Source organism: Cricetulus griseus, chromosome 4 (genome assembly GCF_003668045.3).
Source record: "Cricetulus griseus strain 17A/GY chromosome 4, alternate assembly CriGri-PICRH-1.0, whole genome shotgun sequence".
NCBI classification, from domain to species: Eukaryota; Metazoa; Chordata; class Mammalia; order Rodentia; family Cricetidae; genus Cricetulus; species Cricetulus griseus.
The window spans coordinates 161,145,676-161,206,623 of NC_048597.1; the positions used below are offsets into that span (position 1 = coordinate 161,145,676).

At 46.7% G+C, this 60,948-nt stretch overlaps 2 protein-coding genes across 3 annotated transcripts; one reads left to right on the top strand and one right to left on the bottom strand.

The window, feature by feature from the left end:
- The first annotated feature begins 25,979 nt into the window (after nucleotides 1-25,979).
- On the top strand, nucleotides 25,980-36,718 carry Drd2 (dopamine receptor D2). 2 transcript variants are annotated; one of them, XM_027412106.2, is made up of 7 exons: nucleotides 25,980-26,264; nucleotides 29,205-29,314; nucleotides 30,247-30,383; nucleotides 31,566-31,756; nucleotides 32,772-32,858; nucleotides 34,340-34,670; nucleotides 36,525-36,718. In XM_027412106.2, the coding sequence occupies exons 1-7, from the start codon at nucleotides 25,980-25,982 to the stop codon at nucleotides 36,716-36,718; spliced, it is 1,335 nt and encodes a 444-aa protein (XP_027267907.1). The 2 variants fall into 2 exon arrangements, with proteins under 2 accessions (XP_027267907.1, XP_035300281.1); XM_035444390.1 differs by lacking the exon at nucleotides 32,772-32,858.
- A 9,106-nt stretch (nucleotides 36,719-45,824) lies between these two features.
- On the bottom strand, nucleotides 45,825-56,858 carry Ankk1 (ankyrin repeat and kinase domain containing 1). Its single transcript, XM_027412316.2, has 8 exons — nucleotides 56,644-56,858; nucleotides 51,435-51,729; nucleotides 50,244-50,395; nucleotides 49,956-50,005; nucleotides 49,339-49,485; nucleotides 48,642-48,760; nucleotides 47,999-48,035; nucleotides 45,825-47,101 (listed from the first exon to the last, which is right to left on the bottom strand). Exons 1-8 carry the CDS (start codon nucleotides 56,826-56,828, stop codon nucleotides 45,825-45,827), a joined length of 2,262 nt encoding a protein of 753 aa, XP_027268117.1. The 5' UTR covers nucleotides 56,829-56,858.
- Between the last annotated feature and the right edge of the window lie 4,090 nt (nucleotides 56,859-60,948).

Here is a 60,948-nt window from a genome sequence, read left to right on the forward strand (position 1 = left end):
AGCCATGTGTCCCCAGCTGTGAAGGAAATGCTGGCCTTTCTCATAGTGTGGTTGTGCTGCCTGAGAGTGGATTCCACATACATGGGCAGGTTATCCTGCAGCACATGCCCCGCCCCCCTCACCCCGGCCCCAGGTTGCTGATGGGGGGCTTATGGGAATCCAGTGTGCTAGGCTGCAGGGTCCAGGTGAGAGAAGAGGGAAGACATCAGGCGTTGTTCTGCCTGCTAATTCAGCCAGCCAAATTCTTCACAGGTGTTTATCTTTTGAGTCACGTAAACTGTTAGAGTAATAATTTTCAAAAGGTTAAAAACCGATTTCTCAAACATGTACGTGCCAAAGATTTGCATAATTCATTAGCTGGGGAACTAGTGAGATGACAAAGCTGGCTTTACAAAAGGATGCAAGAAATGCCTGTGCTGAGTGGATGGTACATGCCTGTAATCCCAGCACTCCAGGAATTGAAGCAGAGGATTGCACAGGGTTCAAGGCCAGCCTGTGTTGCATAGAAGTGCCAGGTTAGTCTGTGTTACATAGCAAGACCTTGTCTCAGAAAAAAACAAAAAAGGTCATGTATGGCTTCCCTGGGGCTTCTCAGGTCCCAATCCTAGCTGAGGAACTACTGGCAGTTAGTGGCTATGGGGGGTGGGGGACCATTTTTCTTCAGTAGTGGAGTCACTGAGAAGTTGCCTTTAGTCAGTAAATAACCACACAGTCACTTGCATGTGAGCATCCCTAACAAAACTTAGAGAGTCATACACACAAAATAAACACATGGAGGTAAGAGGGGTCTGCTGGGGGAAAAGAAGAGGTTGAGAAGGAGAGAGGGGAGTAAGAGAGGGGAATGGAAGATATGAATATGATCAAAATATATTTGGTTCATGGATGTCATTATCAAAGTATAAATAAAATACTATTCAAAAACAATGCAAAAAGCAAACATATATATATATATATATATATATATATATATATATATATATATCAGTGGAAGAAAGCTGGCATGAGATTGCTATAAAACTCAGTGTTCTATAAATTATAGGATTCAATACAACCCCAAAGCTTGAGGTTATCTTCATCTTTTCTAAGGTAGGAATCTTTTGCATGTTTTCAGGTTTTATTCTTGTTAATATCTACCATATTAGGCAAACGTTACAGGCAGCAAACCCTGAAAACATAGAATGCATCTCCCTGGGTTAACATGACCCTTAAATACCCTTAGATAACATAACCCTTAACAGCTCTAAGAAATTTAGCTAATCCTGTGTTCTAGAGGATTTTACATGTTGTTGGATCTGTCTATCTCAGCTATAAATTCTAAAACCAAAGAAATAACTAAAGTCTGGTTTGGGGGACCTTCAGGACCCACAGGGAGAAGGATCTAAGATAAATCTCATTGATTAAATGATCATAAGTACTTCAGTGGACTAGAAACCCACAGTGATGTCTTGAGCCACTGGGCATTAGTGTCATTCACAGCCACTACCCAATACATTCCAAAGACATTTTGTAATGTGTACTTGTCCTGCTAAAGTCCAGAGGTTCCTTTGGGGAAGGCTGGCAAAAGATCACCCTGTAGCTTTTGACAAAGAAGCTGGGACCTTCCTTAATAGGACCTGGTCTCCCTAGGAACTGATGGAAGACTATGGCTCTGTTTGGTTGATTCAAAGAAGCCATCTGTCCATTTGATCAAGAACTATTCTGCCTGTAGAGCCTAAGTGATAATGCAACAGACTGTTTCACATTTTCTCATTCAAGAATATCATGACTAAGCCAGGTGGTGGTGGCACACGCCTTTAATCTCAGCACTTGGGAGGCAGAGGCAGGCAGATCTCTGTGAGTTCAAGACCAGCCTGGTCTACAAGAGCTAGTTCCAGAACAGCCTCCAAAGCCACAGAGAAACCCTATCTTGAAAAACAAAAGCAAAAACAAAACAAAACAACAACAACAAAAAAGAATATCAAGACTAGCAGCCAGTGACATAGCTCCTGGACTGTCCTAATGACAAGGCTCTGTTGTCCTTTCCAGCTTGGAGACAGTGCAGAATCTGGGGAAAGTGCTACAGAGAGTGTTATGTTCTGGCCTTGCCTCTTATACTAACTACCCGAAAGATTTTGAACAAACTAATGTGCCTCTTTGAGAACGGTTTCTTCAACACGTAAAGAGGACTGGCTAGAGGGCTGTTGTGAGGACTTTGGAGAATACAATGTCTTTAAGCTACTGTTTGGCTTTGGATAGAGTTTGGCTTTGGATCTGCCCCCTAGAAAAGCTTTGGCTCATAGGGTACTATCAGTCAGTCACAACCATTTCCAAATTAATGGGATTTCAAATGAAAGCACGCATTTCCATATGTTTTGGAAATACAGAAAACTCTGGTATAGTCTCATACACCAGTAGCAGATGAAGGGACTAATTATGTCTGTGACCCATCCCTTTCACACTCAGATAGTGTGATAGCTGATATCCTATTGGATAGTTTCTCTGTTTTCAGTTGCGGATGGCATACCCGTCTTTGAGTCTATTTACTTGCCAGAGATGAAGGCCATTTTGATCTTTCCTCCACTTTCACTCCAGCTTAAAATCTTGGGCCTAACCTTCTAATAGTTGTCCCGTGGGAGACATCGTCTTGGTGGGAACGTCTCTGTCATGACTGCCACACTTGTACTTGTTACTTTATGCTGCTCTAATCAAAAACCACACATATTTTGGCTTACAGTTTGGAAGGTGTCTGTCTATCACAGTGGAACAAAGCAGTTTGAATTGTCCTGGGCAAGAAGCAGAGAAAAGGAGCATGGGAAAAGATACAGCTCCCAGGTGCACCCCTCCCCCAGAGCCCACTTCTGTTAGCTATGACCTGCCTCCTACCTTCTATCAGTTCCATATAATGCCATCAAATTATGACTTTGTCCAGTGATTAATTCTTGATTAGGTCAGAGCCTCATCATCTAATTGTTTCTGGAAATGCCATCACAGATACTGCCAGAGATGAGCTTCACTAATTACCTCAGTGTTTGTCAGTCCAGTCAAGTTGACAATAGTATTAACCACCACACTCTGTGCTCACCCACACTCTGCGCTTACAGGCCTTCATTCACTCAATCCATTTCACTGAATGCTTTGTATGGTCCTTGGGAAGACACTCTTCACAACCTGCCCTCAACTCTTGTATCAGTCTGACTGAAAGGTAGCTGGCAGATTACTGCCAATATACACTCCATAAATGCTTGACATTTCTAAACTAAGGGAATGCCAAAAATCTTCCTTCCTTACCCACCTATCTTCCCAGGACATGCCAGGGTGGCCCTGCTCTCCCAGGGAACTAGGCTGTTCTTTGCATGTCCTCTCTTCTTATCCCTCTGTGAGAACACTGAAGACCAGAAGGCAGAGGCCACAATGAGCTCAGCAGTCAGCTTCCTTCCAGAAGTCAAAGCCTGACAGGAGTTAGACAGCTGGAAGCGGAGGCAAGTGGAGAAATAGTGACATTCAAGTTGAGGGACTGGGCAGATGACGTAACATGTGGAGGCAGAAAAAGCCACAAAACAGACCAGCCCTAGAAAGATCCTTGCTTTTTTACAGGAAAAGAGCCAGAGGCTTAGTTTAGGAAGGCAGTCATAACAATGCAAACCTAAAGCCATGGCTTTGGGTGGTGGATAGGAGGGGATGAAGAGACCTCCAATCCAGTGTACCCCACCCAGGCTCAAGGCCTATGAGACTGGCTTCATTGACATAGGCTACACTTGGCTCTAATCAATCAAAGAGGCCAGGGAGAGCCATCCTTTTATTGATGCAGTTTTCCTGTCTGGGGACAGCCCACATGCCATGCAAGAATAGGATTGAGGAAGGGACAGAGCAGGAAGCCGTGCCCTCCAGGGAGGTCAGTTAAGAACACCAGGCCTTGCAGTTATGCCTCCTCAACATCCTTCCCCATTGTGCTGGTGCTGGGGACAAGAAGAGATGCTCAGGACTACTGTAGAAGGATCACCACACCACCATCACTGAGAGGCCACCTTCTGCAGTAGGAAACATTGTGGCAGTGGTTTCTGTGCTCACAGGAGTGGAGAGCTGCTCGGAGAGGAAATCAGAAGTCTTCCTATTCCTAGAATCATCAAGGATGACCTGGGGACTCACAGCTCTTCTGAGCCAGGGTATGCTGGCATGAGCTGCTTGCTTCCAACACTGGCCTGGACCAGGATGAGGCCAGACTCTCTTTCTTACTGCTTCAGGTTGCCTTCTAGGCTTGGAAACTCTGTTGGCCTAAGGACTACAGCTCTCACTGTAATTGGAAGAGCATAAGACTTATGTCCCATTTGGGGGCTTGTTATTCCTAATGGCTCACTCACTGGCTCTTCATCTGGCTCAATTTCACAGACTGATGGTGACTTCCTAATTGATTGATATTCATTTATTCATATTCGTTGCTGCTAGGCCCACACCAGGGAGCATGTCTTACCCTCTTCATAACCATAGACTCCTGCTGGACAGGTACCGTAGCCACAGTAGACAAAAGTCCCATAACTGACAACCCAGAAGGTTCTGCGCTATCCTATGCTCTCTGGACCTTCAGGATGGAGACCCTAACACGGTAGGTTCAGTCTATAACTGGGAGGATGTAGCCTCTGGCACAGCCATAAGGCTGAGGGCCAGAAGAGCACGGTGACTTGCTTGAGGCCACACAGTTAGAAAGGAGGATAGACTTGGGGCCAGACTCAGGTTTTGGCTTTAAGCCTGGAGCTCTTTCTTCACATCCTGCTCCCAGCCACCTTGTTTTCTCTTGTGCACCTCTTTTGGCCCAGGGGCCCACCTGAATTCTGGATGCTGAGTCCTTGTGGAGTTGTTTTTACTTCAGGTAAGTGTGTTTGCTGGTTGGCTGCTTCACATCTTTGAATGTGGACCAAGATTTCCTTTTCTTTTCCTCAAAGGGTCAAATAGGAGTCTTGAGTAGGGTCAAACCTTTCCCTTTCTGATTCTCAAAGCCACTTTGGTCCATGCACATGCAACATCCTATACCATAGATGTGCCAAGAACTGTCTAGCCAAAAGGAAAGATGAGAGTAGGCTGCAAAAATGGTGCAGGAAGGGGTGAGGAGAGTCTGAGTGGTGGCTGGAGCTGCTCCAGTGGAGACAGGCATGGGTACCACAGAGCAGAGTGTGACTGCTCAGCTCTGTGCATCTTCTCAACCCACTCAGTTCTCAATCCAGACCCAGAGTCTGTGTGGGCTCCTGTCTGCGAATGCTGGAGCCCTGAGATGGGATAGGTTGGGTCTTCAAGGGGTGTAATATGTTGCAAGATTCATTCCTCAGAGCTGGAGGACTTCTGCACAGGTCTTTATTTCCTCGCTATTTGTTGAGCTGCCTTCTTGGCTGGGTGCTAATCCTTCTTAAGCATCAAAACTACAGACAGCTCTGCTTGAAAAGTAGAATCAAGTCTCAACTGTGTCCTCCAGTATTGTAGATGTGGGCCAGCACTGCACTACACCCCTGTGGATGTAGAAGAACTTGTACCTGATTTATGATGCATTGTAGTGACCGTGCTTCATCAAAGCTGTTTTCAATGCTGTTACTCAGAATGTTTTATTTCCAGATGATGACTAAGAATATAATGATGATGATACTAAATAGCAATAAACCAAGCCAGGTTCCACAACAGTTATATAACTGTGCTGTTTTATGGGGTTTGCTTTTACTTAATATTATTTTTAATGTTTGAACTGGTTGTCTCTACCATTTTGTTCAGATGATTGCAGAGCCTTAAAAAGCTGTTACTGCCATTGATGCACAGCATACAGCTATTGGTATTTTCATATGTATTTTAAAATTCTTATCGGATATATAAGTTTAATTTTATAATATATAAAATTTTATATAAAATATAAATATAATTTTATGTAGTATACAATATAAAATATATGCTATTATATAGAATATACAATATATTAGATTTTTTTGGAACTTTAGCTGTGCTGTCAACTTTGTAAAAAAAGTCTTCCAGTTTACTGCGTTGAGTTGACATTTACAGAAATTAATAGCCATATTGGTCTTAGTTACTTTTCTATTGCTGTGATAATGGCACCATGACCAAGGTAACTTATAGAAGAAAGGTTTTATTGGAGGCTTACTATTTCAGAGGGTGAGACCATCGTGGTGTGGAGCATGGCAGGTGGCAGGCATGGTGCTGGAGCAGTAGCTGAGACTTTACATTGTGATAATAAGCACGAGGCAGAAATAGTTATGTGTGACTAGAATGAGCTTTAGAAACCTCAAAGCCAGCCTCCAGTGACACATCTTCTCTAACAAGGACACACTTCCTAATCCTTCCCAAACAGTTCTACCAACTAGGACCGAGTACCAAAACAGAGCCGTTCTCATTCAAACCACTATTGGCTTGAAACACTGAATTCATTTTTCCCATTTGTACAGGAATAATGCCCTATATTAAATACATAAGGTGTTATAATGTGAGTTTGATATAGAAAATAATCTCAGATTTAAGAAAACAAATTAAGTTTTAAAAGTCACAGAAAGGTCGGTGGCAGCCAGTTGGGAATTCTGTCTCATCAGTCCATCTGCACTTTCAGCAGCCAAGCACGTTGGAAACTGTGGTGGCTCCTGAAGGCAACACTGTATTACTGTGCTTGACACAGACACTTGCATCCTGAATGGTAACATCATGACACCTTATTCCAATTTCTGCCTATCTGTATAGGCCGAGGCTGGTGGAACCTGCCTCTGAAGTTATGGAGAGACCATAGGTTAGAGATCATGGATTAGCCATGTGGTCAATTGTCTGTTCAAGGAATGCTCCATGGAAGCAGGCAGCATCCTGTCCCAAGAGACAGCAGCATGCCTGCACGCATCAGCACCGAAACATCACAGGGTTCTTAGTCCTATTTCTAGAGGTACCTGTGTCAATCAATATTGGCAAATCCAGTCATTGAACTGACTTAAGAGTGCAGGTTGGCAGCAGTCATGGTTATAGTATCCCATATGCCCCATTTACTTTCATAGTACAGTGGTGATGGCCTTGTTTCTAGAGGAGACCACAGCTTTGCTGGTTGATACCTCGGGCTTTTAGTATTCCACAGTTACTTACTAGCTATACTATGATATTGGCCTCCCTTGGATCTCCTGCTTCATCTGTAATATAAGGGTTAGTAATATTTACCACTTGTGTTTCTTTCAGGGCTGGAGAAAGAGGTGTGTATAATGGGGAACATGGTGCTCACTCGCTGCCTGATGAACCATCTTGCAGTGCTATGATTTTTCTTACTATTGTCCTAATGTAAACAAGAATCAATTTTCTCCAGCATTGGCCCCTCACGGGTCTCTCAATGCAGGTGGAAAGGACCAATCTTCTTAGCAGAAGTGACATAACAGCCACTCCAATGACCAGGACCTGGTAGTTAGAGGCTGGGTCCAGCCCAGCTCAGTGCCATAGGCTGTCTCACATCCAACAGAACAGATCTGGAAGGGGTGGGTGGACAGCTGGAGCTGAATACCAAGTGGGAGCCTGGACCAGGAAAAGGACATTAGTGAAAAACTGACAAAATGCCCAGGAAATCTGTCCTTTTGTTAATAACGTTGAACAGCGGTTCCTGGTTGTGTAACATGAAGATACTAGTGAAAGCTGGGGGAAGGAGTATGTAAACGCCTTAACTGCTTTTGTAACTCCCTCTCAGTCTAAAGTTACCTCAGATAAAGCACATGTGTCAAGCTGGGCATGGTGGTACATGCCTGTAATCCTATCACTCAGGAGTCAGTGGACGGTGGATCAAGTTCAAGGCCATCCTTAAACTACTTAGAGAGTTTGAAGCCAGCCTATGTATGTGAGATCCTATCCCAAACAAACAAACAAACAAACAAACACAATCCTGCAGGTGCCCCAGAATGGGCAGGCGAGATGCAGCTCTGATACCCATGTGAAGGGGTAGCTTCACGGCTTCTTGACTGTCCAGGAATTGTATTCTCTCCACCTCGCACCTGGAGGCAAGGAGAGGTCTTTCTGTCAAGCCTCCTTAGTCTTCTCCAACCTGGAAAAATTCACCTCTTTTCCATTGTCTTTTGTGACCCTTGAGACTTTTAAAGGGCTGCAATGAGGCATTCACGAATACGTGACACCTACTTCGAACATCTGTGGTGGAGCGGGCAGTGCCCAGCTTGGCAGGCTTGCTTCCATACACTTTGCTTTCTTATATTTCTCTGCTGCCAGAGATACTGCTTCTGCCAAGACTCTGCCCTACAGAGCGGTAGATCCTACGCAGCGACAAGAGTTAATCTGTTTAGCTTGCTACATTAGCCATGCCACCTTCCCTTGGCAGGAGGCATGTGCTTTTCTCCTTCTCACCCTGGGCCAGCTTGTGCTCACAGTCACTCTAACGAAACAGACTCCCCAAGGACAAGGGGACTGGCCTGGCCTGCTTAGTGGTGTACTTACAGCACTTAATCAAGGCTGCAAATACAGGTTCAATACGACACACTGAATCAATGGAGTCGCCATAATCAGCATTAGCAGCCACCCCGCCTACACAAGTCCTCTGAACTCATTACTTTTCTAATTACTGTTACAAAACAGCCTGCAGAAGCAATTTATGGAAGGAAGGGTTTACTCTGTCTCAGTTAAAGGATGCAGACCATTGGGGCAGGGAAGTCATGGCTATAGGAGCTGGAGGCCACTGGATACATTGTACCCTGGTGTTCTGGCGTTCACCTTGCTTTTTCCCTTCTATCTAGTCCAGGACCCCACCCTATAGGTTGCTGCTGCCTAACATTTAGGGTTGGTCTTCTCACATCAATTAACTGAGTCTAGAAGCTTCCTTAAAACGACAGCGGTCTGTCTCTGAGGCGCTTCTAGACCTTGTCAAGTTGATGATATGTTATTAACCATCACTCCCTTTCATTCAGCATGGTTAATGGGTTCGTTGAAAAGGGCCTTTAGAGAGGGGAATTGCTAACAGATAATAGATTCATCATTGCATTTTACCTTAGAGCACTCATGTATGTTCATATTCTGAATTATTTGGGTCACTCAGAGGGCCTGCATTTATAGCTGAGTCTACTATTTGAAGTTTAACTCAAATTACTTGAAGCTGTATATTTACATTTTACAAATTCCAGTATTCTAAAAGGAAAACAGACATTTAAATTTTCAAATATAATTTAAATTTTCAAATATAAATATAGATTTTAAACAATTTTTGGAGTCATCTCATTCATTTTTAACTATACAGTATTTATTTTTTGTCTGCAGTCCCCTTTCTTTCGTTGTTGTTATTGTTTGCATCTCTTTTGTAGTTTTAATTAAAAATTTTATGTACAATTTGTCTTTGTCAGGAAGCTTCCACCATGCATTCCATTTCATTTTCATGGGTCAATAGCACAAGCCGATGCCAGTATGTCATGGTGTATGAAATAGTGAACTGAATTAGTGACATAATCAAAAACAACCTACTAGCTACTATTGTTGGATTGGTGGAGATTGATCAGTAGTCAGCAGCCTTGATTTTCTCACTTGTCATCTCTTTCATCCATCTCTCCCTCATAACTGCATGGATTGATTCTGTGTTATGGACCATTTCAAGGTTGCTACCCCCAGAGAGCTTATGCCAAGTGGTTGGCTCATCATAAGCCCATTTCCTATAGCTCTCACAGTACTGAGATGGTGGGTAGAGCCCTGGATCCTCCCAGGGATTGAGCATGATTGGCAGGGCTCCTCTGCACCTTCTCTGGGATTGTTCATGATGGGTCAGAGCTTTGAATCCTTCCAGCAATAGTGTGCCCACTGTAGGTATCCATCTGTTTCCTTTCCTGAAGCAACAATTGGAGAGTGATGACTAGTCCATTGCACCAAGAACTCAAAGGTCATTGGAGACCGTCTCACAATGTGGTCTTTCATTAGCCACTGCCTAGCTCCCACTCTGCACCAGCAAATTCCAGGTGCTCACGTGGCTAAGAAGGAATACCACATAAACCTTGCTATTGGTGAGCCTAGGTGACAGAAAAGGCAGACTTGTGGATTTTGCTACCCCAGCACCAAAACCAAGTCATATACTGTTCTCTGAAGCTGAGTAAGTAAAGAATTCTTCCTGCGAGAGATTGCAGCAAGCTTCCGAGATGATGTAGTCTCTTGTGAGCAATACATCTGTAGAGAGAAGGGAATTTGGCCTTATTCTCTCAAATAAACCAATTGTATCAGCAAGCATGTTCACAGGGCTGTTCCCTGGCATGGAAATTGCAGGTACCAGTAGCTGAATGCATGTTACATGTTATGTTATCAGCATCCTAGAGAGTAGCTGTGACATCCAGCAAATCTTGGCATGTGTGTTAGAATTACAGAGGAGGAAAGGGGATGAGGTAACAGATCACAATTTTCCCACAAAGGTTTTAGCACTACACAGAGTAAAGACAGTAGCAAAGATACTAAATTAAAGCAAAGATAGAAGATGAAAGGCAGGCAGGGGCCTACCCTAGGTCCCCAGTAGCCTTGCCTATCTATCTGGCTGGTGCACGAGGCAGATGCCATCCCTCTGTTTGTTGCATGCAAAGAAGATGGAATGTTTTGTTTCAACCTGCAGGGTATACCCCAGTTCCTAGAGAGATAACTGCTTTCTTGGCTGCTGATATAATTAGATGATAAGTCACAGAAAATATAAAGCAAATACAACATTTTTTTCCCAAGACAGGGCTTCTCTGTGTAACAGTTCTGGCTGTCCTGGAACTCACTTTGCAGTCCAGGCTGGCTTTGAACTCACAGAGATCTACCTGCCTCTGCCTCCTGAGTTCTGGGATTAACGGTGTGTGCCCCCACCAAACAGAACTTTTGAGTTGGGAGGTATGATGATGATGATAATGATGATGATGATGATGATGATGTCATTTCTACTATCATTAGGGAGAGAAAGGACCAAGGGAAATAGTCCTGGGATCCTGTCTCCATGGAGGGCTGGAGAGGTACACAAAATCATCACTGTGCCCCAAAAGCACCAGAGTTGCCTCCAGCCTCCCCAACCTGTCCTTTTCCTGCTTGTGATGGGGGTGGTCAGGGAGAGGGTACTAGAGGCTCATTCACACATAGCCTTTGTTATTTATCAGTGTATAACAGCTCAGTTGCTGTAAAAACATAAAATGCTTAAATGCTTTCTAGGACCTGACAGTAAATATGAATGGGATAAAACCAGTTGGTTATAGGGTTAATGGTAGTGTCTGTGGTATACCCAAGGGCTTGTGTTCCCAGCCAGGCAAGATGGGGTGTCATGACAGGCTTTTGCTAAATTCTTGAGGCCTAACCTCTTCTGAGATGAGGCTACTGAGGAGACAATAACGAGGGATGTTGGGCAGAGATGGTGGCCCTCCCTTTCTCACGTCCTTGGAATACTGTCTTAGCTCATGCACAGTTCTCCCTCGGCCTTTTTCAGTCCCGTGCATCTTGTGTAAAGCTGGCTGCCTCTGCCTGGCTCCAGCATGTTACTGCCATACAGGAATGCTGATCCAGAGCCATGTGTGACACATGCCCATAATCCCAGCATTGAGGAGGTGGAAGCAGGAGCATCAGGAGTTCCACATAGGCAACTCAAAGCCAATTCTAGGCTACATAAAACTATGTCCAAAAATAAATCAAATACATAAGTAAGCTGACCCAACATTCAAAAAATCAGCATTCTTTAAATAAGAAAAGCTAGAGATTTGTATTTTATTATGTAATCTCCAAATGTTAAATAATGACAACAAATTCCATTTTCCCCTCAATGTTGTGTGAGGCCAACACATTCTATTTGCAAAACTAAATGCGGCCCATAGGCTATGAGGTTAAACATTTGAGTTGAAGAGTATTAGCTACTACCACTGGGCTGGTGGAGACTGGCCAGGGAGTTAAGTAGCCTTGATTGCTGCAGCCTGCTATAACTGGCCTTCATCTTCCCCCATTTACAAACATGGACTGATGTCTGTTATGGATGATTCAAGATCACTACTGCTGGAGAGCTTATGACAAGTGCATGGCTCAGTTTCTCAGATCTGCAAAGGCTGGACTTTCTCAGGTGCCGACTTCATGTGTGAGGGAGAGTGCATGATTTACAAGTGAAGCTGCAGTGCATGAACTTGGCAGCATGCACTGATGCCTGCAAGAAGAGTCCCCCTCCTTCATGCCACAGCCATCAAAGCTCTCGTCAAGCCTGTGCCTCAGGGAGCTGTCACAGCCTCATTACTGCTAATTCATCTTCACTTAGTGCATCAAAAGACTGATTTATAAAATTGGGTGGGTGCATAGGAAGTTTGATTAGCAACATTATGTTGTTTGCCACACGGGCTCAGGGAACTTAGTTCATCAGTATCCCAGGAGCTCAAGATATGATCCAAGTGTTTGTTCTGCCTCTGACGTTCTCAGGATCACAGAACAGTGTGACACTTCCCCTGGGGGTACCTTCTATATTTCTCCCTTATCCCATAAGTGGGTCTCTGAGGTTCACTGTTGTTCTGTTGGTCAAAATGAAGAAAGAGGAGGCTGGGGATGTGGGTGAGTTAGTGGTAAACTGCTTGCCTACCATGGCAAGCTTAACTCTTAACACTCAGTGAAAATAAAAACAACTCATCATTACTTTGATATGTGACTGCTGAGCTGGTCATGGTAATGCATGTCTGCAATCTCAGCAATCAGGAGGCAGGAGAATGACTGTGAGTTTGGGGCTAGCCAGAGCTACATAGTAAGTTCCAGGCCAGCTTTTTCTATAGAGTAAGAACCTGTCTCAAAATACAATTAGGAGGCTTGAGAGAGAGCTCCTTGGTTAAGAGCACTTGCTGTTCTTGTAGAGGACTGGACTTCGGTTCCCAATACCCAAAATGGACATCTCACAACAGCCTTTAACTCCAGATTCCAGGTATCCAATACCCTCTTCTAGCCTCTACAGGCACCTACACATATGTGCCCCCACCCCAAGTCTTAAAAGAAAACAAAAACAACAAGACCTAGACTTGTAGGATGGCTCTATAGACAAAGTTGCTTTCTCCTAGCCTGAAAACCTGATCATCTTGTCTCCCAAATACAAGTATTTTTTTGTGCCATTATATAAACTAGGTTTATACAATGATATGGATAGAATCCAAGAGCATTCGTTATCAGATTCATATTGACTATTAATTATTTAACTGAGAATTTGGGACATGGCTCATCAAGGGAACCCAATTAAATGGCTGTATGTCAGACATCTGCAGCCAGGTGAACTAATTCATAGTTGATGATGTCCTCATAGATCACAGAGTCTTCCATTCCTGATTAAGTTCTCGGCTTGTCCATCTCTGCCTTCAGGGGAAAGGCATGTCTCACATCTTTGTTTCCTTCTAATTTACTAGAAATGCCACAGGCTAGGTATGACTTACTTCTGTAAGATTCAGAGGGAAGGGTCAAGGTTGCTGCAAACTGCAAGGCACCCATCAAGAAGGGTAACTATGGAGTGTCTCAACATCTCAGGCTTTCAGATCATGGCTGCTGGTGGGAATTTTGTGGCCTTATGGCTGAAGTCTTTAGGTATAAAGAGGACTGGAAGCTCTGGAGAAGTCACAGGGCTCTCTCACAGCCCCTCATCCCAGTATGAGGTTTGTTTGTTTTTGCCTGAGGATCCTTGCATGGCTTAGGTTCATGTATGTCTCTGGCAGTTGTCACATCCCTCTTTATGATATCAGCTGCCAGTTATGGCTGCTAGTGGAGTCACAGTTCCTAAGTTAATTTAACAGCCATTCCAATGAGGGAGGAGTTACTGCTCCATTTTCCAGATAACAAAACCAAGGCCCAAAGCTGGGCAATGGTGGCACACATCTTAATCTCAGCACTTGGGAGGCAGAGGCAGGCAGATCTCTTTGAGTTCGAGGCCTGCCTGGTCTACAGTCACTCTGTAGACTGCACTCTGAGTTGCAATGCAGCCAGAGCTATATAGTGAGACTCTGTCTCAAAACAACAAACAAACAAACACCCAAAAATCCAAAATAACAAAACAAAAACCCGAGGAACACAGTTCTTGAAGTGTTTAAGCTGAGACTGGGACCAAGTGTGTCTCTGTGGTGAAAATACACAAACACAGAATACATCAGCTCCTGTCCATCACACTGCATTGTGGTTTTCCCTGCCTGGAAAAGCCTGAGAGATTAGGGAGGTTGGGAGGAGGAAACCCTGTCCATGTCCTCAGTCTGTAGTTGGGACAGGGCCACTGCTTCCACACCTACTTCTTCAAAATGCATGTCTTGTTTTCCTCTAAGGATCTAACAGCCCAGGAGAACAAGTGTTTCATACCCATAGTACTGCTTCGAAGTAGAGGGGCCATGGCCCAGGGAAGGATAAGCCCAACTGTACAGAAGGAAATCAGAGCTAAGAGAGAATGAGGGACACTAAGTTTTTTCCCACACCTATTGGTTCTACCCTGAATCCCCTGGGCTCAGTGCTTCCAAGAGTTCACTCCAGGTACTCCATGAATATTATAGCTTTTGGAAATATCCAGAAACTTAGATGTGATCTGGGTCTTAACCTTCTGGTCTACAAGGCTATGAGGGCTTCATCTTGCATCTTGTGGCCACCTAACAGGCTGGTGGGATCTGGAGTTGCCTCTCAGATCTGGGGCCTGGAGAATTTTATCCTCTCTTCCCTGGGTTGATTAAGAGTCCTTTCCTGGCATAAGGAAGTATCTGGAGTCAGGCCAACCTGCACCATTAACTGTCACAGCAGTACCCTACTCCTGGTACCAATTTCTTTCTTAGTTAGATTTTTTTATTGCTGTGATAAAGACCATGTCCTTGGGGAATAAAGGATTTATTTAATCATACAGCTGGTAGTTCTTTATCCAGGGAAGTCAGGGTAGGAACCCAAGGCAAGAATTGATGCAGAGGCCTTGAGATAACCCTGCTTACTGGTTTGTTCCTTGTGGTCTATTTGACCTGCTTTCTTATAGGACCAAGACCACCTGCCCAGGGGTGGTACTAATCACAGAGGGCTAGGTCTTCCCACATCAATCATCAATCATCTATCAAAAAAAATGTGCTACAGCCTTGTCAATATGGTAGGGGCATTTTCTCAACTGAGGTTCTTTCTTCTAAAAGAATATAGCTCATGTCAAGTTTAAGTAAAACTAGCCATCACAATAACCCAGTCTATTGGGGTGACATTGGAAAAGCATCTCACCCTCTTTGAGTCTGCATCTTCACTGGTGCCATATGTTACAGGGCTGAAGCACTGGTACCGTGTGATAATCTAATGTTATAGGACCGAAGCACAAAGTAAATGCAATGCACAGTGTATTACACGATTCCTGGCATGCACAGTAGCTCAGAAGCTGTTTATTTGCTATTAGGGTGGGCATTACACACTGCCTCCTGCTCTGACCAGCTGAGCTACCATCCCCTATGAAAAAAGGACACAATCCATTAGGCCAAGGGATGTATTTTTGAGGAAGCATCTCAGACTACAGAATGTTCATAACAACCCTCCCTTTGTCAGTTGGTGAGTCCCAGAGGCTCTGCCTATACTGGACAAAGCCAACAGAGTGACCAATTAGCCACCCTCGAAGAAAAAGAAGCCTGCATTTATAATGACGGATTGGAAAGAGAACTTGAGTTCTGGTGTGTACTTATCATTTAGTGTGAGGGAGTATGATAAGGAAATTATAAAGATATTATTAGAAAACATTTTGTTAAAGAGAATTTCAAACATATACAGAAACAGGAAGAGTAGCAGCACAAACTCGATGTCTCCAACATCCAATTTCAACCACAGCTTAAGGTCATTTTTATTCCCACTGCACCTCCACCTTCATAATCATTTTCAAATGAATCTCGGACAGCATGTAACTTCATGTACAAACATTTCATTCTGTATCTTTAGAACACAAGGTCTTATCAAAATTTAACCTGAGTGTAGCTGGGCATGGTGGCACATGCCTGCCATCTCAGCCCTTGGGAGGTGGAAGCAGAAAGGTGAGGAGTTCAAGGTCATCCTTAGCCACATAGTAACCTTAAGATCAGACTGGGCAGTATGAGACCTTGCTTCTAAAAAGAAAAACATCAAACCAGGATGCTCTTGTCACACCTTATTCATAGTCCTCATATCAGAAAGATCCCCTGCTAAGATTCTCAATTGTCTCAGAAATGTCATGGACTTTGAACAGCGGGTATCTTTGATTCAGAATCCAAATACTTTTATACATTGTAACTGGTTAAACAAGCATTGGAGTGGCTCTTACCCTAGAGACCTCTCTGTCTCTTGTTTCTTTCTTTGTTTAGTTGGCATTTATTTTTTGAAGAAAGCAGGCCATTTGCCCTGTAGCATGTTCTGCTATCTGAGTTTTCTACTCCTTTGGTGAAGTTTACCATCTATTGGTCTTTAAGGTCCTGAAACTAAATTGCTATTTATTTGGGAGCCATAAAGTTCAGTCTTGCTTGGCCTATCCACTCTACTGCAGGAGGAGTCCTTTCTCCTTCCTTGCCTGGGACAGGAAAGGCCCTTGCCCTCACTTGCATCATCCTAGGAAGGGGAGGCTGGGGAGAACTGCTTCCAGAATGTCCCTCAGCAGCAAGATCACAAGCCTGTTGGAACCAGTGGAACCTGCCTATGCAGTCTGTGTGCCCATTTTTATTTATTTTTTATTTTTGTGAACAGGGTTGCCTTCTCATAAAGCAGAACAATTTTCTGCCAAATAGCCAAGATTGTTTTCCCTCTTTCTAGAGCAATAAGGTTCAGGATTTGTTTCCCTCTTGACTTTCAAGAGTGTGTTTTCTCAATTCTTTCATGAAATTAAAGTAAAGGTCAAGGAGACTGGTCGGGAGACTTGGCTCCCTCCCTCCCCAGCTCCTGCAGAAGGGGAATTGGTCCTGTCTGCATTCAGAGCTTGGATCAGGCCCCTTGGGAAAATCAAACTCACCTCCCCAGGTCTTTTCTTTGGATGTGTGTGGGGGGCAATGAAGAGGAGTGAGGGAGGAGAGAGAGAGAGAGAGAGAGAGAGAGAGAGAGAGAGAGAGAGAGAGAGAGAGAGAGAGAGAACAGTCCCAGAAGTTCCCCCTCTCCTCCATGTTCCCTTTCTCAAGGAGAGGCCTCTGGGCCCCACCCCCTCTGCCTTCATCCCACCTGTCAATTTTCTGCTGCATGTGAGCTGCCCTGCAGATCTGCCCCTTCCCTCGCACTGTGAAGATTTTTAATCAAAAGGCCGCGCATGCCGAATGGTACCTTGCTTAGCACCACTGGAGCTTTTCTCCCCTCCCCCACTCCCCTCCCCATACTGAGTCACTCAGATAACAGTTAATTAATGTGTGACACTTTGGCAGTTTGTGCGGAGACATTTTTTACGGAGCCATCAAAATCCACAGGGATGAGCCTGGGAGCCATATATGCCTGCTTGTCTTTGCTGAGTCTCCAGATGCTGCCTAACTCCAGTGCAGACCTTGAAGGCCTGCAAGCAAGGCAGGTGACAGACTCTGACATCAGTCCACCGCTTGGGGATCTCCGGGGGGCGAACCACATTGCCAGGGATGCGTGGACATCCCTGTGATGCCTGGTCACTCTGAGAAGGAGAGAAGCAAGGAGGTGTCCCTGCCTGGGATGAAAAGTCCCAGAGGTGAAGACATGCCAGCCACATTCAGCCTGCAACAGAAATGACCCTAGCTCTCACATTCAGCCACATTCAGCTTCTGTCTCTCCCAGAAGATTCCCAGTCAGGGGTCCCTCTGTGGCTGAGTGAAGAAATGTGTGTGCTCCAAGGGGACCCCAGACTCTTCTCCATGCCCCATAGACAAACTGGTTCTTAGTTGATTTTTGTAATACCTTGGTATCCTACTTGACACCATTTATGAGGTAAATGGCTCTGGAGACAACTATAGCTTCACTTCTCTGGTAGGTCACTAATCAAGGGACTAGGAGACCTTGGGTCCCCTGGCCTTCAGTAGCCCAGAGTCCAGGTAGGGGTTCCCTTTCCACAGAATGCAGGTTGCCTGGGATCCAGATCCATCTCTTGCCTGCCTGCACCCTCATGTATACATACACTCTTCCTTCCCACGAACTGTAGCCCTGGGTGCTACAGTGTACACTTCAGGGATATGCTAGAAGGACTCTGATAGCTAGGCCTCTGTCACGGGGCCCCAGAAAGACTGCTGAGTTCTCAGAAGAGAAGTGTGGTCCCCATGGAGAAGGATCCAGGGGAGACACTATTACAAGGTGGGTAAGAGCAGCTGTACTCTTACATGAGATACTAGCTCCACAGATGTCTCTTCATTTATGAGGCATTGGTTTTTGCCAGGCTCTGTGCTGGGAGGTGAGCACTTGGAGGGGACGGGGTTGAAGCCACCCTTATAACAGGTTGCTCACATTTGCTAAGACACACTGATATCAGACAATTGGCACAGAACGGCCTTGCATCTGCGGAGCTACCAGAAGCAGTTTGCTGTGATGAGAGGCACCAGAGAAGCTTCCCTGGAGAAAGCCTGGGAAGCCAGGCCTGAGAGCAGGGTTGGGCTAGGAAAGTGATAGGATTCTGAGCTCAAGTCTGGGCTGGGCCTGCAGAGGACACTTACACCCATGGAAGTAGCAAGCAGAGTCCCTATGATGGAGGTTTGTAGATTCAGTGACAGCAGGTTGGGTCAGGGTCAATAGAGAGCTTCCATTTTTTTCTCTATGAAGAAGGAGGCTGGAGGCTGCCAGAAAAGGCTTAATTCCAACAAGTGGGGCATGGGGATGAAGGGAGGGGGGCTTGAGTTGATGGATGAACTACCACCTTCAGGCTGAGTCACTGAGGGCCCTTGATAGGCTCCAATAAGGCATTGGCAGGCACAACCAGGAAGCGAGGGGACCAGATATTCTTGACTTTGCCCCACTTTGTAAGGAAGCCTTAACAGGGCTCTGCAAGGAGACGAGCTTTGCTGCAGCACCGTGAAACTTGAGGCTGGATGATCCATGTCAGAGATCCATATCATAAGCTCATGATATCAGCCTGTGGTCTCTCCCACTTCCTCTATAGAAACCTGTCACCTACAAATAATGGGCCTGGTCATGGGAGGGAAGACCTTGCCTCTAATCTAGGTCTCTAGACCTGTTGCCTCACAGTGGAGTTGGGGTTGCGGCTGTTCTGGAGCCTGAGAGTAATACATATGACTGTCACAAGCTCATGAGATAATCAACTGAAGAGGAAGGGTTTACGGTGGCTCTCAACCTGTGTGGGTCATGACTCCGTTGGGAGTAGCATATCACATATTTACATTATAATTCATAACAGCAGCAAATTACAGTTATGAAGAGTAGCAACAAACTGATTTTATGATTGGGGGTCACCACAACATGAGGAACTGTATTAAAAAGTCATGGTATTGGGCAGGTTGAGAACCGCTGATTTAGAGAGAAAGATGGCTAGTCCTTTGGTTCTGTGGTTTGGAGACCTGGGTGGAAGTAGCACACCATTCCAGGAGTCTGTGGTAGAGAAAGCTGTTCTTCTCATAGCGGTTGGGAGGCAAAGAGAGGAAGAAGAAGGGCAAGAGTTCCTGAGGGCTCACCTCAGTACTTTAAACCTCCTGACCTGATCCCCCTCTTGTCATTGCCACCACCTCCCAATAATGCCCACCTGTTAGTGCATGGGCCTTGGGGAACATCTAACATCCAAACTACAGAGACCCTTTCCCTCCAAATTCTTGACTCACATGTAGCTTGTTGGCATCTGAGACAGACCCAGCTTCTCAGTGTACCTGGGCTTGGGGTGTAGAGAAATATGTTCATGGGTGAGGAGGGAGGCAAAGCAGGAGCTGGCATGACAATATACATCACGCCTCATGTCCACTGCTACCCCTTGCCATGGCTTTGCTCCATCCTAACCCTCAGTTTCATCCCTCTTCTTTATCCTTTCCACAGGCCCCCCACCCCCACCCTCAGCCTGGGATTTAAGAAACCTTGACATTAAGGTAACGGTAATGTCTCTGTCCACCACTCCAGGCTCTTGGAATCTCTGTGGTGGATGCCTGGTAATAGATCCCTGGTAGGTGCTCTACCTAGAGCACTTAGTGTGAGATCTGTCCATCTCCCACCCAAGCTGAAGCTGCCTCCTGGTCAAGAGTATATAAGGAGCTGTCACGTGATGAATGCATCTCCTCTTCTCCACCCCCAGACCCACTCTGCCTGCCTGAGACTCGGGACAAAGAGCCACTCCGGAACACAGCCTGGCCCCCCACCTAGAGGAGGGAGGTGGTGGCCTGGGTTGCCAGGGGCCCCAGGAGAGGAGCACCCTACCTACTCACTGCCAATCCCCATCCAGCAAATCACTCCACCAAACTGCTTTTGACATGTAAATGAGAAATGCTTCCCCCCTTTACTTTTTCATTGAAATGCTTAAAGTCTTAGAAAAGAAGGGAAAAAAATTGATGTGTTTAAGACAGCAGTGTCTCACCCGCCATCGAGCCTGATAAGGGATTGTTAAATTTTAATTAGACAATTAGATTCCTTCAAGTGCCAAACTTCAGAGGAGGCAGCACAAGAGAAGCAGAGGGAACAGCACAGGAAACAGGCTGCTTGGGTTCATGAAGCAGCGCTGAAGTTGCTCTCCCCACACCTGCCATCTCTGCGTTCCATGGAACAGACATGAGAAGACACAGAGGCAGCCATGGGGCATGAAAGGGTGACACCACCTTCAGGGACTCCTCTGGTGACCCAAGCTGCCCCAGCAAATGGAGCCCTTTGGTCTTACCCCAGCTGTCTGGGAACTAAATTTGATCACCCACCTCCCCCCAAGTTCTTTCCCTGAGAAAATGCCTCATTTGGGAGTCATCTTTGAACTATGACACCCCAAAGCAGCCTTTTTTTCTCCCAATTTGCTTGTGAGGAGCCAATTCTGTTGACAGGCTGAGACTCTGCCTGTTTCTGGGGTGTGACTGGGAGGAGGAGGCCGTTGGGGGGGTACTCTATACCATAGTCTCTGCTTCCTTCCCCCATCCCATGCTCTGTGTGCACCTGGTCTTGGCTCAGCAGGGGTGGGCTCTGCAGGGTGTCAGCCTAGGCTGCCTGGGGTTCAGTTTAGCACCAACCTGTCTCTCAGTTTCTCTGGGAAAACGGCTTATTTCCAAATTAGGGAACACATAGTAAGTAGGCCTTCCTGAGGCCCATGGGGTAAATGGCAGAAGTTGCTGAGCTTGGCTACCATGGCTCAATCTTCTTGGCTTGCTATTTCTACACACCCCGGCTCATTCCTGACATCTGCTCCCAGCTCTAGAAGTGGCCACTGCTAATGCAGGCTGGAGTTGGGCTGGGTGTTTGAGGGACACTTGTGGGGTGGGGTACTGAGCACCAGAATAGATGGCTCTGGAATATCTTTTTGGTTGACCTTTGGCTTTCTAAACAAGGGCAGAAACAGTGAATACTAGGAACAGATGAGGGGCAGATTGTTTCTGTCACTTCAGTGGCCTGAGGCTTGGAGGCCACCTACATTAAAGACCTTCCTATGATCCCATCTGTTGTGGGATCCTCTGAGAAGGAAAGCTGCAGAGGTCCCACAGTACCCATGGATCTGAAGTGGATGGGGAGCAGTTGTCACTACCCTTTCTCTGCTCAGGGTAGCAGTACTTTAGGGAGACTGACCAAGACACTCCTTGAATGAGCCTAGCATCTCAGTGTTATGTCACTCATCTGTGTCTCAGGCTACACAGTCCTGTGGCTATGCCTGTTAGTCTGAGATTGGCCATGACCATGTTTGCATTTGTTGGTCAGTAATTGCTCATTGACTGGGAATTGTGAATAGGGAGTTTTTGTAGGAGGCAGGAGCCACCTACGAGTAAATGAGGGTTGCACTTGGAGGTGGTGAGCCATTCCTTTGTATTTTTAAAACTCTAACCAAAATCTTTGTTCTGAGATGTTTATCTGAAAATTCTTATGACCAGAAGAATAATTGACTCAGAGCAATTCTCAGAAAAAAAGAAAAGAACAAAAATTTTGGTCTTTTCTTGGCCAATCCAGTGTCCTGGCTGCTGTGTGGCCCTTCTTCTTATGTTCTGCATACAAGTCTCAGAGCAGACGCTGGCCAAATCTCCATCATAACCAGCCCAGGGTACCTGGAGGAACCCAAAGATGCCTCAGTATGGACATTCTGGCTGTCTACCACACAGGGATAATCTCTGGGAAGGACGAAAAAGCCAGAGGGTTAGAGGGAAAGGACATGGGGAGGGGAGGATCCTCCAGGTGCTTTGTGTCTCTTGACCATTGCAATCCAAAGGCTGAAGGAAAAGAGGAAGGAGGCATATGGACACGGGAGCCTGATCCTGCCAAGTTTTCTCAGGCTTTCCAAAGGTACCAAAGAGGTATTCTAACTAATTCATTCTAAGATGCAATGCCCCTCCCTTCCATCTCAGTGTCTATAAAGTCAGAGTGCTTTTTTGTAACTGACAGCATTTTAGGATGTGCTATAATGGTATTCTTTTGCTTTCTTGGTGTTGCCTAAGTCAACACTGAAGCCCACATTCCACTATGAGAGCCTAAAAAATGTGGCTTGCTTAACAGCAGTTGGCTAGAGCAGGTGACCTGGGAAAGGAGAATCCTCTAGGCTAGCTCACTTACATGTTTGTCCTGCAGCCAGGGTGCAAACATAAGCTTTACCTCATCTTGGAACATCTTTCCCTTTATAATGCATCCCCATGTGGTCTTTCTTCTGTTCATGAAGCCCTGGTAACTCTTTTGATGTCCAGAGTTCCTCTTCTTATGGGACACATTAAAATAGGGCCTATCTTAGGGGCCTCATTTTAAGTTAATTTCTCATTTAAGGGTCCAGTCTCCAATCACCTTCTGAGATAATGTGGTTAGGGCTTTAGCATTTGAATTTTGCAAGGCAGATGTGAGAAACAGAATACAGCCCATTACTGGGCTCTTGGGCTACATTACTTTTGAGCACTTGTGAATCTAGTGGCTGGTGTTAGCAAGTGCATTTCAGGGTCAGAGAGGCTTCCTTCCCAGGTCTACAAGTGGAACCTTTGATTCAGTTCAGCAAACATCTGTTCAATAATCAGTGCCTGCAGACCACAGAGTAGGGAGTCAAGAAAGAACAAACCGTGTTTTTTTTTTTTTTTTTTTTTTTTTTTTATGTGTTTACTCCATGAAAATGAAGCAGGCACCACACATGGTGCAACCCTGAGAAGGCCCCACCTCAGTGAGAAAGCAGACACTCAAGTAGGGGTATTCCAGGACAGAACCTGGAACGGAGAAGCAGGAGTCCTGAGGAGGGTGAGAGACAGACAGCCCAGGCTATTTCAGGAAAGGAGAAGTCCCAGTCAGTCTTTGAAGCATGTGTACTGTCACATGGGAGTTTTCCAGATACTTGACTCTAGTGAGAAATGGGGGTAGTAGTGAGGACTTGTGGACAGTTGTTTAGAGGTTGAGACAGTGTATCTAGAAATCACTTGGCAAACTTTCAAGGCTGTAAGTACATTGCCTCCATCATCTTAGCTCACCACTGTGCTGTGGAACCACAGGTCTGGTCTGATGTGAGAAGGGGTCGAGGGAGGTTTTACAGGGAACTGGGAATCGTGGCGAATACCACTGGCCAGACAAGGCAAAGGGCTACAGGCAATGGACAGGAGAACGGAGAGATCTGGGGTAGCGAGCGGTAGGCCTAGTAGTATAGTCCTATTATTCTGGTGACTGGGAAGGCTGAGGCAGCAGGATTGCTAGTTAAAGGTCTTCCTGGGTGACTGAATGAGTTTAAAGCTAGCCCCAGTGATTCAGTAAGGCTGTCTCAAAATAAAAGAGGACTTAAAGATGGCTCAGAGGTGCTGCTTAGCAGGTACTACATTCAATCCCCCAGTGCTGAGAAAGAAAGCAAACAGGCGTGAAGAGTTGCTCTAGATTCCAGTGCAGGTCAATAGATGCTGATTGAATAAATTAATGTCAGAAGCAACCCGGCTGCCTGATCAATATGTCCATACAGGTCTCCTGCTGTGCTGGAGGAGGGACCCATTGGCTTTGCTGAGTATGGACAGCGTCAATAGGGACATGATGCTTCACTGACTTTGAACTGGGAAACTTGCTGTAGGATTGCACTCCATGTCGCACCACTGTGAATTAGACATTTCCCTTTCCCCAGGGATCTCAGAGTGGTGGTGCCAAGTAGGAGACCAGACATCTGCTTTTTTTCCCATTTTTATCCCAAGTGACATTGACTGGTTGCTTTCAAGGGCATCTGGGTGGTGGAGCTCCTGGAGATCATAGTGCTTTGTGTGGAATGCCCGATACATTTCACTGCATCCCATCAAATAGGAACGCGATTGTTAGCATTGTTGGGACTATGTTACGTGTGCATCATTTCAGTCACACCACAACCCAAGCCAGATGCCTCTCAAGTCTGCTCCTGAGTCCCTCCACCCCACCCCACCACCACCCCCTGCTACATTTTCTCTGGGAATGCATCACTGTCAGCCCTAGGGAAATCCATGTTTTGCCATGGGTGTTTCTTTTCCTTCTTAGCCTCATTCCCCTTTCTGTCCCCACTGGCCCTATCATCAGGCTCCATGACATTGAATTCTAAGGTCTACGTCCTCTTCCATTGCTTCCATTCAGTGGCTGCCACCTCTTACTGGATTTGTGGTTAGCTAACTTCACTCTACGTTTTCTTCTGCCCTAAGCAGCCAGTGAACTTTCCAGAACCCCAATTTAATGCTGTCATTCCTTTACTCAGTCATTTTGGCCTATGAATGTCCCTCTATTTAATTTTCCTCAACCTCATTACCATGCCCTACATTTTTAGCTCAACAGAATCGCTTGCTGTTCAAACTATGCTATGTTCTCCCTGGATGAAACATCATCCAACATTTAGTTGCTTAGCAGACTCCTCCTCCTTCATCTCAGGCCTACCACAAGGTGTGTCCTGTGGAACCACGTCACCCTGCTTCTGCTGTGGACCTCACTCATTCACTATGTACTATGCTCAGATTCATCATTCTTCAAGGCAGACCTGAACATGCGTTTTCTGCTGCCCTTAGATAACATCTAAATGACTTTTCAGGCCCTCTGTGATCTCACCTATACAGCTGCTCTGATTCAACTCATGCCAAGATCCTCTAGGCTTCTGCTCTCTCAAATCTCTTTTAAGCCCTCTAACATGGCAGGTGGGGCTTTCTGTCTGGACCCTTCCCATAAATAATCTCAAGCTCTCTACATGTCTAATTCCTATATATCCTTCAGGTCTTAGTTGAATGTGACTTCCATCAGAAAGCCTTGATTACATACATGAACTAGGGTGTGTATCTCTCTCCCCATTCTATTTTCTAGTCCCTATACATGGCAAAGATTACTGCTTGATTAATTGGCTATTGTTTTCTTTCTTATAGGATTAAAGATTGAATCCAGGGCCTTGTATATACTAGAAAAATACTATACCACTGAAATATACCAAAACATCTGCTCTTTTAGTTCTTTGAATTTTTGAGACAGAGTTTCACTAAGTTGTCAGACTGATTTTGAACTCACTCTGTAGCCTAGGTTAGCCTTGCATTCTCTATCCCCCTGCATCAGCTCTGGGGTTGGGGGTTGGGCAACTGGAATTACAGGCTTGTGCCACTGAGCACAATTGCTATTATTTCTTCTAGAATGTAAGATACAAAACCATGTATATTTTGTTTGCCTGTATTTTCTATCCACCTATAAAATGATGCTTAATACATGTTAACTACTATCAAGAATTAATGATTAATTAGCTTACTGTGCATATGAGTGGGTTGAACAAATGAAAGAATGGATAAGTAGCTCTTTTGAAGTTTGTTTATTCTATTACACTTGAAAAAATGTGTGTTATTCATTTATTATACCATCTGTTAGAAAGAACAGAAGCAGGTCCAAACATTATAAGGTCACTGAATATGAGCATAAAAACCTTGGGTTGGAGAATTCTCTACTCTGCTAGTGCTTGGGTTTTCTTCAGGGAAGCGTGCCTGGAAAGCCCTGCTGTTCACTATCTGTGTTCATTTCTCCCGGCCAGAGCCTTGCCACCCAGTGGCCCCGCTGCCCCAATGGATCCACTGAACCTGTCCTGGTATGATGATGATCTGGAGAGGCAGAACTGGAGCCGGCCCTTCAATGGGTCAGAAGGAAAGGCGGACAGGCCCCAGTACAACTACTATGCCATGCTGCTTACCCTTCTCATCTTTATCATCGTCTTTGGCAATGTGCTGGTGTGCATGGCTGTATCCCGAGAGAAGGCTTTGCAGACCACCACCAACTACCTGATAGTCAGCCTTGCTGTGGCTGATCTTCTGGTAGCCACGCTGGTCATGCCTTGGGTCGTCTACCTTGAGGTAGGTCTGGGTCCCTGCTTTGCTCTAGGAGGGCCTTGTACTGGAGTCTGGATTCGTAAACCCCAGCGGTTTCTGCCACTTCCCCCAGGTAGTCTTTTCTTCTCCTCTAGATTCAGTTTTTCTCTTTATGGAGTAGACAGTCATAATAATTATGATTGTCATTCATAGTGTGCTTTCTAAGCGCAGGCCCCCTGCTAAGTGTTTTATATACAGAGTCGTCCCATAGGATCCTCACAGCACTGTCACCATGTTGCAGATGATGGGCCAGCTGGTCAGAGAAGACCAATCTCTTCTCTACTCACACAACTGGGGAGTCCAAGCTAGAAATCTGTCTTGCCCTGAGATTACTTCGGTAGATTGCACTGGAGCAGGACTAACTGGTGGGGGTCCCTAGAGTGGGGTTGTGATAATATCTGTGCTCCACAGCCTGAAACTCTTCAGCACTCTCCGCATCTCAGAAACTGGAGCTGCTGTTCTGTGCTGCCCCTAATTCCTTCTCCTAGTCTATTCTAGTACCTGTATCCTGGTAGAGGCAACCATGGGCAGCCCATGCTGCAATGCCTTTCCCAGGGAGGACAATGCATTCTGCTTCCCCTCTAAAATAATGGTGACATGGAGGCTGAAAGTCAACAGAACCCATGTCCTTATTAGACTGTGGGATAGTGACAAATCTCTACACCAACTGTATTGGGATCTCTGGGAGCCTCAGTCCCTCAAGAAGATGTCATTCATAATTTTTCACCATTATTTTAGAGGGGAAGCAGAGTGCTTCAAGAGTCAAGGTGCAGAAAGGCTTTCTTGGTCCCACCCCTTTCCACTTAGACAGCTGAGGGAGAGATTTCTGAGAGAGGGTAGGGAGAGAGTGCCTGCCTATCCAGGAACTTCTAGTTCTCACATCCTTCACAGAGAGAGTCGCCATGAGCCTTTCAGAACAGATGAGATCAGAGTCAGGTGATCACTTATTCGACACTGATTGTACTTTTTGTCCTACTCTTCTCTTAAGTCTGGGACCTGAAGAATTTCTGTGTCATGGATGAAGAAACTGATGAGGGCTTAGGCAATACAGTCTGCTTGAAACAGCATGGACAGGCCTCAGTAGGAGGCTGAGGACATGCATCCAGGCAGGAAGTACTGAGAAAGCTTGTAGCAAGGAGGAATCACTGCTCCTAACTACTCTCCCAAGTAGCTACTCCTGGGATAATAGAAACAGCATCTTCATTCTTCACCCAGGATCTGGGCAAGCTGAATAGGAGTGGGTTTGAGAGATTCTTGAAGGCAGGCACTGTCTGGACCATTACCCTATGTATACAGAAGTCTAGACCAGAGGGTAGCACACCCTAAGATGCTAAATAGATGTCTGTAGAAAGGATGAATGACAAGTGGGAGAGAAGATGGGCAGAAAGATGGAGAAGAGGTCTTTGGCATCTCAGACATGGGTCCTCAGAGACATGAAGGCAGCTTCTATATATCAGTCTCAGGAGGAACTCCAAAGCTAGTGTGAACCAGATGGACATAGTGCCCTGCCTAGTGGTCTTTTGAAAATAAATTCTGTATCTTGGAAGCCGTGTTCATTCTTTACAGCTGGATATCCAGTAGTCATCGGCTACCACAGTGCAGGAACAGGTTCATGTGAACCCCAAGAAGATATACACAGAGAAACTGCTGCTTCATCCATGAAAGGTGGTGACAAATCTATTACCCCCAACGGAGCTTACATAGAATGCTTGGTTTTGTGTCTGGGAAGGGAAGAAAGGGCAGTCTGATAATGAGCAATATGACAATTAGCATGGGGCCCTGCTGAGCTAGAGAGCACACAGTGGGTGCTTCTCATAGATGGGTCTTTCTCACCCCTCTCTCCTGTGAGTAGAAAGCCAAAGGTTTCTTCTATGGTGAGGGCACTCCAGACTTGCAGAGTTAGCTAGACCTGGGAGGAACAACTTCACCCTAGGTCTGTAAGATGTGCTGCCAAAAATCAGAGAGTAGAGTTACTTCAGTTGTCTCTGTAGTGAATGGATGCTAAATAGACAAAACCAGAGATGTTGAAGACTCATGGAGATCACTAGGTAATCACCCAGGCATTTTACAGAGTAATGCTTAAAGTTAAGAGTCATCTTTCTTTCTTTTTAGCTTTAGGTTTTTTTTAAAAGATTTTATTTATTATGTATACAGTGTTCTGCCTGCAGGCCGGAAGAAGGCACCAGCTCTCATTACGGATTTTTGTGAGCCACCATGTGGTTGCTGGGAATTGAACTCAGGATCTCTGGAAGAACAGTCAGTGCTCTTAACCTCTGAGCCATCTCTCCAGCCCCGCGAGCCATCTTTCTTCTAACACAAAGTCCTTGGCACAAAATAGATTCACATATCTGAAAGGAGAGAGGTTGGAGGTACAGGCCCCAAGTCCTCCTAGGCATTACTTGCTCCCCACTGCTGCTCAGCATTGACCCGTAAGATTTCTATGACAAATAACAGGGACTGTCAACTGGATGGGACCTAGAACCACCTAGGAGACAGACCTCTGGCATGTCTATGAGGGACTTTCCAACATTCAGTTACCTGAAGTGTAAAGACACACTCTAAATATGAGCATTGCTATCCCGTGGTGTGGAATACAAGGATTGAATACAAAGGGAAAAGCAAGGTGGGCACCAGCATTCATCTTTCTCTGCTTCCTGACCTTTGACCCAACATGACCAGATGCCTCAAGCTCTGACCACCCATGCCTTTTCCACCATGTTTAACAGTATCTTAAAACTGTGAACCAAAAATAATTCCTTTATTACATTGCTTTGCCAGGTATTTTGTTACAGAAAGGAGAGATGGAGCTAATATAACTACTGGGGCTGTCCTCTGAGATTGTTGCCCAACCTTCCCTTGTAATGAACCATTGGTAAATCATATCTGCAACCCTGCTTTCCATCTATGGCATTGTTTTGTCTCCAGGTGGTAGGCGAGTGGAAATTCAGCAGGATTCACTGTGACATCTTTGTCACTCTGGATGTCATGATGTGCACAGCCAGCATCCTGAACCTGTGTGCCATCAGCATTGACAGGTGAGGGCAACCAGGTGGGGTGAGGTGATCCTGGTCACTCACCTTTCTGCTGAGTGCCTCACCTCTTCTCAGGGTCAGGTTCTGTCTGTGGTGCTGTAATTACTGGCTGTGTGTATGTGAGTCTGTCTGTGTCTGTGTGTGTGTGTGTGTGTGTGTGTGTGTGTGTGTGTGTGTGTGTGTGTGTGTGTGTGTGTTTGGCTGGGATCCTGCGTACTCCCCATGGAATACCCAGATTGTAACTTGTATGAAAGAGTTGGTTCTGACTGGAGCGCATGGGAAGATTGTAGAAATTATTTGAACTCTATGATATATTTTTGGGACATGAAAATGATACCTGTCCCTTAAGTCACAGTGTTGAGTTTGAATTTTGTGTCCTGGTCAAGGGGATCCAGGCCATGCCCACTTTCCCAAGCTGTATCCTTGGAGCCTTTCACTCATGTGTGCTGACACAACATAAAGGTTTCCAGAGGCCCCGCTTTCTCCTCTCACAGGACTATTGGAAGATCAGATGTTATTGATCGAGGAGAGCTTGGTAGAAGAATATGAAGGAGGATTAAAATAGTTTGCCCCTGTTATCACTTATTGCTAAATGGGACTAAAGCCTTGCTCTGAGGGACAGAACTACCAGTTGTCAACAAATTCTTCCACCTTCTGCAGTCCAGTATAGTGAGCATGGTATCAAATGTGCAAAGATCCATCAGAAAGTCTGCAGTCTGGGTGGGGAAATTAATTAGCACAATAGCCCAGGAGTACCCAGTAGCTGCTGCTCATTAAGTGCTTGATTCTTTGTTTGAATGTGGGGACAAGGGAAGGTTTAGTGAGTGAATTCGTCAGGCATCATAGAACCAAGCAGAAGAGGCATCTCCGATGCATCTTGTTGAGTGAGGAGTCTTCTGGCTTGCAACCCAGACTTAGGATCCCCACCTTTGCAGGTACACAGCTGTGGCCATGCCCATGCTGTACAACACACGCTATAGCTCCAAGCGCCGAGTCACTGTCATGATCGCCATTGTCTGGGTCCTGTCCTTCACCATCTCCTGCCCACTGCTCTTCGGACTCAACAACACAGGCAAGTCTGGCCTTTGCCTGGGGCTCAGATAGCTCCATCTCTCTGCTCCATTTAGGACACCGAGTGACTGAGTCTTTGATGCAGATATGGGTGGAAGCCCAATGGTGACCCATTCTTATCTTCAAGGAGGCTGGATGCATCCCCCAGATCCTGTCCAACTCAGAATTGTTCCAGATTAGGCAGGAGAGGAAACAATGGCTCCAGGCATATTGGGACTTGCTGAGGAGCAGGGGAAAATAACTGAGGAGGAGGTCTGACCATTTTCAATTTCATTTAATATGTTGAAGTAAGCTAAACAGCCTTGAACATGTGTGTGTATGCTTCTGTGTTTAGCAGAGAGGTTACTCTATCCATGTCTGATAGTGGTATTTGGAGGATGAGTAAGTGTCCCATGCTGCCTGAAGCAAAAAATCTAGAAACAAGTAGGAGTTGCTCCAATCTCAATACCCTTCCTGTGTGAGGCAGAGTCAGGAGCATCTCAGACAAAAGAGGAACAGAACATTTGCGGTATGCAGTTGCTTCTCAGCAGAGAGGCAAGAGCTAAACAGGTATCCCTGTGGTTCATAGGTTACAGTGAAGCTCAAGAAGTATGTAGTTCAGAATGCAGGTGCCACAGGAATTCCCAGAAATGGGAAAAGACTAATTATACTTAGTCTTTTTGATATAAAATGGGCTTGACATCAACAGACTTCTGGTCTACCTGGAAGGGACTGTGGATGCATATTAAACACAGGTAAGTTAGTTCAGTAAGTAGGTGAGATTAGCCTGTTACCAAAATTATGGAGTGGCAGGGCCTCTCCTTCCCCATTATACAGGAATGGCTTCCTCTTTTGAATATGTTTCCTTGTGTCATTTCTTCTGAATCATGGCTCTCCTGTGTTCTTAGAAAGGACAAAACTAATGAGCAAGTAATTAAAGAAAAAGAATGCAAAACTTGGAAGCAGTCAGTAGTACAGCTTTACTTCTTGCTAACAGTTGGGGATTTCATACCCTGTTTTTTTTTTTTTTCTAAAAAAAAAAATACTGAACATTTATTCACATCTACCATTTCCAGGCAACAGTCACTACCTAGTCTGTAAAATTGCTTCTGGTTCCCAACAAGAGGATGGATGTCCTCTAGTGGTGCTATGGCACAGTGACACTGCTGACACATTGCCCATATGGGTTTCTCCTCCCCCCCAGACCAGAATGAGTGTATCATCGCCAACCCTGCCTTCGTGGTCTACTCCTCCATCGTCTCATTCTACGTGCCCTTCATCGTTACCCTGCTGGTCTATATCAAAATCTACATCGTCCTTCGCAAGCGCCGCAAGCGGGTCAACACCAAGCGCAGCAGCCGAGCTTTCAGAGCCAACCTGAAGACCCCACTCAAGGTCCTCAGACCTCAGCCCCAACAAGGGTCCCTACCTAACTGCTACCAAGAGAGCTAATACTACACTTGGGTGGGGGGTCTGAGACATAACAGCAAGGTGGAAGTCTGGGCTGGAGGAGCTGGTGGGCCTGAGTGATGGTGTAGACCTCAGTTGAGTGACAGAATCTTTAGAAAGAGAGGATGGGGTTCATGGTGGGAGCTAACTAGAATTGTCTATGTGAAGAACTCTGTGGCTGCACAAAGCAGTTCTTGCTTGGTCTGGTCCTTAGTTTCTCTCTTCCTCCTCATGTAGTTTTACCTTTCTCACTCTGACTTCTGTACTTCCTCTTTCCTTCCTTCATCTTTTCCTTCCTTCATCTTCTCCATATGATTCTTTCTACCAGCTATGCTCTGCCCTTCCCTCTATGTGCACTCCTGCCTCCTCTTTCCTGTTTCTCTCCTCTGCCCTCTATTCTTTCCCTGCTCTTTTACCATATAATCTCCTTCTTCCACTCAACACTCTACAATGAAGACAGCATGTGGGTATGGAAAGAACAAGAACTTATGGGGGTTAGATTCATCTGGTCCAAATCCTGGTGTCACCACTTTTTTGATTGGATGTATTGGGTCCAAATCCTGGTGACAAGACTTTTTTTTTTTTGATGTGTGTCCTTGGGCATGTTGCTTAGCTTCTGTGAGCCTCAGTTTCCTCGTCTGTTAAATGGGAGTCATGTGCACTTCACAGGGTGGTCTGAAGATTTGATGTGAGAAGGGACGTGAGCATGTGCCTAGCATGATCCTGAACAGGTCCTCCACAAAGAATGAGGTCCTTTGTCCCCTCCCCTTGCCCACCTCTTCTCATCACAGCACCAGCCTTCACTTTTGACCTAACTGTCTTCTGTGGCCACATTCCTCTAATGACTGGGCCTCTGCCCTGAGTTTGAGTTCTCCATGAACTCCCTTGCTTAGGTATCTGTTCCCTTACCACCTCTGCTCTCCACTGTCTTGTGTGACCCATGTGCTGGCTCACTCCACAGGGCAACTGTACACACCCTGAGGACATGAAACTCTGCACCGTTATCATGAAGTCTAATGGGAGTTTCCCAGTGAACAGGCGGAGAATGGTAAGTGTTCAGGTCAGGGACCCAATACCATCTTTCTGCCCCCAGTGGAGTCCACAATCTCTCATCCTAGGACCTCACCAGCTAGCTATTGTAAGGGAAAAGTGCCTCCTGGCACCCCATCTTTGCATCCACTGAGAGCACATTCACTTTGCATACTTCAGAACATGGGTGCAGTGAGATACCTCGATTCTGCAAGGCACGGATACACAGAAGCTTCTTGGGAGAAATGACCTACCCATGTAACCCAGTAAAAGTGACAATAGGGGCTATTTCCACTCCTCAAACATCTGCCATGCTTTCTGCCATCTCATCAAATCCTCATGTGACCCTGGGAAGTAAATCTTATTGGTCTTTAGCTCACAGAAGAGGAAGCCAAGGCTCATGGAGTACAGGTAGCTCACCCAATTCTGAACAGTTAGTGTCAGGCATGTACTGGAGCCCAGGTCTACGTGACTTCTGAATCCACACTGTTCCATTCAGTGTGTGACACCTTCTGGATAGGCAGCTCTGGAGCCAGGAGCTGGTGGCTGGGGTGGGGTGAGGAAGGGGCAGAGCATTTGGGGTGGACAAGAATCATACCCTGAAAGTAGAACTTACAAGTTCAGGTTCGTAGCGTACCTTAGTTCTTCCTGGTACTAGCAGGCACCAGATTTCAAGAAGCAGGCCGTTCATCCTCCAGTTGCATAGGGAAACCACAGAGGATTATATGTAAAGTCCATCAATATGTCTTTTAGATAACAGGGTCCCTCCAATTTGCCTGCATTCCAATATAGGACTCTAATGAGCTATTTGTGAAGCAGGTGTTAAGACAGACCTCAGGTTATATTTAAAGCAGCAGCCCATTTTCACCATCTGGGAACATAGGCTGTATTTCAGAGGCTGGTCTGAGACCAGCAAGGTCCAGGACAAGAGTGCCTAAAGAGGAACTTGGAAGCCACGTGTAGGCCTATGCTGGACCTTCCAAGTCAGCCTAGCAGAGAAGATATGGAGCTTCCAGATCAGCCCTTAGCTTCTGGGTCAGGCTAGTCAGACCACATACCCCTGCTGGTGCAGGAGTCTGTACTCCAACCTGCCAGGGGGCATGGGGAACACGATTTTCATGTCATCAAAACTGAGTTCTTATAAGTCAAGACTGAATGTCAGTCAGGGCTTGTCTTAGCAGGTGGAATGGTGTCTGGCCCTTAGTTAGAACTCAGAAAGTGTCACTCAGGTTATAAAAAAGAGAAGCGCCTGGGTACTAGCACTCAAGTGTTTCTAGGATATTGAGGTTTTGCTAGGATTTCCCTGGGAAGTGGGCCAGGAGTGACTGTCATAAGTTTGAGTGCTGTATTTAGATGGTCCCTGCCTCCCAGTGATGGCCTTCTTTGTTTTCCTGGCAGTCACTCTGTTGTTTGCAGGAGTGTGCAGAGGGCTAGGAAAGCCAAGGAGGCTTGGCGGCTTCTGCCCAGGGACTTATCCAAAGTTTTCTGCCTCCATCACAGGACGCTGCCCGCCGAGCTCAGGAGCTGGAGATGGAGATGCTGTCAAGCACCAGTCCACCAGAGAGGACTCGGTATAGCCCCATCCCTCCCAGTCACCACCAGCTAACTCTCCCTGATCCATCCCATCACGGCCTCCATAGCAACCCTGACAGTCCTGCCAAGCCAGAGAAGAATGGGCATGCCAAGATTGCCAACCCCAAGATTGCCAAGTTCTTTGAGATCCAGACCATGCCCAATGGCAAAACCCGGACCTCCCTTAAGACAATAAGCCGCAGGAAGCTCTCTCAGCAGAAGGAGAAGAAAGCCACTCAGATGCTTGCCATTGTTCTTGGTGAGTCAGATCCAGCTGATGGCAACAGCCATGCCATGCACAGCTTTGGCAGGGGAAAGGGTAATCCCTGAAGGTTCCAGTCTCTGCCTTGATGACCATGGCTGGTCATATATTGGGTACTTCCTTACATTCAAATAGTCAATATTCAGTAGAATCTCCTATTGTGCCTACTGAGCAGAAGGGCAAACCAGGATTTAGTGTAGTTACACAACTTTACCATGGTCATCTCAGGTAGTTTGACTACAGTGTCTGAGCTTCACTGGTCTATGGTAAAGCACCATAGCTTGTGTTCCAGGTTGTGTCTGTGAAGTAAGATGCCTCTCAGATTTTTTGTAATAGTCAGGATAGCACAGGGTTGGGAAAGTACCACATATGTGAGTTATTATGCGTTTTGTTGCTATTTCTATTGATGAATTTGGAAACATACATTTTTACTCGAACAAGTACCCATGGGATAAAACTGTGAAAAATAAGATGGGACCTTGAGAGGTGACTCTAACTTTTATGGGCTAGAGGGGCAACTAAACTGGTAAAGGCACTAGCCACCACCAAGCCTGACAACCTGAGTTCAATCCCTCAGTCCCATATAGTGATCTGAGAGAAATCAATTCCCACAAGTTGTCCTCTGATCTCCATGTGTTACATAGACGCACACACACACACACACACACACACACACACACACACACACACACACACACACACACACACACACACACACACACACACACACACACACACACACACAAAGAGTGCAAATTTTTAACTTCTAGGATATTGTGTAATGAAAGACAAAACCTAGGAAGTAAGAAGACTGATAGAGACAGTTGGGGAAAGGGGGGTAGGGTGTGAATTTGCCATCTGTGTGGCACTGGGATCCCATCTGATGGTCTGGAAATCCTGGCGAATGAATGGGCAGGTTCTTATGCCTATCCCCACCCCCCCACCCCTGCTCAGAAGCACAGGCCCCAGAAGGGCAAGGGATTATTTTCCACTTATCTGGGATGTGGCAGGGTGGATTTGAGCAATCTATGTGGCAGTCCACCAGTTATACTCCAGGGTCTTGTTACTCCAAGACAATACTTTGTCCCTAAAACATCCTCATACACCTACACACTGAGTGTCAAACTGGAGCAAGTAGTCCTAAGACCCGCCTGTGTAAGAAGGCATGGTCTTCTGGTAGGACCAAATAAAGGTGTGTCTACCAACACAGAACAATCTTGGGAAAGACTGGAGCAAGAACCTTGCCATTTGAGGGACCTAGACAGATGGGGATCAGGTACCAGTTGTGTTATTCAATAGTAAAGTGGCCCCAGGGACATTGTGGAGCCAGCATGCAATTTAGTTTCCCATTGAATTCAAGGGGTGATCATGAAAATTAAGTAAAATGGGTATTTAGCTCTCTCTTTTCCTAAATTGTAGTCCCACACTGCTGAGAACAAATTCTTTCTAGTGTCACCAGCTTGAAGATAACATTGTTCCCAACGGTAACTGGGAAGTAGTCTGTGTGTCCGTTTTCAGAGACTGACTAGGAACAAGAGGCTAACATTTCCCACTAGTTTTCAAGCCCCTTCCTTCCCTAGCAGGCAGAAGCCATGTCCATTCAGCAGATGAGCAAAAAATAAGTCTAAGGAAGGTGCAGGGACCCTTCCCTATACATTAGTGTCAGAAGCAGGATGCTTAGATCTGAGACCAGGGCTTCTTTTGCTGTGATCCTGGGGCTACTGCATGCAGCTAGAAGTCTTGGTGCCCCAGGGAAGCCTGTGGCAGAGCAGATAGGTGTACAGGGAGCAGGGCCCACCCAGGCCAGGCTCTCCTGGGCCTGGGGCCCGCCTGACCTTGCCCTCTTCCCAGGTGTGTTCATCATCTGCTGGCTGCCCTTCTTCATCACGCACATCCTGAACATACACTGTGACTGCAACATCCCGCCAGTCCTCTACAGCGCCTTCACGTGGCTGGGCTATGTCAACAGTGCTGTGAACCCTATCATCTACACCACCTTCAACATCGAGTTCCGCAAGGCCTTCATGAAGATCCTGCACTGCTGAGTCTGCCCCTCGCCTGCACAGCAGCTGCTTCCCGCCTCCCTGCCTAGGCAGGCCAGACCTCATCCCTGCAAGCTGTGGGCAGAAAGGCCCAGATGGACCTGGCCTTCTCTTGACCCTGCAGGCCCTGCAGTGTTAGCTTGGCTCGGTGCCCCTCTCTGCCCACACACCCTCATCCTGCCAGGGTAGGTCCAGGGAGATTGGTATCCTACAAGCTCTGGGGTTTGACCCATGGCTGCGGGCAGCTCACAGAGTGCCCCCTCTCACATCCAGACCCCATCTCCATGGCACCAAAGATGTGGCAAGCAGTCTTCCTTGACCTTTCTCGGGTGGCACCGGAGTTGCTGAGGCCAGAATCCAGCTCAGTGCCGAGCACACCCTGATTGTCGGCTTGACCTGGCCCTTGATTGCCTCTGTTGGATCAGGTGATGGAAGGACAGTTGAGACTTCACAGGGAGTACACAGGAAAGCAGGGAACACGCCAAGGCCCCTGGCAACATTAGTGTTGGGAGACACACATAAATATCAGATAGCTCCACAGACCCCAGAGAAATTGAGGCTGAAAACCTGTTTTATACCCCAACTCCAGAGTGAACCCCATTTCATAGCAGTGGGTACCACTGTGTCCTACCCTTTATAGCACCCCATATGGCTTCTGTACCCTTTGAGGGGGACAACTCTAATCCTCAAGGGCGATAAGGAGAAAAGTAGCTGATCTCTCTCTACCCTTCAACCCACCCTGTCACCCCCTGACAAGTCTTGAACAGATCCATTCCTCACAGCAAATGCTGGCCAGCCTGGGAAGTCAGGCCTCGAACCCATGGTGGGGCTCAAGTAGGAGGTGGTAACTTGGGACTCTTTGGGAGAGTGGGCAGCCTCCTGTCACTTCCCTGCTGATCTCTTCTCTTTCCAATTTCTCTTCCTTTCCAGTGCCTCTGCCTTAGAGGGGACTATGGGTAGGAGGCCACTGATGCTATTGGACATGGCATAGTCCAGCCCTGAAGGGGGAGGGGAAGCTTCAGCTTGGAGGGCCCTGGGCTCCAACTCTGTAACATCACTGTACATGCACCAAACCAATAAAACGTTGACAAGAGTCATTCCCATTGGCCCTTGGGTGGCCTGGAACACCACCAACACTGTCTTCAACATTTAGATATAGCATAAAGTGGACAACGATAAGAGGAAATCCAGCTATCTTCAGCTCCCTGGAGCCTTGTACCTCTGAAGGACCAATCTTAGCCATCAAGGCAGAGATAGCTCCATGGTGAAGGTGTTCTCTGAGGTGTTGGCTTTGCTTGCATCTGTCTGTTCCTTGCCCATTCTCTGTTGTGGGTAGTATAAGGCAGGGAACGTCTGAAGGCAGCGGCCTAGACAAATGTCCTTCTTCCCACTTCCAGGCTTGTTCATAGCTCCAAACTTTCAAGGTCTGCAGGCTGGCACTGCCCTGGCAACGGAAACTTGACTCCTTAGAAGAGAACTAGAAATCAACCCAGTGAAAGAGGAATGTTCTTGGCACCTTAAAAATCAGGAATAATGACAAACAAGGTAGTGGCACCCACGGGCTGAGGCTCTGGGGAGCTGTCAGGGCATAATTTGCATGCTAAATATAATATTTTTAGCACCAAAGTTTGGAGCACTTAACTTGCCCTGAGCATTTAATTATGGACTTGGATCTTCTTGCTGAACTTGAACATAGTGCTAAACCTTGGGAAAGGCTCCTGTCCCCAGGAGCACCCTAGTGCCAGAAGCTAAGCTAAGCAGGTTCCCTAGGGTAGCTAAGGGCCACCAATAACTTGATGGCAATCTCCTGAGGTGGATCAAACCCCCATTGTGTCCAGAAACCCTAGGAAACTATCTGCTGCTGATACCCACCTAATAATCACCCCCACACCACACACACACATACACACACACACACACACACACACACACACACACACACACGCATGCACGCACGCCATGCTGTCAGCCTAAGGATGGATGATGTTGGCCTGGCTGGGAGAGTCAAAGTTTGTTTCATCATTAGAGGTCTCATGAGGGCATTCGAATTTACCAGCTGTGAAACCTAGAGATGAGAGAGAGACAGAGACAGAGACAGAGACAGAGACAGAGACAGAGAGAGAAAGGGGAAGGGAGGCCCTGAAAGTGGGGTGGGGAGGCAAGCCCCAGAGAAATCAGAGAAGAACCCTGTCAGAAAGAAGAGGGGAAGAGGGCAGGGCATGGGCGGGAGGCGGGGCAGGAGAGAGTTGCCCACAATTGTCAGGAGGCTTCAAGTCTTTCTTCCAGACAGCAGATTGACAGCTAGAGTGGGCAGGGGGAGGGCTGGGCTCCACCCTCTCCCCCCTTAAGCACTTGGGAGCAAGGGATGGGAGGAGTGGTACCCAAAAACACATAGCAGAAAGGGGTATCCCAGGCTCTGGCTCTTTAAAAAAGCCCCACCCCTGCTCCTCTTGGTGGGTTTGGGAAGGAAGCACTCAGCCTTTCCCTCCCCATTTCCTTTCCCTGACATTGCCAGTGTCCTCACATACCTGGAAACCATTCCTAGACCATCCTTGACACCAGAGACGACATGGCTTCTTCCTTCAGCTGTAGCCCAGTCTTCCCTGTGCCAAATGGTTCACTGTCCTCCTGGGTGCAAAGACACAGTCTGTATCTGTGGCTTCAGAATCTATCTGTACAGAGCATCTTTGGACTTTGCCTTTCCTAGTAGTCCTCTCCTCCTGTCCCAGGAGGCCATTGCTGTGCCCTGGACTCACTCGAGGAGTTGGTGTGCCTGGATGGGTGACAGCCCAGACCCCTGATTGAATCTTATGCCATCTATTCTGTGCAGTGCGGTTAGAAGTGGCTTAATGGGGGCAGATTTAGTTTTTATTTAATCTTCTCTTTTTAGATAGGAAAAGAAAACTCCTGTGAGACCAGACCTTTATGGTGGTACCCAAGGGTCCATGCAGAAGCTATTTCTGCTCAGCGTCAGGTGGTGGAAAAAGAGCAGGGACAATGTCAGCAATGGCAAGGGGCTAGAGTCTGGGTGTTTAATGTTTCTGAGGGTCCTTTCCTGTTTGCTACATGTCTATAGCTCTGCTACACCAAGCGAAACAGGAAGCTGGTACAGAGAAAATACAGTATCTTCTAGGTGAGAAGACCTAAGTGACCCATCCTCAGCATTATGGATGATTCAGGGAAGACCACAATAAGAATAGATTCTATTCCCATCTTAACACTGCCCAGGTTACTTCCAGAGCAGGGAGCAGAGTGATGGCTGCTGCTCTCCCCAGAGAGACCTTTTACCCCCAGGTGGAACCATAAAGAGCCCAAGTTCATTTTTTAAAAAAAAAAGTTCACCACAGAGGTTGATGGGCATGTAGCTTAGCTGGTAGAGTGCATGAAGCCCCAAGTTGAGGTCAATCCTTAGTACCCCAGACATTAGGAGTACACACACACACACACACACACACACACACACACACACAATTCTAGCACTTGGAAGGAAGAGTCAAGAGGGCTCATGCAAGTGTGAGGCTAACATAGCAAGTTCCAAGCCAGCTAGGGCCATATAGCAAGCCCATCTCAAGAAAAGAAAAGAGAAGGAAAGGGCCAGCCATTACTTTGGAACTTTGTGTTATGGACACATATAACCTTCCACCCTAAGACTTGGAAGTGAGCTGACACAGAGAGAGGAAGCCAGCCACCCAGGTAGAGGTCAGATGGAGAGCTCCAATCATGTGGGGGAGGAGGCAGAACCATTTAGAGATAAGAGAAGTGGAATTTATGAAGACACCAAGCTAAGAAGCCATACCATTACCTTCAGAGTTATCTTGGTAGCCTCACCTCCAAACACTGTTTTGCTGCCCCAGGCATGTACAGTGTGAGGAAGTGAGCCACAGGGAGGCCATGCTCTGAGCTTCATCTAGGGCAGGGTTAGGCCAAGAGAGGAAGGTCAGAGACACACCCAGAGCCAGAAAAGCTGGTAGCATGGGTTGATCTTGCCTCTCCTTCCTGTCAACCCTTAGGTAGTACCACATCCTCTTCCTACCTCCATCCTTTTCTTGAAGTCACTTCATCCATCATCCGACTGCCCCTTATTGCATCAGAGCCTCTGCCTGCACCCTGCCCTGCTCTTATACATGCAGACACAGTGCTTTGGTTTGATCTGCACTAAGCTGTTGACTGTTGGGGCATTTTGTACTATAGTCTGCAGATCATCTTAACCACCATGCCTCTACAGTCACTACTAGTGAGCTAGGGGATTGTAGTGACTCTGCACTATTGTAGGTGTGTTCCAAGATCACAGCACATCCCAAGGCCCAGAAAGCATCACCTTTCCTTTCCAGATGGGAAACTAGGCAGCTGTGCCCTGGAGCATAGATCTAACACAAGCCACCACCCCCCCCCCAAGCCTGATAATCTGTACTGTATTCCAAGTGAAAAATTCCTCTTGTTTAGGAGAAGCTGAAACGTTGAGTCCTTAGTAACTGCCTTGCCATTTCATAGGCTTGGCATCAGATTCAACCATGACAACACCCTAAGGACACAAGCTCTGCTAAGTACTGTGACTGAAACAAAGGAACTTTCAGCAACTTGGTCATGCAAGGCTGTGACCCAGGAAAGCTTTGAATTTAGATCTCCTGCATGGGCCTACCCTACTAACCTTTCCCAACTTCCTTCTCTAGCTTCCCTCCCCTGCCACAGGCTAGCCTGGCTCCCACCCTTTGTCCTTACCAGACATTGCACAAAACCTTCCAGCTCCCATTGCCTATAATCTGACTAAGCACTACTGATAATACATGTGTCTCCTGCACACTAAGGGTGTGTGTGTGGGGGAATAGGATGTAGAAACAGGTTGTAAATCCAGGCAAGCAATAGGGCAGACAGCAAGTGGTGTCAACCAATGCCTTCAAGAGGGATGCCTGTCTCCAACAGGGCAAGCAGGAAAAGCTTCATATCCAGAAATAAGTGGGCAGGATCTGGGCAAGGGCTATGTAGGACCCCATCAGGCATAGTTTGGGGAAGGGAATTCAGCATTGGCATAAAGGGTTGTAATATTATCCTGGGGCTTGTGAGCTCCATAAAAGGATGTTCCTGAGCAGATGATCAGGGTAGCCATCTGTGTGTCCAGAAACCCAGGGGCCTCCTCTGCCCTGATGACTGCCCTCCCATCTCCCACAGGCCTGGAAATTGGCTTCTCTTTGCATCTTCACTTTGTGCCACCCACCTCTAACTTTCTCGGTGCTTATTGGATGCATCCATAGGTGGCTCTAGCCCCCTATAGTTTTCTGCAGATCACTGCAAGCCTGTGTCCCATCTGAGAAGGTCACACAAGCCAATTGGAACTTCCAGTGTACAGTTTAACTCCCTTGACTGTGGCTTGCTAAAATGCACCGCTCCTTCTGGTTTCCTGGTCTCATATCTGGGAAGGTTTCACCACCCACTGACTCCTAAAGCATGAGAAGCCACCTAAGCCGAGGTTTAGAATAGGAAAGGAATTGGCCTCTGTACACGGTAAGGAAAGAGAGGGTAAGTGGAATAATGTTGACAAGAAAGGACAAGAGCTGGAAGACAGAAGAGAAACAGAGTGAAGGTAAGTGCTGGTGCATGCTGGGGATGTGTGTGATCCAGAAGCATCTTCATATCCAAACATTCTACACACTGAAACTGAAGCATCCACAGGCCTCCCTGTCTAGCAGTAATGTCTAGGGAAAGCCTACAGCTAATAAAGGATAAAATGAAGACTAGCCCAGGTTTGTCTGGCCACCTCTAAATTCTCTGTCATAGCCTGGATCCCAAATTTCCCACCTGAGCATCCAGCTTCCCTGTTGCACACAGCTCTGGGGATCTTTGGAATACATTGGACACTCAGGCTCTATCTGTCCATCCTTTACCTGGAAAGAGAAGGGGGCTCACAGCGAGACTCCAGGTAGACATTAGAGTTTTTCCCACTGGTAATACATCACATTGTTTGCCTGCAGAAATAGATCTGCTCCTCCCACATTCTGGAACTTATGGAGTACCTCCACCTCTACCTAGCTTGGCCTCTGGCCCTTCTCAGCTCCATCCATGTCATCTTCTACATTTACATTTTTCAGGTGGCTCTTTTCTAATGAACCCAATGCTTAGGATGGAAACCGACTGGAGAAGGGGTAAGAAAAGGGGTGGTTGTAGACTGATTCTATCCACATATGGCTACTTAAGTTTAATGATATTAACAACTTGATCTCTCATCTACACTCACCATATTTCAAGGACTCAGTCCCACAAGTAGCTAGTGGTACCCTACTAAGCAACGTAGATCCCAAAGATGGCTTCCTTCCCTTACAGTCCTGTTGGAAATACCAGTCCTAGATTAGGAATTTGGGGACCTTCAACTAAGATATGGGTAAAGGGTCCGGAACAGGCTTATGGATGGGAGGGGAATGTCCACTTTGGGTTGATTTGAGTTTAAGGGTTCTCTAGGACCTCCACGTAGAGATGCCCAGTAAGAAATCAGGGTCCCAGTTTCTAGCACTCCCATCCTTAGGCACTTTTAACACAGTGGAAATGCACTAGGGACCTATTTCCAGCAATTTCTAGGACCTCCCTTAACATGCCAGAAACATGCCTACATAACTAAGAAGGCGGGTGTGTCCAAATGAAGCTCAAGATTGTGTGTGTGTGTGTGTGTGTGTGTGTGTGTGTGTGTGTGTGTGTGTGTATCTAGGGCAACTTGAGAATACAGCAGACAACAAAGTCCTGTGATTCAAGACTGAGCCCAAACAATCATCTCGGCTAGCTCTTAGAAGAAGTGATTCACAGAAGCAGGGATGACCTCTGCACAAAGTCAGGATCATCACAGCCAAAATGATTCACAGGCACAGTCCTGACCACACCTCCACGACACTCTTGCCATGTACCAGATGATGAATGCCAATGCCAAAGAATTTTCCCCCAACACCTTCGTGGTTACCCTAACACACATCCTTATGTAATAAGCCATACACCATCTTGTCCTGTGGCTCCATCATCACCATTTCCATTGGTTGTTCTGATGTGAATATGCAGTTCCTGTATCTCCTCTGGCTCTTCTGGAATCCTAGACTTGGAGCTACATCAGTGTTCTAGGGTTCAAGAGGGGCACACGGACCTGCCCCTCACCTCCTCCTGCTGATTGTTTCAGGAGACAGAACTGGGGTATCTTCTTAAGTACAGCAGGAAGCTGGTGTAGAATAGGGATAAACAATCTGTTGAATGCTCCCAGAGCCAGGAGTTTCTACTACTTCTCTGGGGAAGACTTCCTATCGCCACTGTGCCATCGGCATGCCTTGGGTGTGCCCCCTGGTGGTCATCCTAAGCCCTGGCTGCTCCACTTCAGGGTCCTGATGCTCTCTCACATAATGGTCCACCCTGCAGATTGTGGTTTAATTGGTTGGGAATATATTTAAAGAATCCTTCATCAGGATATTCTAATGTGTAGACCAGGCTGATAGTTGCTTCTCGAGGACACAACCCAACCAAGTTCTGATCCCAGGCTTGAGAATGGGTGTTTCAAAACTGTTCAGGGTCCAGCTGGAGCTGTTCTAGAGATCCCAGGACAGAGGAAGTGGGGTTGTCAAAATGAACCCATGCCCTAGGCAGGGTGCCACATAAGGTAGCAAGTCTCCTTTGCCCCATCTTTCACCTCATGGTAATGCTATCTTGCTAATGAAGTGGCAGAAGGGAGAACAGGCCCTCCTCATACCCTTCTAATAGCCACTGGCTCACTTACTACTGAACCAGAATTACCAACACACACGCTAGATATTAGCATCCTTGGCCCTCCCCCAACCTACCCAAAATTGGTGGGTAGACCAATGGGTGGGTGACTTATATGTGTTCATAGAAAGCAGTTCTCTGAGGAGCAGATAAGGAAGATAGGAGGTCCCTGCTACTGCAGCTCCACCCCAAGTCCAGACGACCACCTGCACTGCCAACTTCCTCTCAGCTGCTCTGCCTCCTCCCTTGCATGCATTTGCACACACATTATACAAACATATATGTATTAAATCTTTATGCCTTACTTTTCTCTTAGCTACCCTGCCTACACCCTCACATGTAGTCACAGGTGTATTTCATGTACATATATGCATTATGCATACCCCTGCGATTTCTCTGAGCTGCTCTATCTCTTTTCACATAAGCTCACATACAGGTATCATATAAGCACATGGACAACGCCAGACAAATCACATATGCATGTACACACAGTTACCCAATTCCCCTCTGCTGCCCCTTCTCCTCCCTGTGAGCTCACAGACATATATTATGCACACATATAGCATATTAAACACTACATACACACACATGCCACATTAACTCCACTGGCTCCCATGGAAACCCAGTTGATCCATGTCTAATTGGGAAAATGAGATCAGCAGCTTTATTCTCTCCGGGTTTTGGAACCTGACCATATACATGGTCAGAGAAGCATGGAGTTGGAGACAGGAAACTGGCATCCCATCGATGAACATATATCTGCAATTTGGGCACATTCATTCATCACTGCCAAGATATTGGATAATACTGACTGAGTCTAGTGCCACCAGAAGCTATGGTTGTAATGGTGACATGAGCCTGGCTGATACTAACAGTTAGCAGATATGTCCTCTGAGCTCCAAGTGCATGTTCCTGATGTAAAGCAGGTGTCTGATCCTCCTGCCCCAGTCTAAGATGAAGCACCTAGAAGGCAGAATTGGAGCTGAGAGGAGCTCTAGGTCTTTATTTTGGGGGTGTACCTTGGGATGTAAGGGCTCCATTACTCAGCGGCAAGCAACAAAAGGTGGCAGGGATCTTGATTCTAGAGAGGAAGCTTATCCTGGGTACATAAGCTCATTTGAAAAGAAGGAAAAGCAAGGATGGACTGAAGACCACTGGAGGGGAGCTGGAATCAGTTTTCCAGGTACTCTGCAGTTTCCCTGACTTACCGCAACAACCTCACTGGACACCCTCCTCTTCCTTCCACCACCTAAGACACTGGTTCTTCTCAAGGTCAAATGGGCAGGTGGGAAATGGCCTCTCCAAAGCCAGTTTCACTTTCACAAACCTCTCCCCTTCCAGGCAAAGAAGCCCTGTTATCTAAACTTCCATCTGGGATCCATGCTCAGAAACTCCCAGAATGGCTAGCAAAGGCTCCTTGCCCTCCAGGAAGGTCACTATCCTGTTTTTGGCTACGGAGGGCCAGCTGCAGAGGTGTGCAGCCAACTCCATCCTTGACATCCAGTTGGGCACCAGCCTTGACCAGCACTTTGAGGATGGCTGTGTTGCCCTTGAGAGCAGCCAGGTGGGCAGGTGTCCAGCCCACCTTGTTGCAAGCATGGACATCAGCACCATGCTCCAGAAGGTGGATGATGCCCAGGAAGGTCCCCTTCTGCACTGCCAGGTGGAGAGGAGTCCAGCCTGACTGCTCAGTAGCATTGGGGTTGGCCCCACCCTGTAGCAGTGCCAACACCACCACCACCTCCCCATGGAAGGCAGCCAGATGCAGGGGAGTCCAGTGCATACTCCCAAGAGCATCCAGGTCTGCATGGCTCTTGACCAGCAGATGGACGATCTCCACATGGCCCTTGTAAGTTGCTAGGTGCAGAGGTGTCCATCCCTGTTGCGTGGGTAGCTCAAGGCTGGCCCCATATCTGAGCAACATCTTGAAGATAAGTTGCTTGCCCCTGGCTACAGCAATGTGCAGTGGGCTGTAGCCACCATGGTCAAGGGCATCAGGAAATGCCCCACTCTTTAGCAGGTGTTGGATGGCTCTCACTTTTCCCCTCTCCACTGCCAGGTGCAGGGGTGTCCTCAGGTTTCTCTGCTGAGCATCCAACTCAGCCCCATGTCCTGTCAGCAGCTTGACAAGACCAATGTGGCCAAAGTACGCAGCCACATGGAGGGGCGTCTTGCCCTCGTTCTCCCGAGGGTTGAGGTCAGCCTGTCGGGAGACCAGAAGCCGTGCCACATTCTCAAAGTTATTTTGTGCAGCTAGGTGGAGTGGGGTCCAGCCCTCATGCTCCTGGGTATCCACCAGGGCCCCATGGTCCAGGAGTAGACGAGCAATGTGGTCATCCCCATTCTGGGCTGCAAAATGCAGTGGGGCCCAGCCATCCTCATCTGCCAGGTTGGCATCAGCACCGTGTGCCAGGAGCAGGGCACAGAGGTCAGGCTGCTGGTCCTGGGTGGCAATAAGGAGTGGTGTATAGCCAGAAGCCGTCTGGCAGTCCACTTCAACCTCATGAGACAGCAGAAGTCTCACTTGCTCCAAGCTGCCCTGGGCCACTAGGAAGTGGAGGGGAGTCACCTTGTTCTCATAGACATATAGTTCTTCATCACTTGGGACCAAGCTCTTGCTGTCAGAGAGCTGTAGGATCCACTTCAAGGAGTCACCTGAGCCTGCTAAGATAAAGGGATAGGTTGATAAAAACTAGACTGGTTACAGGTCACTTATGTATCCCCCTGCCTCCTGGAGACAGCTAGACTCCTTGCAGAAACAGCCTAGACTTGAGGGCAATGGTTTTCTTGGTATCAAGGGTCACTGATTCTGATGGAGGTTGGATCCTGTGGTTTTACAGAGGGGGCAGGATGGATCTGGATCCAGGAAGCCTGAGTGAAAATCTCCACTCTACAGCTGAACATCTACTGGCTGCTGCTAGTTCTCAGCCTCTTTGAGCCTCCACACCCAGCTCTTTAAAGGGGAAATGAACAACACTGGCTTGTTCTACCAGTGGGAAGACAGATTAGGTGGTTAAGAGTGTTCAGAGAAGGACCCAAGAAGAAGGCAGGCTGTGAAAATCAAAACTGCACTAGAACTTGGGCTTATGTGACACAAGATCTCCAGGCCACACCTCCTCCTGCTCCATCTACTGTGTATCAGAACTAAATAATGACCACTACCAAGTCACACCCTCTATAGATTCTGATTTTATGGGGTAGGCACTGGAAACATCTTTTTTTCTCATTTTTTTTCAAGTAAGCCTAACACAAAGCCAATATTGAGAGCCAGTGTTCTATCACTCATGACAGAAACAGGGGAATCTAATCTTTTAACCATACAAACATGAAGGAGAAACTCCAAGGACCTCTGTGTTTTGGATCATCCCTGATGTGAGGTAGGCTTGAGAAAGAGAGAGGGGCAAGGAAGATGAGCAGAGGGAATAAATAGACCCTACCATTTCCTCCATGTGGAATCTTAGCTTCCATCTCACAAGGAGGATGAGCAGAGAGAATGAATAGGCCCCACCCTTCCCTCCTTGTGGAGTTTTTGATCCCATCTCAGCACGACAGACTCACCACTGTGTGCAAGTTCCTGGTTGACTTCCTCGCTGACCTGGGAAGGCATGTAGAGAGTGGGGTCATCAGGGATCAGATGTGGTCCTTCCTGCCTTTCCCCTTTCCAGTGCTTTCTGTTACCCATCAGGCTTCACACCCTACCTTTCCTGGGAAACCTACCTATACTACCACATGCTACCTATACCAGCACATGTATAAAGAAATCACTAAGCAGGGAAGTTCTGGAGCTTGTCCTTTATTTAGAGACTCCAGGCTATGTCTTTGGAACCCTGTGATAGTCCCTGATAGTTCCCATGTTAGAGTAAGGACAGGAGAATTGAAAAATGATGCTGACATTCACAGCATGACAGCTTAGGATAAGGTCCTTCCCAGGGGCTCTGAGCTACAGCACCCATGTCCTTTAAAGAACAGTTGGGTAAATAAGGAACTGTGCCCTCCCCTATGGATTATGGCATCCCCCAGATAGCCTCCCTGGTTTGGAGAGTTAAGTGTGGGCTAGCTTGGCTTACAGTTCCCTTGGCAGTCAAGTGGCCTTGTAAATGACAGTCTTTGCCTATTCCCTCACAGGCTAATCAGAGACTATCAATGATACACAGTGGCTGCCAGCCTCCCTACAGTGGCCTTCCCAGCCTGCCATATCCACCTTGTAGGGCTGGCTCAGCGATGGCTTGCAAGACACCTTCCGGACCAGGGCTTCACATTCAGGGTCTGCCACGGGGCTCTGGAGCAGGGACAGCAGCATGTCTGTCTCGATGGTCACATCTGCTCCACATGGATTAGGGTAGAGAGAAAGGAAGTAACAGGCAAGCTCAATGGTGCTCACTACATTTTTAGATAATCGTACATTTGCTGAGTTCTCTTAAACACATCTCTAAGTTCATGTATGTTCCCATATGCCCACAACGAGGTAGGAAGCTGAGCCCTACCCTTGACATGGCTGGGGTACACTTGACAAGACTTACCTTTGAAGGTAAGTCTTTTTTCACAGAAGGCTAAGACAAGGACCAGGTGATGGCTAAGATGCTCACCACTCTGTGTGTTGTCCCTAAAACCTCATCCCTTCCAGCCTCTGACCTTATAGACTCCACAGTACTCAAAGTCCCCAGAGATAGCTACAGAGCTCAGTGGCAGGACCAGGCTCAGATGTTATATCTTCCATTTGCTGACTCTATCTCCCTTATTCACACAGTGAACACTGACAAAATCCATCCTCAGCTGTGCATCTCAGAACCTCCCAGCCCCACCCTGAAAATGTCTTATTCGTTTTCTGAGCTCTAGTGCCAAGAGGGTCTTCTTTCCCTCCCTCTCTAGCTCCTAGGCATAGAATAATGGGCAGATACTTAGAAAACATGGCCTCTTCTTGGGGTCTTGGTCCCAGCAGCGCTTCATCAGGTCCACCATCTGGTGGACCTCCTCTGGCCATTCAGACTGCAAGGAGGGCCTCATGCCTGCAGCTACCCGGATGATGATGGTCATCATATTGAGCCCTACAAGGGAATATCCAGGCTGTGCAGGTTTCAAAAGGTGAGAACCGATGACTGGCAAAGTGGGTGGAAGCTGGAAGGATCCTGACAGGATGGGGATGCAGTAGATGCCCAATACATGCTCAGGGGGTAGACAGCTGAGTCTGGGACCTACTTGAAGCTCGGGTTGAGCATCTGAGTCACTGGTCCAGCTCTAGCCAAGACTCAACATGATCCCTACTTTTTCTGTGCAAAGGCAGCAGAATAGATAAACAGGCTTGGGGAAAAGCTTCAGCTTTCCACATTTTAAAGTGCAGGGGACTTGAAGTATCTGATCTGTGAAACAAAGTCAAGGCTGACGTTTGCTCACTATTACATAAGGAGTAAGGCAGAAATCCATGAGGAGCTCACACTACGGTTCACAAGACCCATTATTCCTCTCGTGTTCTTCAACCTTAACCTCCCACAGGCATGGAACAATGACCGTCTGTTACCTGCATATGGTTTCTTCTGAGTGAGAATCTCCCAGATGACAATCCCAAAGCTGTAATGGGGAATATATTGGCTAAGAGACTTAGTCTAGTGCCCATGATCCCTAGCCAGGGGGACCCCACAGTCTCTAAAATCTTGTAGGTGAAGCCTCTCCAGGTCATCTTTTTCTTTCCCCTTCTATCAGCACGTGGAGGAACCAGTCCCGATCCTTGTCCTGCCCTGCCTGTTAGCCGTAGGGACCCAACTGGGGTGGCAACCTGTCATATGACATAGCCCAGCTGCACACTCACCTGTACATATCATACTCAGGTCCCGGAGCCTTGCTGTTCTCTAGGAACATTTCAGGGGGGATGTAGCTGAGTGTACCCCGCAGAGCCGATCTCTCAATGTATTGCATGTGGGTTGACTGCTCCATCCACTTGGACAGGCCAAAGTCTGAAATCTGGAAGAAAGTCAGATACCACGGACAGGGTAGCAACAGACCCCTTCCAGAAGCCATCTGTGGCTCCTCCCCACTGCCCTTATCAGAAGATGCTGTTTAGTATAGCACATGTGGTTTTCGACTTCACTGTCTCCCAGCTCTACCACCACTCCCTAGATGATCTTAAAGCTGTATTCATCTTCTCAGAGCCCCAGTTTTCTCATCTATAGGATCAAAACCATTATCCCTCCAGGGGCTTTGTTCTTTCCATCTTCATGGATCCTTTAACACTTACAACATGTGTGTTTATCCTTCTCTGCTTCCAGCCTTTCAGGCTGCCATTTATCATTCATTAAGGGACAATGAGGTGGGGTTCGGAGATACCTCTTTAAACCACATGCCATCATGCATGATGGGTGGGTATTCAGAGAGGGTATATATGCATTAATAACAACTTTCACTTATTTTTGAGACCCTATCCCTGCTTCAGGGGGCTGTTACCCAACTTCACTTAACCTTAAACATAGTTTTGTAGAATTCTTATATACTACAACTAGGGTCAGCAAAATGAGGTAAACAAAGGTATTATGGGAGTAAGAAGGCCCTGTTGAGATAGATTAAGAAAGTTCTCCCCAAGAAGGTGATGATCAGTCTTAGAGCTGTGATACGATTAAGAATTTTTAGGTAAAGAGAGGGTTGGAGGAACAGAGTGTGCAAGGCTCTTGAAGGCAAAGAAAAGATTTTTGATGGTTTTGAGCACTGAAGAAAAAGGCCATTATTACTTAATAAAAAAAAAAAGTCTCCTTTACACATATCCCTTCTCCAGACAACGAACACGAGAGGTAGAGATTATTCTATCAATCTTAGAAGTGTGGCCCAGAGAGCATTTTTATGGACACCACAACCCCCGGTCTCATGTCCCAAAGTTGTCTGCTCACCCATCTCTGTTTCAGGTATAACCCACGTGTTCACTATACAAACAGAAAATGGCTCAGTCTCTTGGCAGGTGGACAACCCTGTCACATGGAGGAGTCCTAGCATACGTCACCAGGGCCCTCACCTTGACATGCATATTGTTATCCAGCAGGATGTTGCCTGGTTTGAGGTCTAGGTGGAGCAGGGGTGGCTTAATGCTGTGGAGGAAGTTCATGGCCAGGCTAGTTTCATGGACGATGCGGAACTTGAGTGGCCAGCTGAGGCTGTGGGTAGGTAATATCTTCTCCAGGGAACCGCTGGCCATGAACTCCATCACAATGCCCAGTGGCTCCTTGCATACCCCATAGATGGACACGATGTGTTGAAACTTAATCCTCTCCATTTTGACAGCTTCTTCAAAGAGACAACTCATCTCAGAGCTGTGGGGAAGCAGGAATGGGATGGAAGAAAAAGAAACACTAATTACCTGGGCTTTGGGCAGAACATACCAACTCAGCATGATGCAGGCTGAGGAGACCCAGAGAAACCTCAGAAGCTTGCAAGATAGTGGAGAAAAAGTGAGAGACGATTGGAATAACCAGGACTGGGGCTCAAGCAGTTATCAGTGAAAAGGCAAGGGGTTTGAAGGCCTGGGAGTCCATCCATCCTGCAGAGCCAGCCATAAAAAGCCTGGAACACAGCCTGCCATTTATCCTGCCCACTTGCTTTCGTGTTCATCACCCCCTGGCAGCTTTTGAGCCCCTGGAAGGCCAGTATTATGCCTCATGCTTCTGTTTTAAAGTAACATCTATTACCATTTTGATTATGAAAATAAAACATGCACCTCATAGAAAACATAGGAGATACAGAGAGCTGTAAAAAAAGAAAATTAAACCCCCAGTAATCCAACCTTGCAGAGTTGGCCTTGACTAACATTTTAGTATGGTCTTTTATGACGTTTTCCAAGAGTCTCTTTTTCCCTTCGCCCTCCTCTTTGCCCCTCCCTCCTTTCTCTTGCTTCCCTGCATTGTTATTCTCCTGAAGCATGGTCTTTCAGGGATACAGGGTAGTTCGCGTTATGGATGAACTATAATCAGTACTCTTTGCCCCACCCCCACCCCTACCCCCACGCATTGCCATGCAGTGCACAATATGCCTTTGTGGAAGTGAACTGAAGTCAAGACTTTAGGGGAAGCCCTGTAAAACAAGCAAGCACGGCAGGTCCTCTTCCCCACTTCCCTGTGTGTGCCCACAGAACTGTAAATATGCAAATTGCAAGAGACTGTTGGGGAATTGCAGGGATAGGGATTAAGGGGGAATGATTTTTTTTTTTTTTTTTTTAAAGCAAGGTATCTGCAAAGCTGTGCTGGTTTTGCAGTGGGATACAGCTGACAGCTAACAATGTGCTCTCAGGGTCACCCTGGGAAGCCAGCCAGAGGGTCTGGCCTCTAGGAGCATCTACCGTTCCCCAGGCATCTGAGCAACTGGGTACTTCATGGTTAGCCTCCTCTAGCCCTTCTGCTAGTTCAGACATCTTCCAGACAGCTCTGGGGGTGTTTTTACCATTCTCTCTCTTTCTCTTGGGTAGATGGAAACCAGTATATGTCTGCCCTGAAGTGGATAAATTCTGGGGGCTTAGTTTTATCACTTGAGATGCTCATGACTTTGGACAGGATTCTCTGGGCCTCAGTTTTAACCTGCAGAATGAGAATAGTAAGTGCTCTGCACAGATCCCAGCCACACCCAGATTTCTTCAGTGGGTTTCTGTCTCGATGGCCTCAGCTCCCATTGCCCCAGCCCTCGGTGGGCAGTCCAAATCTCTCTTCTCTGATACCAGCCTTGTCCATATTCCCCTGCATCTCCCCCACTGCCATTCTGCTTTCCCTTTCTGTCTCCTTTGCTAAGTTAGAATGCTCAGCCCTTACACTCATCCCGGGCTGTCTACTCATCCCACCCTACATTCTGATTTCTCTGGTCACGATCAACATCTTCAATCAGACATTCGATGCTTTGATGCTTCATGAGTCTGAAGCTTGACTCTTGATCTTCCCATACGGCTGCATTATGCACCCCAGCCAATGAGCTCTCTATCCTCCAGGCCTCAGATCGGTCCTGGATACCTCATTTCATTCCCACAACCAGTTCCATCACTGAAATACAGCAAGGATCTGGCTACTTCTTACTATCCCTGCCATTTGCCTCTAAGACTAAAGGTCCTAAATGGCCTTTCTGCTGCTAGCTCTTCCTCCAAACAAATACTTTTAAATATAAATGTGCATAGTATGGGATGGAGAGATGACTCAGCAGTTAAGAGTGTATACTGCTCTTTCAGAGGATCCAAGTTCTGTGCCCGGCACCCACATGAAGTCGCTCACAACCATCTGTAACTCCAGATCCAGTCAGATCTGATACCTCTGGCCTCTGTAGACACCTGCACTCATGCACACGTACCCAACCTACATGCACAGATACAATAAAAATAAATCTTAAAAAAACCCCACATTACTGCTCTGCCAGGAGCCAGCCAATGACTTTCTTCTCCCTCAGACCTGAAGACAAAGGTCTCTCAAAGCCTAACAAAGGTCCTTGTGGTCTCCTGGCTTTCACCCCTGCCACAGCTCCCTGACCCCATTGCCTCCTAACCCATCCCTCTTTCTCTGCCCACATGCCAAGTGCATTGTCCCTTCAGGAACTCTGCCTGCACTGTTTCCTCTTTCTAGAACACCTTCACACACAGAACCATATACCCTAAACATTCATCTGCTTCAAAGCCAACACAGATTGCCTTAATTAGTGTTTCAGAAGCAAGTCTGTATAAATGGCATCTCTACCTGAGTTCTGGCAATCTTTATCCCTGTCCATGCAGGTAACCCACAGATTAATATTTCCAGACCAAATCTATTCTTGGACGATCCCATTACTCAACTCTCTTAGATGTATCAGTCAAGATAGTGTCTAGTAGTCCTAAGTAGCATAAATAAAAATTGTATTTGTTTATCTACTCATTGTTTCCTCTATTAGAATCTAAGCATGAGGACAGGGGCTTTGGTTCCTGGGTTTGTTCACTTAAGGTTTAGAATGGATGATATTATCCCTGTCCTGGCTTCAATTACTACCTAAAACATACAGCTTGTGAATGTTAATAATGTTAGCACCAGTCTTTACTCTGACATATGCTTGACTCTTCTTAACTGAAGGGCATCTTATGCTCAGCATATGTCCTCCTCAAACATGGGATTCATGATCTCTTTTATGCCAAGGCCATCATTCAACAAATATTTATTTAGCAATAACTATGTAGCTGACACCACTGGCAGTGAGCAAAACAGACAGCTGCTCTTGTTGTCATAGAGTGATTTCTAGTGGGTCCTGTCTTCCTATGGCATGCCAAACAGACCTCAGCAGCCTTTGTTGTACTTACCATAGTCAGCTAGCAGCAGCACAAGGTCATGCTACTCCTTTCATGATGTTTCTACAACCAGCACTATAGTCTGCATCTCCATCATCCCCTTCCTGAAGACATGAGTCTCCTAATAAGAATGGCATCCATTCTACCCCTCCAGTCCATTCTGCAAGCTGCACATCGAATTGCTTCCCTTCCATACGTGTTCTCCAACCTGGTTGCAAATCCCTTGGTATCTTTCCCCTGCTCCTTCACGTCTTCAACTCCAGCTCTAAGGCCTTCTCCTTACATTTGTACACACTGTGTTCCTCTTGTCTCCATTGCATGCAAATTTCTCCTCACCTACTTAAGTCACACTCATTCTTTACATATCAGCTCCAGGGTAACTTTCTCAGAGAAGGTTCTCTGATCTTGGGCAAACTGTCAGGAAGCTCACAGGACGGACCATAAACCATTCATTCCCTGTGTGAGTCACAGGTGCACACTCAGATTATGTGGTCAATGTGTCTCTCCCTCTGAGCTGCAAGCTCCAGAGACTAGTAACATGTCTACTGCATTCATCGTTTCCTCCCAGGGTCCAGTATAGTGCCTTCATCAAGTGGATGGATGGATGGATAAATGGATGGATGGGGGAATCTAATGCCTCAATAGTCATAAAGCTCCAAATATAAGCATCCACATATAACATACACTAGTTACAATTTTACTAATTTTATTATTCCTTTCCATTCCTAAGAACTTGGCAAAGAAAACTGTTGGGGGTGGGGGGGGACAGGCTTTTTAAAATTTTTTTTATCATAGTTACACTATAGGCAGGTCAATGCCATACACTTCCTCATTCTATTTATTAATACATTTCTTTCAACGCATGTGTGTTTATGAATGTGCGTATGTATGGGTGTGGAAGTCACTGGACAACTTGCAGGAGTCAGTTTTCTTTTCCCACCATGTGGGCCTTGGGATCAAGCTTGGCTGCAAATGCCTTTATATGCCAAGCCATCTCACTCACTTTCCTCATGTTCTTTATTTCAAAGACTATACACGGTTTGAACAAATCTTAAGAGTCATCTGGCCCTGTTCCAAAGCAGAATACTGTATGCAGAGAAGAGCTAGTACAAAAGCTGCTGTTGGGGAACAATGCCAAGTCTCAGAAAACATAACAAATAGCATCTAAGTAAGAGTCACTGAGTTTCCAGTTGATGTCCCAAGATGTTTTATGGGAGGACATGTTTTCATATTCAGACCTAACTTTCCAGATGTTTCCTTCCAGGCTCTAGCAAGAACACACAGTCAGTAAAGCCAAAGGCAGGGAAAGTATGGCTGTAACACACACTATGACAGCCAGGGTCCAAAACAGACAGATATCATGGGACTTTAGAATTGACTTTCCAGCGGGATTTATGTCAGCTGGCAAGTGTCGTGGGTGGGTCCTGCCTTTGGTTTATCCCCTGAGGAAGGCCAGCAGTGTAGTAACAGCTACATGGTGATGCTCTATTGGGACAGTGTCCAGCCTCCAGTCCTCTCCAGACTACAGTGACTGGCATAGAAAGAGAGAAGGTGATAACTTACAGGTCATTGAGCAAAGTGTCAAATTTCTTGGAAAGCTCAGACCTGTCCAGAAAAGATGGGCTAGGAGGATTATGTCTGAGCATCGGTTTGAGAGGCCAGACAAAGGAATTTTTTGCAAGGTAATTCAGACAGACAAAGACATTTTTTTTGCAAGGTAGTTCCTACTCACCTTTGACCTTTTGAGATACTAACAAGCAGATATTAACGGTATTGTGGGTTCAGAGAAAGAGCCTAGTCTGGGGAATTCAGATCACAGGACTCTGTTTAAAAGCACCTAGACAGTTGCCAACCTCAGCCCCAGCTCATCCCTTCCTCTGAGTTCCCTAGACCAACAGCTCGCTCTACCTCAGGCTCTCCTCTGTGGAAGCAGGCTGTCAGCTACCTGGTGGTTTCCTTCTGGAGGCACCGGGAGCACTTGATGGCATACTGGGTCCTCCAGCGCTTGTGCCTTGCCTGGAACACCTGGCTGAAGCCACCACTGGCTACTCGGCGCCATTCTTCCTCGAAATCATCTCGGGTGAAGACGGTGAGGCTGCCCAGCCGCTGCTCCAAGGGGCCTACTGCCATAGGGTCCGGAGGCCTCCTGGTCCTGTGTGACATTACACACTCCCAAGCACTTCTGCACCTCACATTACTGTGGCGGCAAGCTAGGTGGGTAGCTTCCTGCTCTTCAGGTCTGGGAGGGTGAGAATGATGAGATGAGCCAGTCCTCCTTCCTCTACCAGCCAAGGTGGTGAAACCCAGTCAACCCAGAACCTGAGGCTGCAGAAGGGAGGGAGGGAGCTAGTCCTCGAAGTGGGCGTGTCCCTTTGAGGTAGCTTTTCCATCCTCAGTCTAGGTTAGCTCAACCTAGCAGAGCTAGGGAGGGGCAGAGCGGTGCCTGCAGCCAGAAGTCAGAGTGCCGCTAGAGAGACAGGCCTGGCATCGTGGCCCAGTATTAAATGGGAGAAGACTGGTTTTTGTCTTCCTGTTACACCTCTACAGAGAACTTAGTGTTCCTGAGAGTAGAGATCTGAGTCCTACTTTCTCCCTGTCAAACAGCAGGTGCAGAATATGCCATGGAGTTTTTTCTGGTCTGAATCTGACTGGTTCAAGGCTTCCCTTATTAGTGTTCTTTGTTTGCTAACTAGTCTTCACATCCTTGAGGTCAGCCAGGAGGGTCAGCTGGAGCAGAGATGGGCTACAGTTGAACTGCATCTACAAGGAGCATTCCTTCCTGTCTGCAGGTCACTGTTCTGAGGTAGGTGCTGCCGGGACACCACAGCAGGCAGGTGCTACCTCACCTGCATGAGGACAGATGGGCTGAAAAGCCTGTGGGGAACTTGAAGAGTGACCAAATCCAAGTTTGAAGAGTCCACCAGCAGAGGAGGAAATGATCCATCGTGTACCCAAATATAGGAGCCCTTAGTGCATACCAGAGTTCACTGTGTTCCTGGGAAATGGAAACCTGAAGGGAGTTTCTGTGGCAGCTGGGCAACGTGCCCCTTCCGTGACATTTTACAAGGACTCTCCAGGATGAATGATTAAGGACTGAAGACTGGGCCTGGAGGCAGTTGTCATGGGGACCAGGCATGGCCACCTGAACATTAGCTGTGTTCCAGGATCAGTAGTATTTGCCTATTATGTGTACTTTATAGACATTTTCTTGTTTAAATCCACAATGGTGTTATGATGTCAACATGCATTTACAGATGAGAGAACCGACTATGAAGACAGTCCATTCCACATAGCTATTGGATTAAGTGGTGACTGATACTCAAACCCAGATCTCTTGGTTCCTGGGCAAATGGGTTGGGTGTGGTGGTGTTTGAGTGGAAGCCTTTTAAGAATGTATGAGAAAGGAAAGGGAAGGGTGGTGCTCCCTGGAAGAAGGTAGAGATGACAGGGGCTACACCCAGAGCTGTTTTGGGGAATTTGTTTGCTTTGTCCCCTGAAACTGTCAACAAACTGAACCTTAATTTGGAGGACAGAATCCATGCTCAGCTGATCAGAATAAACCAGAGAGTTTTTGGAGGAGTCAGGTGAGGAGAGAGGAACACAAGGACGAGGAAGTAGGAGTTTAGGGGGCAAACCTTTTTTGGATCTACCAGGTTTGCAACCTACTATTTGACTCCTGAGTTTTTATTAATAATAGAATAATTTAGATAGTCATCACACAGAGCAGTATCCTGAAAGGATATCAGAGGGAAGGCTCCAGCTTACTTAGGCTGGACCAAGGCAGGGCCTCAGGAGCACCCCTGCCTGCATTCTTGGGAGCACCCCTGACTGCATTCTCCTTTCCCATGAGCCTGGGGGATTTGGAAGACAATGGCCACCAAAATGGGAGAGAGGAAGAACTGGAGGTCAGGAGGAGGTCTCTGGCCTCCTGCTGAGTAAATGTGGAGACTAGAAACTTGAATGGCTCCTTGTCCCTGAAGAAATCTCACTCAGACCTAGACCTCCTTCAACATTTGGAAGACCAACTTAGGTTCCTGGAAGAAAATACGGTGACAAACCATCCAAGTCACTTTGACAGTTTCCAGTCATACCTGCAGGGGATCTCCAGGGACAGCAGGACCTCTGAAGCTTTCAGAGCTGTATTGAAAGCCCCACAGAAGGACTGAAGCAAGCATCACCCCTGGAGGAGGGGACAGCCAGGGCTCAAGCAGGCTGCCAGGGCCTCAAATAAAACAACCTTCTGAGTTTCTTACCAAGGGGAAGATATATGGACCTGTTGTTGTTGTTGTTGTGTTTTTTGTTTTGTTTGGTTTGGTTTTTTGAGACAAGGTTTCTCCAGCTTTGGAGCCTGTCCTGGAACTTGCTCTATCTGTAGACCAGGCTGGCTTCAAACTCACAGAGATCTGCTTGCTTCTGCTTCCCAAGTGCTGGTATTAAGGGTGTGTGCCACCACTGCCTGGCTGGAGCTAAGGTTTTAACGCTGAGCCACCTGTTGAAATAGGCCAGCTGTACATTTGAGCACTCTGGGGCATCAGGCAAAACGTGAAGCATTTGTCTATAGCAACTACAGGGCATGTGTTCCTCCTTTGGTCTCTCTAATGTGGAGCAGGACAAAGTCTAAGGGTCTTTGGGTGAACTGTAGGAGAAGTAAGCCTTCCTGGGTGCACAGTCACCAAGGTCAAGCACAAGTGCAAACCACATGGGTTAGTGCAGTTGTCCAGCAGTCCTGTAGTAATCTGAGCTCAGCTGAAATCCAATGGAGCCTTTATCCAAACCAGAATAACAAGTCATTTGCATACGGGGAAGTTGCCCCATTTGTCTCCAACCTCCACACTGCAAACAGGTTGCAAAGGGCATGCTTGATGTGTTCTGACAGGCTCCGCCCGCAGCCTGTGTGCTGAGGGGAGGAATTAATACATTCAGGAAGCTGGGGCATATGCTCTGGAAGGAGGAGAGAAAGAGGAGAGGAGAGGGGAGGGGAGGGGAAGGGAGGAGGGGAGAGGGGAAAGAAGGGAAGGAAGATTATTATAACATCAATGACTGGCTTTTTTCTCCTTAGCAGTTATTGGGCCTTACTTTTATTTTCTTTTCCAGATCTCTCTGGGTTTCTCCATCTGTAAAATAGAATTATTTGGTCACAGAAATATCCATTCACTCATACCTTATACAAACATTAAATCTAAATGGAACATGGATTTAAATATGAAATAGAAACATAAAACCTTTAGAAAAATACTCTTTCTTTTACTTTTTGGAAACAGTGTTTTACTATGAGTTCTAAATTGACCTTGAGATCACAATGTAAACAAGGTTGACCTTGAACTCTAGGTCTTCTTATTTCTGCACTAGGTTTGCAAGTGTATATCATTCCTCCTGGCCCTATATAAAATATTCCTGGCCCAGGGTAAGGCAAAAAACAAAAAACAAAAACAACAACAACAACAAAAAACCCTGTGAGACTTAATATCACAACCATGTTTCATAAAATGAAAAATTAATAAACTTAACATCAAAATGAAAAATGTGTACTCTGGGAGGAACTGCACAAGATGATGAGAAGATAAACTGTAACACAATAAATAAAAGACCCAGAGACTTATATTGGTGCTCAAGCCTCAAGTTGAAGATTAGAAAAGCAAAGCAGCTGGCCACTGCCTCTCACCTCAAGCTCAGACTGAAAGGCGATCCTGGCTCCACTAAACCTCAGACTGCTATGCTCTCCTCAGCATGACTGGATGTGACTGGAGAATGAATGCCTGATACTGACTACTGAGATCCTGCTCTCCTATCTTTTATATCACCTTAATGCTGGGATTAAAGGCGAGTGATCCCAGGTACTGAGATCATCTTTGTGTGAGCTGTTTCTCTTTAGGTCTGGATCAATCTTGTGTAGATCTGGGTGGCCTTGGACTCACAGAGATCCGTCTATCTCTTAATCCTGAGTCCTGGGATTAAAGGTGTGTACCACCACCTCCTAGCTTCTGGCGGCTGGGATTAAAGGTTCGAATCACCAGTGTCTGATCTCTATAACTTGAGGCTGTCTTTGCTTTCTGAATCCCCAGGCAAGCTTTTATAAATCATAAATAATATATCACCAAAATAAACCATACGCAGGGAGAAAATATTTGTGACCTGAATCCTGGATAATCATGTCCTGCTGGTTCCTAGGATATATAAATGTATCTTCAAAGTTAGTGACAAACAAGCAAAAATAACCACATGAAGTTATCCAGTTAGAAAATGGGGAAGA

Bases quoted from the DNA above. Each gene is read 5' to 3' on its own strand.
- Ankk1 (XM_027412316.2), bottom strand. From the start codon at position 56,828: ATGGCAGTAGGCCCCTTGGAGCAGCGGCTGGGCAGCCTCACCGTCTTC. The intron at 51,730-56,643 runs GTAGCTGACAGC...GCTTCCCCACAG, and splicing joins CTCCAGAAGGAAACCACCAG to CTCTGAGATGAGTTGTCTCT. The intron at 48,036-48,641 runs GTGGATATGGCA...ATGCCTTCCCAG, and splicing joins CGCTGAGCCAGCCCTACAAG to GTCAGCGAGGAAGTCAACCA.
- Drd2 (XM_027412106.2), top strand. From the start codon at position 25,980: ATGGATCCACTGAACCTGTCCTGGTATGATGATGATCTGGAGAGGCAG. The intron at 29,315-30,246 runs GTGAGGGCAACC...CCACCTTTGCAG, and splicing joins TGTGCCATCAGCATTGACAG to GTACACAGCTGTGGCCATGC. The intron at 30,384-31,565 runs GCAAGTCTGGCC...CCTCCCCCCCAG, and splicing joins CTTCGGACTCAACAACACAG to ACCAGAATGAGTGTATCATC.